We start from the raw sequence: 61,317 nt of genomic DNA, 5'->3' as shown, positions 1-61,317 counted from the left end.
CTCACGTCGTCATATGAGAATATAACATTTTGGTTTCTCTGCTCCTGTCTGTTGAACAAAGTATCTTACATTTTGTTAAACTATGGCAACTTTATTGTATTTTATTATAACATAAACTTATAATCTCTGCATGAGGACATTTTTTAAAAGTACTTTTATGGTTTATTTTATATTATATAGATTATGCTTAATTTTTATATTTACCACGTTAAACTCATCACAAATATCTGGAAATTAAAAATGCATTTCAAAAGCTTGAGTCTCAGGAGGTTACATGGCCGGGACCACTGAATCCAGTAACACATTATCAATGCATTTAACCCCTGAGATGTCTTAACTTACATCTCAGTTTTTATACATTAAAGGAACCCCTCTGTACAACTATATGGGCTGTAACTAGGGATGCACCGATACCAATACTGGTATCGGGTATCGGGGCCGATACTGTAAAATGTGTGTGTACTCATTCTCGTAAAAGTTAACCAATACCATGAACCGATACTAACTTATTTCATTAATCAGAGGGTGGCTTGTCATTTCTGTTGTTGTTTTTTAGATTGGCCACTAGGGGGACATCCCGTGCTAAACAGACACAGGGTTAGGCGAGTGAGACTGGCGGCTCCAGATAAAAAAGAGAAACTGGAGGCTGCTGTAGCTAGGCTAAACAAAATGTCAGCAGTGTGGACCGGAACAGCGAAGAAATTTTTTTATTTTTTTTTGTTAAGATTTTATTTTTTATCGGCAGAGAATAAAATAAAACTTGTCTGCATTTGTGTGTGTGTGTGTGTGTGTGTGTGGTAGAAGTATCGGTTTTTGTACTCTGTATCGGCAAGTACTCAGATCCAAGTATCGGTATCGTATCGGTTTGAAAAAATTGGTATCGTTGCATCCCTAGCTGTAACATTTTAACATAGACAAAAAAAGTGTGCAAAATGAAAGAAAACACCCCACCAGCTCATCACCTGGACTTATTCCCTGTCAATTAAAAAAACATTTTTTGTGGTAATTCTATTGTACAGTAGTGAAAAAACAGGAGTTTATTATCTTGGGCTGACCTTGGTGTACTATAGCAGGTAATTGGTGATATCTTAGGTCAGCAAGAAGGCTGTAAGTCCAATGATCCTTGGCGTTTTCTTGTTTTCCAGGGCCATGCAGTAGGCTGGATCGGATCTTTCAACTGGCTGGCTTTGGCCCCTAGACTTTGTTTAATATTAACGTAGTACTGAATACACAAAACTGCCTTTTTGTGGAAACTTTACACTTAAGTTTACACTTAAAAACGTACGTTTTTCCAAAGAAAATGAGGAAATTTCCACTCACAGCACAGACGGATCACGACACAGGAATAAAAATTCTTAACAGAGATGTAAATACTATTTAAAAGATGATGATAAATAAGAGAAGGAAGGCAGAAGTGACTGAAGTTTATTTTATTTCCACAGTAGCATGTTTGGTTTGATTCTAATCTAGGGGTGGATAAAAACTGGATGAAGTTCACATTTTGTGCATCAGATGTGAAAGAAAACAGATTTCTACAGTATTTTCTTGCCTTGTTTCTCAGGATGTAGATCATCTAGAAGCCACTGACTATGGGCTCGAACAGATGGGGGATTTGCGCCTGATACCTCATGTGTGAGTCACATGACACGCTCTTTAGCCCTGCTGCCTCTGACCCTCTCGGTGACCCTAATCTGTACTACCTGAGTGCACGCAGAATCCATTTAAGGCTGCACCATCAGACAGCATCTACTTTATTGATGACTATTGTAGAATTTTGATTACATGGAGTATATAGTCACAGAATTATCAGAGTATCAGGTTAGTGGTTCATAAAAAAGGTTTTAAGTCGTATATAGACAGTTTATAGCATATTTTTGTTAAGATGCAATATTGTTCACTATACACGAGCAGATTCTTCAGTAAGATGGGCAAACACAAGATGACAGTCATCTTAGAGGAAGCCGAGCAGCTGCAGGGCAACAGATATGGAGAGAATGATGACTCCGAAATAGCCGATGTAGCCGTAAGCACCGTTCATCCTCTTGGCGGGATCTGCAATAAAAAGGAGAAAGCAAACATTGATCGAATCAGGATTATATGAAGAAAACGAGGCTAAACTTTTCTGTCTTCTCTGAAGTTCTGAACACATGATCATTAAAATGTTTTGCTTCCATTAATAATGCAGATCTTTGACTTCTTAGCTTAGTAACTTTTCACTCATATGTTATCAAATGTAAATGATTAAACAACGTAGATACTGAGCAATAAAACTGCTCAGACTATCACAGGGCTGTAACTTGTGCAGCAGCTGGACTTCAGCTCTGAACATCTGTCCAACTGCCATATCATGCATATTATGACATGGCATAATATGCATGATATGGCGAGTTAAATCTTACAAGTGTGATTAATGGGGTTGTTTGTCCAAGCTTAGCCGTGTCTACAACACCAATGTAGACATTACGGGTTGTGGTATTGATTAGGGGTTAATACTAACATAACTCTATATTTATTAATAAAATATTAACGTGAGTGTATAAATTTTATGTATCATAACTCCATTCACTTAATTTCAGTCTTACCTCCTGTGTAGTAGCCCCAGGCATAGGAAAACCTGCTGGTCACCCAAATAACCCCCAAGACACATGCTGACAGCTGGTTAGAAGTGCACACAAATAAGAGTTAGAAAGAATGGAGGAAGTCAGGAGAGTTTCCAGATGAGGGCACAACTGCCCCTCACCAAAGCTGCTGATATAAAGTACACACAGAATCATTACATTACTCATGAATTCAACTTAAATATAGATTTAAAGTACTTTTATTTTATTTAAATATTCCTGCTGTGCTACTTTCAGCACATTATAAAACAATATCCTGAAAATATAATGAATTATTAAAGATATGACCATCCAGCAGAATATAAAGTACAATTACTTCTACCTGGAATATTAAACACAAGTACACATTAACGAATCGATAATTATCCAGTTTGGGTCCTACACACCACAGATTCACACACTACATTCATATCATTTTATTTTTCATATCCCATCCGTTCTCTTCTGTTTATCCTTATCAGGGTCACAGGGTGAGAGACAGGGTACACCATATGCACTCACATTCACATGGGCAATTTAGAATCACCTATTTACCGTACCCCACTAAGTACATGTCTTTGGACTGTGGGAGGAAGTCGGAGGCCCTGGGGAAACACGGGGAGAACACGCAAACTCCACACAAAAAGACCTTCTTGCTATAAGGCAACAGTGCTAACCACCATGCCACTGTGCTGCCCTTTTTTATATTATTAATTAAAAATGCCTTCGTTGGGTTTGTTAAGGCATTAAAAACTACCGGGTCAAGGTCAGAAAAAGATTGCAACTTTGGTTAAAATAACAATCGCTACATGTGCTGAAGCCCTTTCATGAGGTATTTCAACATTTCACCGCTTTGTCTGGAAAACCATCATATAAATATATGGTGATTTGTGTCCATGAACATAGATAAAGATCACGTCTATTTATTTATTTGAGATCTGTTCAAACACTCCCCCTACTGTCATAAGTGTCTAAATGCCTTCTTGTCTCTCTTTCTTTGTGATGCACTCTCACGGGTATCAGGAGCTCTAACAGGTTCAGTGAGGTCTTTGAGTAACCGCTGGTCTTTGGCCTGGATCATTACTAATAAACAGTTATCAAATAAAGTAACAAACCAAGCATATGCACAGATTTTTTTCCTAAAAAGAAAAAAAAGGACAGAGAGTGCTCCACCAGAGTCTCCACTCCACAGATGAGTCTGATATGTGCACTCAATTTTTTATATTTAGTAATCTGCAACAATAATCTGTTTTTCAAAAGCACCGAGCCTGCAAATACATTTCTTCTGACAGCTTTAATTGTGCTCACTTCAGCAGCTACAAACATCTCACTTCCTCACTGACATCTCATTATTGACCACTTAAACTTTCTGTAAACTTGCTTTCCTCTAAGGATCTTTCCGCTCTCTGCACATACATCAAACCTGCCTAACAGGATATTTGCATGTTATCTATATATCGTAAACCGTTCTTATGTGATCTGTAGTGAGATATCCCAGATTTTTAACCTAATTAACATTATTAGATTTATATTTTATAAAACTCTGTTTATTTATTTGTGATCATATCTTCTGTTTTACTGTGCACCCCCAATCCACCACAGAGAAAAAAAAAGTCGTGGACACACCCCTGTGATCGAGGAAAATCTGCTTATTCACTCTGACACTAAGGTTTGAGCTAGACTGTTATCTGGAAAATTCATGCCAAAGATCACGAGGGCGTGTTCCTGCTCGGCCCCTGACCCACTGCACTAACACCAAGACAATAAAGCCATAAAACAAAAAAACTTAGTAGTGAAGACTGATTTAAGTGTATATGATCAAATTTACCGGGTAAACAAGAGCTGCGATGGTCTGGAAAACCAGCCACTGAGGGTACACTTCCAGGGTGTTCTGATGCGCCCTCTGGATGCAGTTAAAGACTTGCTCCTTGTCGCTGTACATGGTGGGATACTGCAGAATAAATAGCAAGCATGCGTGAAATAAGCCCGAGATGCAAATAAAAATCACGTCAGAGCGTGCAGTGTTCGTTTTTCACTTACGTTCACTTTGTACGTCTTTCTGGCTCCCCCGACCTTAACTGCCAAATAGCCCAGCATGATCCAGCTGTACAGGTACGTGAGGATAACATATCCGAAGTTGGATGGCAGCACGGTGAGAGCGTCCATCTTCAGCCTGCGATCAAATCAGGTGAACAGCGAGGTGTGCGCACGCTACGCTTTTATAACGCAGGAAAGAGGCGGAAGCGACAAAGTAAACAATACTGCTAAGTAAACGTTACATAAAATGTCGCGAGATCGCCCGAGACTTCTTTTATTTGCATTTGAAACGCATTCACGACTTCACTTTCTCCCAATGACGGTACAGTCGTTAGTTTCTCCCTTTTAAGCCCTAATAAAATACAAATTATAAGCCTGCAGGCTTACAAGATAGATAGATAGTTGTAGGTATAGCGATATAAAATTTCAGATTTTATTAAAGTTTCTCAAAGTTTAGTCTGAAAAAGTTTTAGTTTGTATGTAAAAAATTTGAGACTTATGGGGTCATTTTTTTACAGCAGAAAAAAGTTTCCATACCACATCTATGCAATTACTATTAATACAACTGCTCCCATTTTGAACCAAAAAAAACCAAAACTAAATTACAAAGCATAACACTTTCATAGCTATAACAATTAAATAAATGCTGTCTCACCTTTTATAAATTTAATGCGTTTAATGATGCTGTACAAAAGGTGATCTTCATACCACACATATTAATAGTATGTATCAAAGTACATCGGGATGGGACAACAGTTTAAATTACTTTTTAGTATTTGAGTAATTTAATAAGCAAATTCAGCTATAAGATAATATAAGATAAGATGACCTTTATTAGTCCCACAGGTGGGAAATTTGTTTTGTTGTTGTGGACACACCCCTGTGATCGAGGAAAATCTGCTTATTCACTCTGACACTAAGGTTTGAACTAGACTGTTATCTGGAAAATTCATGCCAAAGATCACGAGGGCGTGTTCCTGCTTGGCCCCTGACCCACTGCACTAACACCAAGACAATAAATGCATAAAACAAAAAAACTTAGTAGTGAAGACTGATTTAGTGTGTACGTGAGTGTATATATAGTGTATATGATCAAATTTATCGGGTAAACAAGAGCTGCGATAGTCTGGAAAACCAGCCACTGAGGGTACACTTCCAGGGTGTTCTGATGCGCCCTCTGGATGCAGTTAAAGACTTGCTCCTCGTCGCTGTACATGGTGGGATACTGCAGAATAAACAGCAAGCATGCGTGAAATAAGCCCGAGATGCAAATAAAAATCACTTCAGCGCGTGCAGTGTTCGTTTTTCACTTACTTTCACGTTGTACGTCTTTCTGGCTCCCCCAGAAAGGGGAGGGGTTTTGTTACAGCAAAAGTGCAAAGTTATGTAGCAGAAATTAGAAAACACTGGAATGCAATAAAATAAAATACTATATACAATAGAATAAAATAGAATAGAATAATATATACAATAGAATAAAATAGAAATACAAATGCTATATACAACTGAGTAAGAAAATACAAAAGTACAACTTTGTCAGAAGAAGAATTGTACAATAATTGCACATATAGCATATAGAATTGCACATATAGCAGTCTTATTGCACGTGTGAGGGTTTGATCAGCTGCAAAAGTCTTTGTTGTGGAGTCTGACAGCAGTGGGGAGGAAAGACCTGCGAAATCTCTCCGTCCCACACCGTGGGTGCCACAGTCTCCCACTGAAGGAGCTGCTCAGTGCTGTCAGAGTCTCTTGCATGGGGTGGGAGACTCTGGCCATTTGCAAGTTTTATGGCCATTTAGCAAATAGTCAGGTTATGGGAAGCCGTTCATGGAAGGAGAATATATGAAAGAATCCTTCATTAAGATTTCAGAATGGGTCATCATCACCTTCTAGAGTCTAGAAGGTGTTGAAGACCCATTCTGGTTGAAGACGCAATGATAACTCCCATTCAGCTGACTGATAATATCTGAAATTCAGTTTCGCTGGATGGCCTTAGAAAATGTAAGCAGATTTTTAATTGTATTTTGTCACTTTAACAGCCTTCCTGCTGAGAAAGACTTCAGTCATGGCCTGACATGCAACGGCAAAGTACAAAAAGCCAAAGATAAACCATTAAAATACAATTTAAAAAAACCAACAAAAACAAACAATTATTATTCCACTAAAAACCATTAAACTTATTGGGTTTATACTATTTAATGTGGAAATTTGTCATTTTTTATTTAAAATAAGATTTCTCTTTTATGTAGGACAAAGTTTGGATAATTAGTTTCAAGGCCTTTTTTGGAATTTTGTTTTATGAATGAATGAATAACCGAAGAGAGATTCATTAGCAAAATAAAACACGGACAATAGTGAGGAGGGATAATGACGCTGATAGGGAGACATGAGAAACATGACAAAGTATCAGTTACTCAACTCAACAACTACTCAACAAGAACAAAGACACATTTGATTGAGTTATAGCAGCTGAAGCTTGGCCCCCCTACATGTTTAAAGGATTTTCCATCCCTTATCCTAAAAGAAACCTTGACTGAAACAAGCAGCTATCAAAGTAAACCAATACCAAAAGACCTATAACAATATATAACATTATTTGAAAGGATAGGTTAATGCAAATCATTGTAACTCTTTTTAGGCCAACAAAATGGATGATGCTAAGTAAGAACTGGGTTAGAACAAGTCGTAAATTTGTAATATCAAAATAATTCCTCTGCACTTCACGGACTCCGTTTTCTTCTTGTATAATAAGTGCAGTTAAATTTTAAGTATTATGTAATCCATCTGACCATTTACTGGCTGTTTATGTTGAGTATCAATGAAATCATATGGAGAATCACACTGATGTCTAGTCTATGTTTACTCACCACTCAGACTTGTAATACAGCAATAACCTGCTGATGCGGTGGTGCATCTTTTATCCCTTTATCAATGATAATGCTGCAGATATAATGTAATCTTTCAGGTCTATGTGAATTTTCTAGAAACTCCAAACTGCCCCCCTCTCTTCACCTACCGCATCATGCTCTGCTATTTGCTGCAGCAAGCTTTTGTTTAAATGCAATATAATGAAAATTATAAACTCTATCTTGCACATAATACACTGAATACATCCATCCTAATCTTTGCTCGGTATCAGGATTAAACTTCTCTATAAATAATATTTAAATAATAGCTTTTACTGCATCTCAGAACTGTGTGTGCAGCTTTTTCTGCAGCACTGAGGCCTTCAAAACACAAATACCCTCAATGCGGCCTTTTCTCTGTGGGTTTATCGGTCGCCCTGAACGATTTGATTCTTTTCACCAACTGTATCAGTTACCCGCTGAATCGGTTTCTTTAACCTTGTTTTTAACCTATACTGATTGTAGAAACACAAATATGGCACGATTTATAAACAACGATTAAAGGAAGAATGAATATTGCGGAGATTTAAAAAAGCAGAAGCCGCTAAAGGGAAGATAACTCAACTTATTTCGTTCCTAAAAAAAGAGTCGTTAAGCCCGCGAGTCATTCAAAATAATCCAATCATCGCGAACGTCACGTGAATGGAAATTTCCAGAAGCAGGTTTAAAGCCCGCTGCGGTCTCTTCCCGCCTACATTAGAGTGACGACGGTGGAAGAGTAAACTGCGAGGAAGACGCTACGATCGCTTTTTTCTTAGCTAATTGGCTACAAACCAACAAATTCGAGCATTTTGAGCTCCTCTCTCAGTTTTTCGTCTTTTGATATACTTCTGGGGGGCAACAATTTGCCACAGCGTTTGCCCTTTGAATCGACTTCAACAGAAAGAAGACCTTCTAGTTACAGTCGAACTGGTAAGACAACGCCGTTGGCTTTATTTTATTTCTAAGTTAGTGTTACACGAAACGGTTTCAGATAAAAAAACAAAAAACAAAAGGTTGTGACTAATGCAGATTGAGTGACGTGGATAAATTATTATTTGCGAATGTTGCTCAACGATAACCTTTAAAAGTTGTATTTTAACTGCTGCTCAGGGTTACGTCAACCCGGAACTTTCCAGTTCAAGCCGGTTTAGCCGGTGAGGTTACACAACACTGCTTTGCTCACTAGGGGCAGCACTGAAAGTGGTTATGCAACGGTTATGCTGTCTTTTAATAGACATTTTATAAGCTGTTTAATGTTTAGGGAGCAGTTTTTAGTTTTAGCTTGCCTTGAAATGTGATATTACCAGTGGTCTGCAGTCAGACTTGCCAGTTATGCAGTCGCGTTTTGCTCTCTAGGGGCATCATTGAGAAAGTGGTGGTAATGCCACATTAAAAAGACTTAGTTCCAGTAAAGTATTTAAAATTACTGAGGCGTGCTGACCACTGGAATGCTTTCGACCAAAACAGGCGCAGCTTGATGACATCATCAACATGCGATAGAGCGGTGTAGTCAAAATCTCTATTTTTGGCCAAATTTATATCGTTTCTATCGTATATCGTTTCTATTGCCCACCCCTAACTCAGAGTAGCTCAGATCCAAGGCAGGCCAAACCTCTGTGTTACAACCTTCACAAATGTCTGCGGTATCTATACAACTTTAACTTCAACTTTAACTCCTTTAACTTTTAACCACACAATGACTGACCTGCAATTATGAAAGGCACACATTCACACCTTCCTTGACTCTCAGCACAGATCTTCCATTATTCCATTGTGACTGTGTATGTGTAGGACTGGCATTGCATTACTACAGCACAGTGCTGTGCATAAAAGCAGACCAACCAGGTGGGAGAATCTCACACACACATCAGGATGGCCTCCGTATCACTGCCAGCAGGAAGAACCTCTCCACGCAACAAGCTTTGGCCTTGCTTCAGGAAATGGACGAAGCAGATTCTGATGGAGGAGAGGTTTCATTTGTCCAGCAGGCCACTGATACCTCCTCAGAAGAATCTGAAAAGGAGACGGAACAAGAAACCAACATGCCTCCACGGAAGGGGAATATGTCTGCAGTGCAATCTCCTTACTTGGGAAAGGACCCCAGTGATCAGAAGGGAGAGAGGCTGGCAGAGAACGTGGTCATGAAACTGATGGAGCCGTTTTTGGATGATAGGAGAAATGTCACAATGGACAATTTCTTTACTTCACTGTCGCACAGACAAACGACGTTACGGGGCACAGTGAATAAAATCCGGCGTGAACCTCCTCAACTTGCGCGGATGTATTCCGTAAGAGCAGCAACACGCAGGTGGCCAGTAGTGGTTTTCTACAATATGCTGGACCTGGCGGCGGTGAATGCCTACATTTTGTACAAGGCATGTACAGGGTGGACAGGCAAAAGAAGATTGTTTCTGAGTCTTCTAGCTCAGGAACTTCGTTGCGATTCATACAGCACAAGGAAATATTAACACAGAGGCAAGCTGCTGCAGCTGCTATGCCAGGGACTGTAAAGACAACGCAGTGCCAGGTGCAAGAGAGCTGCAACAGGAATCGCAGCAAGTTTACCTGTGCAACATGTCAGAAATTCACCTGTGACAAATGCAGGGATGATGGACACTGGGTCTGCAAACGCTGTAAAATTTGAAACACTGAAACAACAGACTTGTGTACCCATATATTGTGAATGTCTGTCTCTTGTATCGATTTGGCAGGAATTTCTGCAGGTTGTAACACAGAGGTTTGGCCTTGGATCTGAGTAAACAAATGCCAATGTTGCCCGCGCGCAGCAAATCAACATTTATTAGTCCCACAAGTGGGAAAATCTGCATTGTTATTGCAGTAAAGTGGACAGTGCAAGACAAAAGCAGCAAACATAAAAACTGTACAAAGAGCACAGTATAGAAAGTGTACTATACAAACGTCTGGAAACATAAATATGGACACGTGTATTGAAAAATATTGGTGTGCGTGTATACACACATATTGTGTGTGTGTGTGTGTGTATAACTAGACTTTATGCATGTTATGTAAGGTGTGGCTATATAAATATATGTACTTTGTGTGTATGTATGTTTTATGGACAGGCATGCATGAGAAATATTGCACATAGAAACTACCATGGTGTATTGTAGGTTGCAGGTAAGGAAAGACCTGAATCTCTCCTGGTTGGGGGCTGGGGGAGGGTGTGTTTGCACAAAAAAAGCAGGAGAACAATGGAGCTGAAGGCCTGTGAAAGCGGGGTGGTAGGTGTTAAGTTCAGGGGAATTTGCGCAGGGCTAGTAAATCTAGTAGTAGGGACTTGCACCAGGGGAGAGAGAGAGGAAAAAAACAAAAAGCTCAGTAATTTTAGTGTTCTCGTCGTTTTATGCAGGTTTTCTTTTCTCTTTCCAGGCTTTGGCAGAAGACCAGACAATGGCCAAGGGAACAGGCCCTCATTCCGAAATGGCCCGTGCTCGCCAGAGCGATGGCCTCAATGTGATCTTTGACCAGAAAAGCCCCAGGTCATCCCGATTCTACTCCATATCCCGCTCTGTGTCCAGGAGCAGCTATGACAGCAGCCACTCCTCAGGCTCTCACAGAGGGCGTGACAGACCCAGACGCTATTACAGATCATCTTCATCGTCCTCATCATCTTCTCCCAGGAGCAGGTCCTCTCGCTCCAGGTCACGCTCCTACCCCCGCTGCCACAGACGCTCCTCTCGCTGTCGATGTGACGACCACAGCAGACGCAACAGAGGTCGTTCTAGTCATTCCCCACCCCGCTGTTACAGGGCCCACACTCGCTCATTCAGATGCTCGCATCGCAGACGGTACAGGTCTCCCTCCAGGTCCCGCTCAATTTCCCGATCCAGGTCATCCTTCCGCAGGTCCAGGGGCCGCGTGAGCCAGTATCGATGCAGATTTTCACAATCCCCATCCAGGAGCCGATCCCGATCTGTTGGACGTTCTGTCAGCCTCAGTCTGTGTGGTAAGCTTTAGTTGATGTCAGTAGAAATTGTCAGCAAGTAGTAATGATGCTCGTATTAAATGTCCTCATTTGGTTTGTGTCGAGCAGATAAAAGGGAACTCCTCGAAGCTGCAAAGGCAAACGCCATGAAGATTCTGGGAGTGGAGAAAATGGAACTTCCTGAGAGTGTGAAACCAATCCTGTCAGAACCAGAGCGTGAGCCAGAGAAAAGGGTGAGACACTGCCCCGAAAAGACCGCAGCACAGGTGAGTGTGGCAGGAAACCTGCCATTCACTGAAGGCGAAGCTTTTAATACTCTAAAGACTTAGATTTGCATTTTCTTTCCATATAAAGACGAGGGATATGAAGAAGCTTAGAAATATCTCCTGTGCACAGCAGTGCTCTCCTTTAACTTTTAATCACAAGGTAGAGGTTAATGCATTGTTTTTAAATGATTCAGCACTCAGACTTTATAGCTGTGACTATATTGTGGTCTGTGTTGTTGACTTTCCTGTCTTGTTTAACCTTTTGGACCTTGAGGGGAACATATGCTCTTTATTTATTCCTGTCTTCATAGATGACATGACAGTGGTCTCCTTCACTCATCGGCACCTGGGATTAAAGGGCTGTCATGTGACTTGGGTGATAACAAAATGTACTTGTAATCTTCACAATCTGCATTTTCTCCACTAGAGGCCAAATAAATGCAAATGTATAAGTCACATCTCACATTTTAGATACTTGCTAATTGCACACATAGATGCAGCCAACTCAGATGTGTTATTACTGATTCACCTTGTAGAAAGGAAGTAAAAAATTTTATATTACAAATGTATTTATGCTTGCAGTTTAAGTGGGTTGTTTATTTAGCAGAGCCCTCCACTCGCTGATGGAGCGCACGTGTGTGGACTGCATTATAGAGCTAAAAACAGATGAAGAACTCCTCTCCATATACCAAAGATAAGTTGGTACACATGGCCTGGTTGGTGTGCTAAGGGGCTGGGAAAACTGCGTGACCACCATTCTGCAACTGTAGACAGAGAAGCCTTATATATTTTTTCTTTTTATTAGGGTTTTTTTTTAATAATTTGTTTTTAGATTCTTTTTCAAGGTCTTACCTTGAAGCTTGGATTAAGTGTTTGGGGGTTGCATGAGAGCTGTAGTTTGTTGAAGATATACCTACCTACGCAGTAGAAAAGCTTAACTGTGTTAGAAGCAGTTAATCTAATATCACCTTCACAAACTGTCAAAGCTCACTCTGCCTCCAGTTTGGGGCTTGTGAGTAACTACTTGTTGTCCTTGTTTTTCAACAGGGCACAGAGGAGGAGCCTGATGACGTCTGCAGCCAGAGGTTGTCCCAGAAAGGAAAAATAGCTTTCAGCATTAACGTAAGTGACCTAAACTAAAGTGAGTTTTCCTTTGTTTCACACTGCTCTGAATCACTCGTGATAATAAAAATTTTTTGTTTGTTTTCAGAACTCTGTTGCTAAGCCAACAGCGACAGCTCCTCCTACAGCAAGGGTAACTCCCCGAGTGGACAGCGTGGAGCGCAGCAAGCCCTACGGCCAGTGGATCCCAGTCAGATCAGGCCAATCCTCGAGTGCACGCAAACATACCTAAACCCGCACTCACGGGGCAGAGCACATGGACACTGTACATGCTGTATATACTGTACATATGAGATGTTCACACGTCGGTGTTTTCTTTCAGATGTTAAAGATTTATGTGGGAAGAAGTGAAGAATCGTTCAGGTGGGATTATTTTTTTTTCCTTGTGTTTTTTGTCATGTTTATGGACTCAATAAAGTTATTTCACATAATACTTGTTTCTGGCTGTCCTTTCATACTTGAAGGCGCAGCAGTGCCAAAGACTTGTGTAATTTTTTTTTCCACTTAAAAAAACCCCCAAGGGTTTGGTAGTTAATTTCCAACTACTAAGAGGATGACTTTAGTAGTTGGAAATAAGCTGGAAAATGACCTGCAGTATCTGAAATGGCCACATGGTGTCAGCATTTCCACTGCCTGCAAGACTGGTTATATAAAGGCCTGCTTCCAGAAGGTTCCTGACCTCAATTGTCAGATCTGATTTGTTCAGCTGATTCAAGCAGTGGTAACGCAGATCAAAAAGTGCATCTCCAAAACCTTGAACATTAAAATAAAATCTATTAGAACAGTTATTGGTAAATCTGTACCTGTTGTAACATAGCATGATATGATACTTCTACATGTTCTTTTAGCCCAGGTTAACACCTCTAGTTATAATGCTGTACATCTACTTGACTGGGCCTGACTTGACTAGATTTGGCTTCCAATGGGTGAGACATTTTTGTAGTGTAGTTTCTTTTATACAGCAAAGGGTGATGGAGTATTATCACCCTGCGGAGTAGGCACCATGGACAGCCAACTTTGAATGCAAAAACTTTCTTAAGGGGATGTCCTTGGTTCTTGGAGCTACATTTTAAATAGTGGTGTTGGAGAATCTCAACAGTTCAGGATGTGTCTCAAAGTATGTTTGCACATGTTTCAATAAATCGCTGCATGTATTTAATATTTTCCAGGCAAAATATAATATAAATAGTAGTGCGATACTGGTAAATCTGAGCTGATACTCAGAAAGGTGGATTCACAGCTTTGATCGCCTTACTGCCAGACTAAACGTCTCTGGCTGTAAGCTGACTTGTAATTGTGATTAATGACTGATGGGAGATACTGCACACAAACGCATAACAAAGCAAAGGCACAGCAGGGAGAAAGTGCTGATTACTTAGTACTGACACACAAAGCAAGTGTTGAGCTTGTTTTAACAGGAAAAGGTGAGAAGACAGGTTTATCCTGACATTCCTGCGTGACTCAATGATCCCCCCACCTTTATGAGCAGACAATGGCATCAGTTGTGCCTTAGTTTTATTAAATCAATATTGCTTTATAGGACACACCAACTGTCGGTTGGCTGTGAATGAATCAAAAGTGTCAGACACAACTGTGAATTTATGCAACGTTTCTACAGCCAGTGTCCTCAGGCTAATCAGATAAGACTTCATAAACCTGAACACCAACAGCTCCAAATCAGAGTCAGATATCAAAAGGAAAATCTGAAGACTTCCCCTGCTTCTCATCAGCAAAACATAAACATGCATTGTGTTTAAGAAGATCTCATAAATTTACTCTAAGGGTCTGACTCATCCAAGTAAAATAAAATTCAAGTAAGGACACATTTCATTTTCATTTAACCCTTCTGGCTTTGTCCTGTCGCTGCTTATCCAGTAGAGGGCACAGTGACCCTACATTCAGGCACGGAAAGCTGTTTGCATGTCTGCTCTGAAGTCACAAGGCTTTGTGTTCACATATCTGCTCTGGGAAAGTTAGTGGCAAGATGCAGGTGATAAAAGGGATAAATTGAATTACCCAACTGTTGCTCAGCGTGTCGTTCTCTTCGTGCACCTATGCTGAAACCCCGTTGGCTGACATTCTGTGCTAAACATGCCCCCAAAGAGATTCAATGGTGAGTTAACGGTTCATTCTCACGCTCAAAATCTCTCTCGTCATGAGACCACACACAGAAGCAGCCACAGGAACAAAAAAAAGCACAAGTGTGCAAGATAATGAGATAATTGGAAGTGGTTTATTAAAAAATAAGAGTTCAGAGACAGACTTTTCATACTGTACAAGCAAAACAAGAAATATTACGTATGTCAGCTCAAAAACCTGGCAACACTGCGTTTTCGCTCATAAATACAGAGACTTTAAGCAAGAAGGAAAAAATAAAAAGCGAAGCTCTAAAGTGACCTGACGTTCTACACCGCTGTGCCCCTCTCCAGGTTTTGCTTGATCTCTGCTGTGTATTTGCCATAGAAACGCTCCGCCTTCTTGTTGAACTTGGCGTTCCTCTCGTTGATGTAGTCGATGTCGGCGTCGTCGTTGTAGGCCCTGCGTCGGCTGTACTTGGACCGCTTCTCAATCCTGACACAAAGCAAAAATAAAAGCAGCTTAGAGACATTTTCATAAACCGGCGTGGCCTCCAACTGTGGCAGATCCAATAACAATAACTGGCTGCAGGCAATAATTTGGAAGCATGCATTTTTAAATTTGGCAAGCCGAGTGGCGATGGAAAACCTAGCGCACGTACTCGGAGGAAAATACTGTCAATTTGTGAGCTCCTACTCCTCATCCACCGTGTCTTCAAAGCATTGTTGTGCGTCATACCCTGGCAACCGAATCCTTGTCTAATGCCCTGCAGTTGCATCTCCAACACAGTCCTTCGACTGTCTTAAATATAGAAGAGCTTGGGGGAAGACCGGGGTAACAAAAAGGTCAAAGATTTCTGGAGGAAAGAGAAAACCTTCAGCTGAGTGACATTAAAAGTGGGTGAGGTAGAAGGTACTGTTAGACCTCTTTGTCTCGCCACCTTAAAGTAGCCTCCAGTGTGGTTATCAGAAAGCTTTGCAAAAGCATCACACCATCTGTCTGACATTTAGCCGTGCACACAGGCTGTTCAGGTTTGACAGTGCCCCGACTATGACCCGGTTCCCCCATCACGTGCCCTAGTCGGTCACTTACAGACCGGCCAACACTCATTTAATCTGCGAGATCTCCGAACTTTATTCAAAACAGTTCTGTCTGAAAGTTCTGAACTGAAAGCATCTGCAAGGCTCTGCAGGTCTGCTGGAGAATTTCAAGGGAGGAGACATCCAGTCACTGGCTGCAAACAATTTTCAAAACCCCCCCAAAAAACAATGTTATATTTGAACATTTGAAATACATAAAAGCATCATAACTCATGGATGTCACCATATGTGATGTTATGATTATCATATCGAGAACCAGCGGTCGCTTATGAGACGAGCAATGGCTCGGTCACATTAACAACAGGATGGCAACTTTGTTGCTATTATGAAACACTGGTGGTTTTGTTGTCACCGTACTGATTTTTTCCACATTCTTTGACTGACTACAAGCAGCTGCAGCAAGAAACAGGTCACCCAGAGGCTGAAGACGTTGCATGCTCGTCAGCGTGAGGCAACCCATCTACAAACAATCGCAGTTGGACTTGGACTGACTAAGCAAAGGTTTGCACAGTCATTTCACCAGCGGGTGCAACTTGTTTTTGATGGATCTCAAGTGATTCAAACTACATCACAGTTTCTTGAGGCATTTTCGAAGTTCTGTTTCAAATCTCTGAGGTTCTGGAAGTTTGATGTGACTGAAGACAAGCAACAAATTTCACATTCACACAAGTTAATTTCTGTATTATCACAAACAGACTGCATGTAATTGACCCTTTACTCGTGGGCTGAAAACAAACAAACTTTGTCTTATTACCATAAAAGTTGCTCCCAGTCTTATGAAGCAACTATTTTGCAGTATCTTGATTGTGCTCCGGTCTCCAACCACTGTTTTCCTCGGTGTGACTGCAGCACAACGGAGCTTTCATAGGCAGTTAGCAGCCCGCGGCTTGTCACCAACTTGATCGTATTAAAACCAACTTATTGCTCAAACTTTGTTGTCAAATTGCACAACCAATCACCTCCTCTTCCTGGCATAACAAGACGTGACCCTGCCAGCGTTTAAACCTTGGTCAGAAGGTGGCAGATAATGAACTGCCTCCTATCCTCATTTGGACCAGAATTTATGCTCCGGGGTTGAATTCCTCCACTCACAGAGATTGCTTCCCATTGCCTTTGCTTATCTTCACACTGCGTTTGTGGTGTGCCAGCGTTGGGAAGCAGGGAATTAACTGACACGAACCCACGGTCATCCTGAGACACGTGACAAATCAAACATTTTGGGCAGCTTTGACGGTGCAAACCAATCATAATAACCAAGCTTTAACCAAATCAGTGCTTGGCTTCTCTTCCACACTGCCACAGGTGGATAAAATTCTGTTTTACGTCACATGCTTGATTTTGTGTAACCACAGAGCATCAGTGGGTATAGAAGTTTATCTTAGCGGTCTGCCCAGTGAAGATATATATTTGTAGATATAAAATTTACTGATGGTCAGAAGTGGATAGGGCACTGCTTTCGTGAAAAGTGTGACTTACTGTTTCTCAACATCCTCCACCATGCGGTCAATGCCATCCTTTGTGGGAACATGGGTGCCGTAGATCAGGCTATTGGACGTGGGGTGGAAGTCCTCACCGCTGTGGAGCGCCAGCAAAACAATTAGAAATGCATAACCACAGATAATCGGCACTTTAACATTCCTAAATCCACTTTTCTATCCCATCATTGTGATTATGCTCATCCTAATGATGGGATAGAAAAGTGGCTTTGGGGCCAGTCGTGAGTCGTCATCCATCCTTCATGAATCCATCCATTCATCCTTCATGCATGTGGCGGCTTTTACGGGCCGGAAAACACCTCCGGGCAGTGAACTCCTCTCTGACCTTGGTGCGCATTCTCCACATTAAAAAAAAATCTTTAAATTATTTCTGGAGTGTGCAGCTACGTTAACATATCGCCCAGGGCAAATCAGGGATATGCGAATTAATATACAGAAAATGCTTTGCGCACACATGATGGCGAGGGTTATAGGTCAATATCACCAAGCTTCGTTTTCTCAATTAATTTTACTTGACTGGAAATTTCACAGTTCGGGTCACAGAAAGACCTCATGCATCATTTTTATTACACTGTTAGAGGAAACTCATAAAACGAACTCCCAAGGACATTTCTTCATATTTTGAGTGGTCTGTGTAACCGGATTAATAAAGACTCCAGAAATGCTAGTCAGTTAAATGTAATACTTATTTTAATCAACGTGCAAAATCTAACTTTCAACATACGTTAGTTAATAATAATTGGATAAACTCATTAAGAAGGCCAGCTCTGTTCTGGGATGCACCCTGGACCCAGTGCAAGTGGTGGGAGACAGAAGGACTCTGGCCAAAATAACACCTGTGATGGACAGAGTCTCTCACCCCATGCATGTAAATGCTGCTGAACTGCAGAGCTCCTTCAGTGGCAGACTGCTGCATCCTCGATGCATGAAGGAGCGTTTCTGCAGAGGTCCTTCCTCCCTGCAGCTGTCAGACTGTACAATCAGAACTGCTCCCAACAAACATAGATGTTTACATCTGCGCAGTAACTTGCACTATTTTATCAACCCATTCACACTATAACCAGATTTTGCCTCTTAACTTCGTTTAATTTAATTTAATTTAATTTAATAACGGTACAGTACTCTGTTTTTGGTAACCATTGTTTCTGTTTCTGTTCTTTGTCTTGTGTACTGTTTGTTTGTATATGTGTCTTTCTTGCTGCTGTTATACCCAAATTTTCCCATCTGGGACAATTCAAGGATTCTTCTTCTTCTTCTAGTTTTGGTTCCAAGATGCAGTGATGCCTTTAATGGGGGTTTTACTACAAAGATGCGCCAGTAGTAGTAGTAGTAAATCTGTAAAACAATGGGCCTTGTTTTTGTCGCTCCAATTCCCTGTTTGCTCCCTGTCACATGGTGATGTGCCAAAAAAAAAAAAAAAAAAAATCAATGTCAGCTGCCATTTTGGCGTTGCTTTGGCCAGTTTGCACAATTTTTGGTGGGAGACTGATGTGGTGGTATCGTCCAAGCGACAGCAACTATCGCTATACTGCAGTGACTTCCTGTGTGATGACGATGAATGCTACCCAGTGGAGGGTGTACTGGGAACGCAAATGTCCCCAGTTCTGTGATTTTGAGTGTAAAGAAGCTTTCTGTGCTGTGCGCTTCTATATCTATTCATATTTCCCCTGCCAGCAGCCACTCACCACCTGGCTGGAGAATACAGAGGTTGCTTGGGTTTCCTGAGGTCCTACGGAGGCCCAACTCACCTTTCCTCCTTTTGCTTCTCGTAATTTTCCATGTCTGGCCTGATCTGCTTGGTAAGCCTCTGGTACTGCCGGAACTGGGCCTCTGCATATCCTGTAGTCCATCATGTGTGCGTTTGTGTGAGAGGAGGAAAGGCAAAAAAAAAAAGGAGTTATAATTAGTGGAACAAACAGCAAGCAGGCACGAGGCTCAGCAATCACAATCTGCGGCTTGTTAAGGAGGGCTGAAGAGGCATCTCTCCACCTCACCCCCCCCCCCCCCCCTTTTTTTTTTTTTTGAAGCCCCTCTGCTGACTATTTTCTCCCCAGAGGTTTTAATTCAGCGGAGGTTTTGATGCCACACATGGCAGCCATATTTAGGAGACACAGCAAATGTTTTTTTTCCAGCAGATTAAAGCAGGAGCAGTCTGACACGGTAAGGCCAGGATCTGTGTTCACAAAGCTTCCTGATGCTAAAGGTTGTTCCTAGTCACAAAAATCATGGTAAAGATAAAAGCTATTCACAAAGGCATTCCTCTTCTATTCCAACTCTTCCAACAGGAGCTACACTAAACCTTGCCATCACTGAAAAAGTACAGATGGTGTGATGAAAAGTAACGGCTACCAAACAGTCAGAAAAATCCAACCAGCACCAAAATAGACAGAAAGAACGGTACAAATAGCAAAAACGAGCATTTCCATAAGAAGCTGGCTACATTTTGCTGTAATGTAGGCTCAAAGCATCTTTCATTCATCTATGTCACTCAAATTCTTTGTGATAAAGAAATTGGAAACTAAACAGAAGACGAGAATCACGGTGCACCACTTTCTCAAGAGTAAATTAAGTTAAGTAAGTATCAAGTAAACGATTGGACTGAGGCTCTTTGGCGTGACAAGAGGGTTGCCCACGGCTAAAATAAAGCTGTTTGATCTGATCACCTTTATAACATCTGCAAAAGGATTCCTCAGCCAATACAATCATTAGACGTGGTCTATTTTTACACCGTATTAAACATTGTTCAGCAATCATGCTGGACGTTAAAGAGGACGAGAATCATGCAATCAGATTAGAATTCTTTTAGGATTCAAGCTAAATAAGGTGGTGCTGTTAGCCTGCGCTTCAAACTTGATTCAAACAGACATTTTTTTTGGTAGGCTGGTGACAGTCTGGCTCTTCCAAAGAACACAGGTCAGCTGCAGAGTTTCTGTGTATGCTGACAAAAAGTAAACAGAAGGGTGTGTTCAAGAATAGTCTCCTTAGAAAGACCTCAGAGAGGTCTTACGTTAGCCTAGAAAGTACCAACAAGAGGAATTTCAGCTTATAAGTGATTTAGGAAGTTTTTTATAGCAACTCTGAGCAAAGAAGGGACTAAAAATGTTACATCCATTAGGACGTGAAGCTAACATTGTTGCTAAATATGATATATTTAAATAAGTAAATAATGGAAAAAAATATCTTAGTCTTGGACATAATGATGAATCACTCGCTGATATTTGCTTCTATACATTAACTCAAATTTCCAGGAGAAAATCAGCTTTTACCAGCACACTGAAGTCCACTGCCTGTAAAAGCTTTTTTAAGTCTAAGATGTGAAAATTAAATGCACCATGAGTGCTGTGCAGCTGTCTATGATCACTCTGCTGGTTAAATCTGGGCAGACCTGTTACATTTTTCCTGCTGCCAAATATTTTACTGACACTTTAACATTACCGTGTAGGCGAATATGAGCGAATCTTTAATGGGATCGACCACAGATTTTTATCGCTGTTCACTATTTCCTCTTTGTTTTTTTAAGTGCCAGCGATGACACCAATATAAATGCAGCGTCGTGTTGTGGCTAGTTTCTACAGCTTTGCAACCACTGCTATTATGGTGGCATGTTTAACCAATTAGTCCAATAACCACACTATAAAATGTTAGACTGCACAAGTAGATGATAAAGTCATCTGTCACTCATCCTTCTCCGACTCCACTTTCTAACACATTTTTTGCCATTAATAAATAGAAGTCATTAGAAAATAATCTGCATCTGTCTTTAGTGGAACAACTGACCTGCAAATCCTGTGTCAGGATTCTTTTTCTTCTTTTTCCTCTCCCACCTCTCTGCATCGTCAGCAGTGATGTCCAGCAGTTTCACTCTGTTATAGTCCTCCCCACGAGCAGCACACTCCTGAATCAGAAAACGATAATTAATAATCAGCTCAAACTGGGAAAAATTCAGCTGCACCACCACAAAACCTTTAGATATTTTGATTCTAGTAAATCCAGCATAAAACGGCCACAGTACTTTTGGGTAATGAGATAACACGTTATGTTGTGCTATATAGAAGAGAAACAGAATTTTCTGACAATGCCTGGAGGTGATTCACTTTACACTTTGGAGCAACTGCACTAATGATGATATGAGATTGACAAGGATGCAGTTAATACAGCTGTCGTGGATACCTAAAAATCACTTTAAGAGTCCTGGTGGGGATTTTGCATGTTCTTCGGTATGATGGTATTTAATTATCCTGAAATTAGGACCGGTATATCAGTACATCCAGTGTACCAACCCAGGACTACTGAAAAACTGAAATACCTTTTTCTTGTCATCTTCAGCGAGCTCCCACTCCAGTCGGGCTTTCTTAGCCTCCCAGTTTGAGGGCAGCTTTAACCTCTTGTCTTCCTCCACGACCTCCTGGTGATTGAGTTTACGTGCTTCATTCTGCAGTGACAAATAACACAAATGACAGGTTTGAGGAGAAGCTGCATGAAAGAAAAAAGGGAAAAAACAAAAATACAATACACCTATAAACCTCTATACCTCATTTCATGGGTCACACCTGGCCCAATTTGATCAAAATGGTTAAGAAAAGTAAGAGTAACACACAGTACTTATCTTTAGAAGATGTTTACAGAGACATCTGCTGTTATAGTACATCAACATATCTACTGTTGGAAACCTACAATTCAATAACCATGTGTTTTGAACTTGTCGTGAAGTCCTACAATTCCCAAAAAAAGCTCTACCTTGAGTTGCTGTGAACACACCTTTAGAAGTTAAACTTTCAGCAAATAAGCTTTTAAAAAAAAGCGGGGTTTTTTGTGTTTTTTTTAAGCTTATTTTGTGGCAAAATTTCAAAGCAGTATTTAGACTTGGCAGGTGATTCTATACATGCGGTCTTTATGCCCTGATTACTCTCCAAGTGCACTGGGGGGTGTTATAATGGCTGCATGGTCCAGAGAATTGCTACTGATACCAGCAGCCCAAGTTTAAGAACATTATTTCCTTACTAGAAGAAAAGTTCTTCTCTTGTAAACAAGAACCAATGAACAGCCTTAGATTTTCTTTTAAAAAACAAATATTCAACAACAGATCTCACTTTATCCACATTAGTCACACCATCACGACACTAGGAGCAGCAGTGTGTTTCATTGAAAAACTGGGTTAGTTAATGACCTTACTGCAACTGCCATCCAGAGGGCCGGTGTCACTTGGTGTTCGCTCGCTCTGTGGTATAGTATCGCTTCCTGTTCCTGCTCAAACACAGTGGTGTTTCTGAGTAGCTTATTTGCTTAGCAGTTTAATTAACAACTTTTAAATACATTCTTTTTTTCACAGTATAATCTTCACGTGCTTCAACCGAAGCACACTTTCTGTGTACTCACTACCTAATTTATAGCCAAAGTATTCACTCACTGTCTCTGTACTGTTTCGCTAGCTTAGCTCGTAGCCGACCCGTTAGCACCATGGCTACTTCACCTGTCCCTTCTGCACTTTCTTGCTCATTGTGTCAGATGTTTAGTTACTCCTCGGCCTCCTTTAGCAGTAATGATATCTGTAACAAATGTAGCATATTTGCAGCTCTGGAGGCCAGGATTACTGATCTGGAGACTCGGCTTTGCACCCTTCTCTCACCCTTAGCTAGCCAGGCCCCTGTAGCTGGTGCAGCCGAAGATAGCGTAGGCCCCGCTAGCTGTTCCCCGGCAAATCCCAAGCAGCTGCGGAAAGAAGGCGGCTGGGTAACGGTGAGGAGGAAGCATAGTCCTAAACAGAAGCCCCAGGTACACCACCAACCCGTTCATGTGTCTAACCGTTTTTCCCCACTCGGTGACACACCCGCTGGGGGTCAAACTCTGGTAATTGGTGATTCTGTTCTCAGACATGTGAAGCTAGAGACACCGGCAACCATAGTCAATTGTCTTCCAGGGGCCAGAGCAGGCGACATTGAAGGAAATTTAAAACTGCTGGCTAAGGGTAAACGTAAATTCAGTAAAATCATAATTCACGTCGGCAGTAATGACACCCGGTTACGCCAATCGGAGGTCACTAAAATCAATATTGAATCGGTGTGTAACTTTGCCAAAACAATGTCGGACTCTGTAGTTTTCTCTGGTCCCCTCCCCAATCAGACCAGGAGTGACATGTTTAGCCGCATGTTCTCCTTAAATTGCTGGCTGTCTGAGTGGTGTCCCAGAAACGATGTGGGCTTCATAGATAATTGGCAAACCTTCTGGAGGAAACCTGGTCTTGTTAGGAGAGATGGCATCCATCCCACTCTGGATGGAGCAGCTCTCATTTCTAGAAATATCGACAAATTTATTAAACCCCTCAAAACATGACTATCCAGAGTTGGGACCAGGAAGCAGAGTTGCAGTCTTACACGCCTCTCTGCAGCTTCTCTCCTCCTGCTACCCCCCCAAAAACCCATCTCCATAGAGACTGTGTCTGCTTCCAAAAAGACAAAAAACAAACTAAAAACCAGCAACAAACAACTTAAACATTTACAAAGAAAGAACAATACAGTATCCACATCTGAACCAAAGAGTAAAACAGTGAAGTGTGGATTATTAAATATTAGGTCTCTCTCCTCCAAGTCTGTTAGTACATGACTTAATAATTGATCAACAAATTGATTTACTCTGCCTTACAGAAACCTGGTTGCAGCAGGATGATTATGTTAGTTTAAATGAATCAACACCCCCGAGTCATTCTAACTACCAGAAATCTCGAAGCACAGGTCGAAGGGGCGGTGTGGCAGCAATTTTTCACACCAGTCTATTAATTAATGAAAGACCAAGACAGACTTTTAATTCATTTGAAAGCCTGATGCTTAACATTGTCCACTCCAGCTGTGAAACTCAGAAACCAGTCTTACTTGTTATCATCTATCGTCCACCTGGGCCTTACACAGAGTTTCTGTCTGATTTCTCAGACTTTATATCTAATTTAGTTCTGAGCTCAGATAAAATAATTATTGTGGGTGATTTTAACATCCATGTAGATGCTAAAAATGACAGCCTCAACATGGCATTTAATCTGTTGTTAGACTCAATTGGTTTCTCTCAAAATGTAAAAGAACCCACCCACCACTTTAATCACACTCTAGATCTTGTTTTAACATATGGCATAGAAACTGAACATTTAACAGTGTTTCCTGAAAACCCTCTCCTGTCTGATCATTTCTTGATAACATTTACATTTACAATAATTGATTACGCAGCAATGGAGAGTGGACTTTATCAAAGTAGATGTCTTTCTGAAAGCGCTGTAACTAAGTTTAAGAATATAATCCAGCCACTGTTATCATCGTCAATGCCCTGTACCAACACAGGGCAGAGCAGCTATCTGAACGCTTCCCCAACAGAGGTCGATTATCTTGTTAATAATTTCACCTCCTCACTACGTACGACTCTGGATACTGTAGCTCCAGTGAAAACTAAGGTCTCTAATCAGAAGTACCTGACCCCGTGGTATAATTCTCAAACACGTACCCTAAAGCAGATGACTCGTAATCTGGAGAGGAAATGGCGTGTCACAAATTTAGAGGATCATCATTTAGCCTGGAGAAATAGTTTGTTGCTTTATAAGAAAGCCCTCCGCAAAGCCAGAACAGCTTACTACTCATCACTGATTGAAGAAAATAAGAACAACCCCAGGTTTCTCTTCAGCACTGTAGCCAGGCTGACAAAAAGTCAGAGCTCTTTTGAGCCAACCATCCCTTTAACGTTAACTAGTGATGACTTCATGAACTTCTTCACAAATAAAATTTTTATCATTAGAGAAAAAATTACCAATAATCATCCCACAGATGTAATATTATCTACAGCTACTCTTAGTTCCATTGATGTTAAGTTAGACTCTTTTTCTCCAATCGATCTTTCTGAGTTAACTTCAATAATTACTTCCTCCAAACCATCAACGTGTCTTTTAGACCCCATTCCTACAAAACTGCTCAAAGAAGTCCTGCCATTGATTAATTCTTCGATCTTATATATGATCAACCTATCTCTAATAATCGGCTATGTACCACAGGCCTTCAAGGTGGCTGCAGTTAAACCTTTACTCAAAAAGCCATCTCTAGACCCAGCAGTCTTAGCTAATTATAGGCCAATCTCCAACCTTCCTTTCATATCAAAAATCCTTGAAAGAGTAGTTGTCAAACAGCTAACAGATCATCTGCAGAGTTTATTTGAAGAGTTTCAGTCAGGTTTCAGAGCTCATCACAGCACAGAAACAGCTTTAGTGAAGGTTACAAATGATCTTCTTATGGCCTCTGACAGTGGACTCATCTCTGTGCTTGTCCTTCTTGACCTTAGTGCAGCATTCGATACTGTTGACCATAATATCCTGTTAGAGCGATTAGAACATGCTGTAGGTATTACAGGTATTGCACTGCAGTGGTTTGTATCATATCTATCTAATAGACTCCAATTTGTGCATGTAAATGGAGAGCCCTCTTCACACACTGAGGTTAATTATGGAGTTCCACAGGGTTCAGTGCTAGGACCAATTCTGTTTACATTATACATGCTTCCCCTAGGCAGCATCATTAGAAGACATAGCATACATTTTCACTGCTATGCAGATGACACCCAGCTCTATCTGTCCATAAAGCCAGATAACACACACCAATTAGTTAAACTGCAGGAATGTCTTAAAGACATAAAGACTTGGATGGCCACTAACTTTCTGCTTCTTAACTCAGATAAAACTGAGGTCATTGTACTCGGCGCTGAAAAGCTTAGAAATATGGTATCTAACCAGATTCTTACTCTGGATGGCATTACCTTGGCCTCCAGTAACACTGTGAGGAACCTTGGAGTCATTTTTGACCAGGATATGTCCTTCAACGCACATATTAAACAAATATGTAAGACTGCGTTCTTCCATTTGCGCAACATCTCTAAAATTAGAAATATCCTGTCTCAGAGTGATGCTGAAAAACTAGTTCATGCATTTATTACTTCCAGGCTGGACTACTGCAATTCATTATTATCAGGATGTCCAAAAAACTCATTGAAAAGCCTTCAGTTAATCCAAAATGCTGCAGCAAGAGTACTGACAGGGACTAGAAAGAGAGAGCATATTTCTCCTGTTTTGGCTTCCCTTCATTGGCTTCCTGTTAAATCCAGAATTGAATTCAAAATCCTGCTCCTCACATACAAGGTCTTAAATAATCAGGCCCCATCTTATCTTAATGACCTTGTAGTACCATATCACCCTATTAGAGCACTTCGCTCCCGCTCTGCAGGCCTACTTGTTGTTCCTAGAGTATTTAAAAGTAGAATGGGAGGGAGAGCCTTCAGTTTTCAGGCCCCTCTTCTGTGGAACCAGCTTCCAGTTTGGATTCGGGAGACAAACACTATCTCTACTTTTAAGATTAGGCTTAAAACTTTCCTTTTTGCTAAAGCATATAGTTAGGGCTGGACCAGGTGACCCTGAATCCTCCCTTAGTTATGCTGCAATAGATGTAGGCTGCCGGGGGATTCCCATGATGCATTGAGTTTTTCCTTTCCAGTCACCTTTCTCACTCACTATGTGTTAATAGACCTCTCTGTATTGAATCATATCTGTTATTAATCTCTGTCTCTCTTCCACAGCATGTCTTTTATCCTGTCTTCCTTCTCTCACCCCAACCGGTCGCAGCAGATGGCCGCCCCTCCCTGAGCCTGGTTCTGCCGGAGGTTTCTTCCTGTTAAAAGGGAGTTTTTCCTTCCCACTGTCGCCAAAGTGCTGCTCATAGGGGGTCATATGATTGTTGGGCTTTTCTCTGTATCTATGAAGCGCCTTGAGGCGACATTTGTTGTGATTTGGCGCTATATAAATAAAATTGAATTGAAAATTGAATTGAATTGAACACCAAAAAGTGATTGCTGAAGTCTCTATCTGTGATATATTTGCTTATATTAACAAATAGACTGCAGTGAGCAGGATGTATAAGTGAGTTTTATATAAAATAAAGAAATTACCTGCTTTGCAAACATATTTATGACTGTGTTATTGTCACTACCCTGTATGATTAATTAAGTCCTTTTTGCCCAATCTTTATAGAGCTGTTGTGCTTGTGAGCTTCTGCTTTGTGACAGGAATGTTTTTTCGGGCTCAAGATGATTCGATGTCATTCATGAGAGATATGTTTGAGATATACTGGTCATATTCAAGCTTTGTTTTTCACATGCCACTGGTTTTCACACTACAGTGGCTCGATTCCGGCCTTTGGGACCCCAATTTGCTGACCATGCGGTCAAACATGAGGTTTCTGTGATTTTACGATACATTTGACTGAAGCTTTGAAGTTAAACATCTCACCCGTTTGAAATGCAGCTCTCGAAATTTTCGCAGTCTCGCTTCTCTCTTCTGGGACGCGACGGTTTCAGTCGGCTCCTCTTCGGCAGTTGCAGCAGACCCCTGCTAACAAAGACAGTTATCAATACAAGTAAAACGTTTTAATTCAAACTGTTCAATGAAGAAGAGACGCATGAGAACAACTGGCAGTCAGAAAGCTAACGCTTATTAGCCAAGACGCTAAATTCCCGTTAGCCTCGTACACAAAACACGACATTTTAACCAACAAACACGACGAAGAAACACAACTTCTGTCAGCAAAACGACACATCGCACTCTAAAGAGTTACATCCATCCACCGTATCCACTATCCATTAAATATAAACCTCAATAAAATACCAATAACAAGGAAAAAGCGCTAACCTCGCTACAAGACGCCATTATTGTGGTATTGATGCGGAAGAAAACAGGAAGTTCAGCACTAGCGCCGGATATTACGTACAAGAAGAAAGTAAAACGCAATTACAACAACAAAACGTAAATAAAGCAAAGATAATCGATTAATTGCTGAATAACATCGGTTCATATAACGGCAGAAATAAAATATGATATAATCACAGCTCCACTTTCAGATCATCAACTTATTTTTATTGAAATACACAACTTAACAACTAAATTTTAATGGACGAGTCACTAAACTTAATAAAAATAATATAATAATATAATAAAAAGCAATACAAATAAATAAATAAATAAAATACAGAATTTATAGAATACAGTTATTATACAAAATTCATACAGGAAGAATTGATGAAGATTACAAACTTAGAAAATAGTTTATAAAAGCTCCAACAACATATGTTATAAAAAAGAAAATCTATCATTAGAAGAACAAACAAATCTAAAAGATTTACAACTTAAGTATAAAAACATTTATATTTCAAGGGCTGAAGGAGCTTTTATTCATTACTGAAAAAAATGGCTAGTAAAGGAAGAAGAAGAATGTATTTTTCTTAAACTTGAAATAAAAAAGAAAAAATATTTCAAAATTAAACATCAAGAGTAATATAACTGAAGACCATATTCAAAATTCTTCTTTAAAAACAAAATCAGTGAAAAACTTTAAGTTACTCCTTTTATGGACTCACTTAACAATATTAAATAATCATGCAAAGATTTAAGGGGAAAAATTAAAATTCTCCTGGCACAGATGGATTAACTGTAGAGCTTTGTAAAAATCTTTAAGAAGCTATCTTTATTTCTTTATAAAGTAAGCACAGAAACTGGGAAGCATGGGTCACTTACCTCTATAGTGACTCAGGGACCAGTGTTGGTGTTATGGATGGGCCTCAGGGGGTCCAGGCCCATCCAGTCAAGTCAGTGTGTCCTTTCAGCTGAATGGTACTCGAACACTTCAACTAAGTGCCGTGGAAGCTCAGTTTAATTATTTAGCTCACAGTAATTGAGTACTTTTGCACCGGTCATGGAAACCAGCATGACTGAGTGGATTGGTCGATGCAGGTCACACTTTGGGAAGTACGACTTCTGTCTCTTTGAAATCAAAAAGAGGTGATTTTAAGTTGTGCAGCTAGTTTGAAAGCATGACCCTACTGAAAGCTGCAAAGCAAATTGAAATGTGTCGAAGATATTATGAGCTCACAGTCAGCTGTCCTAGTGTGAGTGAGTTCATAGATCCACTTCTGGTCCCATTATCACCAGTAAGCTGGCAGATGATACCACCCTATTTCTAAAGGATGAATATGAGACTAAAGATGTGCTTTATTAGACCTTCTTTTTATATGATATGTAAATATCTTAGAATGTCTTTAGAAACAAGTTCAACCCTCTGATGAAATCAGTTGAACACAGTTTTAGTTTGTGACTCCACAGACACCCATCTGTTTTAGGGCTTTAATTGCAAAAGCAGGAGAGTTTTTGCAGACTGTTGACACCAGTTTTTTATTTATTTGGAAAAACAAAAAACATACTATTAGGAGAGCTGTCTTAATGAATAAGCCCGATAAAGGTGGAATCGTTGCCTTTGATTTTGCAAGTCTTTATCACTTCACTTTTAAAATCCAATGGTTTCAAAATCTCATTAAAATCGGACCTTAAAATCTTGAGAGTTTCCCATCAATGGATCCAAAATGTTAATATGATGACCTCTGAGTCATTTAGTCATCCCTTTCACCTTGTGACATGGAGTGGCAACATGCTGGAAAGTGCACAGCCTGTCACCCAAATTGCTCCTGAAGAAACTGATGCTTGTGGATGATTTTAGTGGTCAGACCTTAAAAAGCCGAAACCCACAAACTGAACAACATGGCCCTTCGATAAGAGATGAATGGCTCAATCATGCAGCATGCCACAGAGGTCAGCTTGGTAAGTACAGCCTGTTTGCATACACTTGATTTATTTAATGAAACTAATTGTTCTTCACTCTATCACAGAAATATGTAAAAAATAATCTAAACGTAAACTGATATTAACTGTATGAAACAAAATTTCAAGCTCGATCTTTTCTCAAACATTGTCGTGATAGCAAACATCTCACTTCATTTTATGATAAAAGATTTAAAGTAATTTGAAGAATGTTTTGTTCTCTTCCTGTGTTTGCAGATTTTTTTATTATCTATGTATCATCTGAATGTTATTCAGCTATCCTGTCTACAAATGTAAGATTGTTTCATGAGGTTATTAGACATGAATCATTAACAAACATGTTCTGTAACTACGAGAACTCATGATTATTTATTGTGACACTGCATCAGCTGTGTGCATGTTTGGTCTTTTTATTGTGGTACCATGGCAAAAGTAATTGGTAGACACAATTTATTATACAATAAAGTCTTTGTGTATAATTTTAAACCAGGGCATTTTACTTACTTTTGAAGTTTAAATTCATTGAAAAATACTGCTACACAAATGGAAACTGGTATGACACACACAGAGAGCAATTATGAATATGGCTGGAGGTTATAAAATGAGAGGCTTGAAAGGTCAAGCATAAAGTCATCAGTGTAACACACAGAGAGTCTGTTTAGACTCTCCTAAACTCAATTGTTATGGTTGTTTTTGCCACATAGAAATATATTACCAATGCATTTTATTTTTACCCACAAAAACACAAGTATCAATCAAGGCCTTGGAACATGGGATGCCTAAATATGATTCTATGATCTGATCAGGAGATGAAAGTAAACACTTTCAAGACCCATTTGATCATGTTTGACTTGCCAAAATGGATGTGCTCCCTGTTTGATTGCATTATACTAATAGAGCTCTTTTGGAGGATGTAATTAAGTGGAGTTTATACTCTTAGATTAAAGCATCCTCTAGATCACAGGCAATGTTAATGGAGTGATGCATTTTCACTGGAAACCAGATGGGAGCACATCACAACAGAGCAAAACATCATTGGCTGCAGTAATGGGCAGGGCTCTACTACTGCCATGCAAAGGAGAAAATATCTTCCTAATGAATGACTCTCAAATGAGTAAGAGAGAGCAACGGGTAAAAAACAGCATTTCCTCTGTATCTGATTCAGACTCAAAATGGCAGCGTGCAGAACAGTTGCAAAACAACAGGAAAGGGGAATTTAAGGCTGGTGTGTATGACTGTTAAGTATCCAGACAAGCGTGAGAGTTTACAATATATCAGTTGTGGGTGTGCTATTTTTCTCCAATAGCTGTTAATCTCTTTGTCATCCAAGTACTCTCATATGTTAGCTAAACTTCCCTTTGCTTGCTTCCCTGGAAGCTCCGTCGTGTTGTGCTATCTGTCCACGGGGAAGTGAAAGAAATGGGCAGACAGCTTGTTAGCAAGAAGCAGCAACTTCAACCTCAATGTTTAATGTTCATGTCATGCACAAAGCCAAAGCTCAGTAGCATGCACTCCACTATAATGTAATTATATAAATGATTAAAGAGAATCAGAGACCTGTAATAATTAGAAGATTTGCACAACAGAAACATGAGTACTTACAATAAGAGTGAGCACTACTCTAAGTTTAAACCAGATACATGGTAACAGTAATCCAAAAACAGTGTGCAGCATAAAGCAAACAGCGACTGCACATCATTTAAATTATTGGACTGAAGTTCATTTGCGGTGCATGGGTCACAAGAATCAACAAAAACTCACATATTATATAAATACTGTGTACTAGCAGACTTTCTAAAAAACAGGCCACTCTTAGCAACCTTTTATATTACCTTAGCAACATGTATATATTATCATTGCTTCGCTATTTCAGTTGAAATGTAAAAAGATAGCCACAGTCTGAATAAAGACAGATTCATAGCTTTCGGGTTTAAAAAGTAGAGCGAACAAAGTAATGTTTCTTAAACAATGGCCACCAGGCGATAGCTGAGGTTGCAAAAAGCCACCGGGGTGTATAGAAGTCTGTGGGAAAACATCTCTTGGACTTGAACCCAGCTCACATTTTCACTCTTTTTATGTAACACTAAATCGGGGGTGTCCAACTCCAGGCCTCGAGGGCCGGTGTCCTGCAGTTATTAGATGTGTCATTGATCCAGCACAGCTGATTCAAATGGCTAAGTTACCTCCTCAACGTGTCTTGCAGTTCTCCAGAGGCCTGGTGATGAACTCATCATTTGATTCAGGTGTGTAGACGCAGGGTGAGATCTAAAACCTGCAGGACACCGGCCCTCGAGGCCTGGAGTTGGGGACCCTTGCACTACATAAAACTTCTATAAAATCAGAGAAGCCGCCCCCTGGTGGCCACTGGAAAGAAATCCAGCTTTAAGGTGCTTTCAGACTGACGTTAATTATACATTGTGGGCAAATGAAGGCAACAAAACCTTATAAACACTTAAATATTACATTCACTCTTAGCTTTCTAAAAAAAATCTGAAACATTCAAGGTAACCATATGAAGTGAATTTAGTCAAGTTCATATAAATAATCACCCTTAACTACTGTTCTTTTAAAGTCCCACAGTAGTTTCTCTGTTGTAGTTCCCAAATTGGGAAGAGGGGCCTGAAAGCTTCTGCTTTCAAATACCACAGGAACCACAAGTAAGACAGCAGAGTGAAAGCAAAGTGCTCTATTGGAGTGATACGGTACGAGGTCTTTAAGATAAGATGGGACCTGATTATTGGTTAAAGGGAGCCGTCTTCAATCAGCATCTGCCACAAAAATCTGTTTCAAGTTGTCTAATATGACAAAACATAACTCCTTGACATTTTAAAGTGTCCTTTAAATGCAAAATATTCCAGAGAAGGCAAACACCTCTACAGCTGATATCAACCCTAAGCAATAAATGTATATTTGATCCTGGAACAAACTGTCCCTTTACTGTGCCTTTAATTTGAAATCCAGTTGCGCAATCCCGTAGTGCGACATGAATCGCACATCTGCGGAGGCCACCCAAAAATGCTGAACAGCCACTCCTTAATATTAACTTTTCCAGTCAGGCAAATCAGGTCTTAAATAGAGTAACATTATATCTGCAAATAAATTGCACTTTTGTAAATACAGAGCTGGCCTCACGGTGCTTTATAACAGTTTCTCGTTAATCAGAGGAGATGTGAGTTTAGCCACTGTGAATGAGACACTATATGTTTTTCCTCCATTTGACTGGTGCTGTTATCGTGCTTTTAATAAGAGTTCCTCTAGATAGCACGTGGGGGGGCAGGGCGTCTCGCTGAGCAGACAGCTGCTTCACATCTGGAACTTAATATAAACATCATGGCCAATAAAATCATTCCATTTCCTTAATTACTATTCCTGTCATTTCCGCACTAAATGAAAAGTTATTAATTCGGGGCCAACACAAACATGGTTCCCCAATACGAGGAGCTGCTCCTGAAGCGTCGCCACCCTGACTACGGGCCGCTGTCACTGGACTGGAACCACAAGCTCCTGCCGTGCTCTGCCAGTGTGTGTGTGTGTGTGTGCATGTACAGGGAACAGAAGCCAAGCTGCTGCAGACATGAGTGGAACACAAGATGGCGTCTTGTTTTCCATCTCATCCAAGAGGTGCCAGTGTAATCATGACAGGCAAAAACCCATCCTGTTTCATCTCCGTCCTCCTCCCCCTTCCACACTTCTGCTCTTGTTCTTTTCCTGCTGCTCTGTATGTTCAACACATGCACCGCCATCCTTCTCTCTACCCTTTTCTTTGACATGTCTCCAATCAGTGTTGGGGGAACTACTTAAAACAGGCAGATCTGAAAATAAACAATAACTAGAAGCAGCTGAACTACAGCAAAACTACCCAAGAGAGAGAAACATAGTTTGGGAAACCAAAGCTGCTTAGAGGAAGTAGTTCCAAGTACCTTAAAAATATAGGATCAAGTGTCAGTGTACATGTTATATAAAACTAGAACAACATCTACAACATGCCTGGGTAAAAAAGTAAAATGTTATGTTTTTTTTTCCTATGCTCTGTCATTTATTCTGTTACAATAGTGGATACTCATATTAAAAGCTGATAAAAAGTTCCTCCCAACTACTAAAACCTGTTTGCAAGGGGCAGCCAATCAAAAATGGTCAGAAGCCCCTTTGTGCCAGGGCACAAAAGATAAATGCAGGTCAGATATACGATGTGGCGCCGCTGCAATAAGGTCCCATGTTTGGTCCTTTCAGTGTGGAGTTTACATGTTCTCTCTGGGTTCTCTGTCTGTCTTTGTGTTAGCCACCCAAAAGGCTGGCTCCCTGTCCAGAGTGGAAGAAAGAAAGAAATAGCAGAAAAAAATGTCTGGTAGGTTCTCAGTTACAAAACATGCAAAGCAGAGGCCAAGAACAAAGATACACAGCTGAAAATGAGCAGGGCAGAGCAGCAATGTATTTGCTTGAGGATAGCCATAGACTGTATATAACCTTGACATATTATTGGTTGCCATAGTAACATGTTTCCAGTAGTAGAGAGTGGCTGTGGGCATAAATCAACATGTACGAGAAGACACAAATATGAAGAAGGTTGGTATAAATGACATTTGGTAAATGGTCTGTATTTATATAGTGCTATACTAGTCCATAAGGACCCCAAAGCGCTTTACATATCCAGTCATCCAGTCATTCACACACATATTCACACACTGGTGATGGCAGCTACATTGTAGCCACAGCCACCCTGGGGCGCACTGACAGAGGCGAGGCTGCCGGACACTGGCGCCACCGGGCCCTCTGACCACCACCAGTAGGCAACGGGTGAAGTGTCTTACCCAACGACACAACGACCAAGACTGTCCAAGCCAGGGCTCGAACCGGCAACCTTCCGATTACAAGGCAAACTCCCAACTCTTGAGCCACGATTGTCCCTTTAAATTATGAATGCATGTTTTGAAACATGTTAAATATTTAATATTTGTCTCTATTATTCGATAATAGCTCAGAGAAAAAGGCTGCATTTTCACAATACGTGTTACTGAAATAACTGACACAAAATAACTAAAATAATTTATTCACCACCAGTGATCTGACAGATCAGTCAGATTTCAGGCCTGCTTATAAAACAAAATGACTGGGTATGCATCAGAAGTTAATGAGGGCGGTCTCTGAATATGCAGCTACCATTGAAAAGAACCAGACCAGAAAACAGGTTGTTAGCAAATGCAGGATTGAGGACTTTAATACAGACACACAAAAAAGACTCCATAAATACGTCTCCATTTCATCCACCTTCATCAGTGGACGAGAAGAAAAATAATAAAGTTAATAAACAATGTAAAATAACTCTAGAGCCAGGAGTACTGCTAGGAAACAGACCGGAAGTATAAACAGATGCTACGACAATGGACAAAGACAAGACAGTGCTATTTATACACGCAGATGCACTAAAAGGTAATCAGGGAAATTGGGGAAAAAAACCTGGGTAGCAAGACACAGCTGAAAACAATCAAGACAATGAGACAGGGGTAGTCTAACAAGACACAGGAGACAAATAGCTATCAAAACACACACACACACAAAAAGGAAATCGCAGACTAACATACTCAAACTTGACACAGAAAACACACAGGGGAATGTTACACAGATACATCTTATGTCATAGATAAGAACCCGTGAAGGTTCTTATCTATAACACTTTTAGCTGCTGATTCTGTTTTGCATATTTAATTTGGCAGATTTTTACACCAGGTTTCTGAGATGACCTCAAGGGGATTTGTGTCTCTCCCTGGAATCGAGGCAGAGCTCGTGGGCTTGTTAGAAAGCAGCTACACTACAAAGCCCACTATCTACCAGCAGGCTGAACCGATCTGTTTTTAGCTTTTAAAAGATGCATCTGCAAGAATAATCATAAAAAAGTATTTTTATGTCACCAGTGTTGTTGAGTATTATTTGGCCAGTTGCATAAACAGACCAAACAATACTCTAGCATGAGCATGTACCAGCAACCAACACTTACAAAATGGACTTACATACTTATCAAGAAGGTGTTTACTGCGGTCAGGTTCAAAGGCTGTTTTCTCACAGATTTCTGCAGGTTGTGTCTGTTTGTAATGATGCCAGAATACTGACAAATAATTTTTAACAGCTATACCATACTCTATGAGAGAGATTTCAGAGGGTCATATGTCACCAAGCAAGTTTTTAGACATCACATAATTATCACAGTCATATTTACATAGTACGAATGGGGTGAATATGAATGGAGCTTTTTAGATGGGAGATCTTTGTAAAATTATCCACACTAAAAACATCTTTGTACGAGCACAAGCACCTGCGTATGTTTGTCCCTTCTGAGCTCAGCTCACCATCTTCCCCTGCAGGCAAAACAATGCCAATATCATGTAGGTGATTCCTGTTTCCAACCAAAGCCATTCACAGGCCAGCAGAGGAAGAGGATTTGGTGAGCGACACATATACTTACACAAAAGATGCATGTATGCACTCAAATACCACCAGTTTTGTAGTCAATGCTTTTCCTGCACCACACACAATTAAAGTCCCAATTAAAGGCCATTATGGGTTTTCCACTAGCAGCGACCGCAGGGAGAGCAGCTCAACGGCTTCTACATTGCGGGCGCACAGATGTCTCCTGTGCTGTCATCCAAAGGAACTCAGACTGATCCACAAACTTTATGATCATAATTACTGATCAAAATTAAAGTGCAACAACAATATGAACTCAGAGGACGGCAATAAAAGAAAAAAAAAAGTTTGAGTGATTCCGGTAAGCGGGGCCAAGTGGGACTATCAGAGGGAAGTGTGAGTGAGCTGCTCATCCTGTGAACATATACTGCAGCGATGACAAGAGAAGCAGCAACTCTAACCACAAGAGGGAACCATTTCCCTGAAAATGTACGAAAGATCTTTTAAATCTGAGTGATAATATTAAATAAGGCCGCATTTTCATGGCTAATTTTGCTTCCCACAGGAAGCAATCACAAGGAGATATGAGTTCTCACCCCAGATAAAAGCACTGGACTCCATATCTGCTGTGAAGCATCCATTCACCACAATACCCACACAAAAGTTCATCACCAGTGTCTTCCCCCAAGCGGGGCCCAAATGTGTCATGGGTTTCCGTTTCTGAGTTCCCATCCTCTTACCCAGTGACCTTAATGAGCGAGTAAAGTTCTCACTTGGCCAAACAATACTCTATTGTAGAGAGGCTTGATAAGAGGTGGCCAGTCAACAGCCTCTGGACATGCAGCTGTGTGGGCCAGGAGTCGCCTCTGTCTGATCCCCGGCGTGACACGCAGAATCAGTCGCCTGATCAAATAACTTTACGCAGACACGCACACGTGTCAGGATGCATGTGGCTGCACGCGCACGCACACATGCACAGAAACTCAAACGCATAAGAAGTGGATCCCATTCCCACCCAATTTTGTTCTCTGGGAACTAACAATCTGTTTAGTGCAAAAAAGTGCAGTGGCTTCTTTCATCTCAGGTTCAAGGCGCAGATGATCTAATTCCAAGTCTGATGATGAACAAACCAGCGCCAAATAAATAAAGCAAGTGTCAACAACAACACCACTGTGAACTGCCGTGTGATAAATGGGTTCTTTCTTTGGACAATATGGCTTTTTCGCCGAGCTATTTAGGGCTTAAAGAGATCTTTTGTGTTCATGAACAAACTTATTTTGTGAGGTAGAAAATTTTAATTTAGTACTCTTCAAGGTGGAGAGCATTTTCCCTGAGAATAATCTCAAAGTAGGACTTGCAAAGTGGGAAAATACAGTAGCGCAGTGGAAATACATCTTTTGGATTATACAAAATCTCATTACACGGCTTGTTTGGCAGCTTTGCAATCCCTTATAAAGATGATAAATGCTCTGAAAGAAGGAAACATGCACAAGCACTAACAAATTCAATGAACGCTGAGATCAAGTGATATGATCAAAAGCTCCAAGTATAAAACAATAATATAAAGCGACTGGTCTGATATCTAAACAGTGTTCTCCAATAACAAATCAGGGGACACCAGCTCAAACTGATGGAATCACAGCAGGATTAGGACATAAAGGCAGTGCAAATGTGTGTAGTCTTTTACACAAAAATAGAAATAACATAATACATCTGATCTGTTATTGTTGTATCTGGAACGGTTGAAACGAAGCTGGTTACCTCCACCAATGAGGATACTGTGGCTCTGCTTGCCAGCGGGTTTATTAAAAAAAAAGTATGGTGGATGGAAGTCCGTGAAATTGCCTTTGCATAGTTTTTAGCTTTTGGAGTTGATATGGATGCGGTTCAAGGAAATTTTGAATCACATGTTCACAAACATTTACGTAAGAAAACAGTGACGTTCTCAAGGAAATATCAGATCCTATTCTGGATCCAGAGGCTCAATTCCTGGATGCTGTGGAGGGAAAGTTCAGCCCTGCCCCGAGGCTTGCAGTCTTGAAAAACTCTTATTTACTGATTTCAAAGATCTATCCTTGGTCTATCCTTGCAAATTAGAGGCCTCAAACTGTGACATGTAAGTAATACTGATGACTGACTGGAAATGCTGATCTTTATCCTCCAGAATTCGACATATTAGCTGTGCCAAAAAAATAGTGAGCCTACGGGATTACATAATCTATCAGCGTTCACTCAGTGTGTCACTCTTTGGTGTGACCGGGCATTAAAATAAGGTGATGGTTATGTAAACGGTTCAAGTAACCATAACCATGATGCTGAAGTTAAATTGTGGTTGAAATCCATCTGATAAAAAGATCCTGTTGAAGTACATCAGTAAGGATCTGCAACACAAAAAAATACTGTTATTTTCACCTGCACTAAGTTATATTTGGCCTTATCTACATGTACGGAAAGATGGCGGTGGGCTGAGTGACACAAACATCAGAGACATCAGATATTCAATTCAATTCAATTCAATTTTATTTATATAGCACCAAATCACAACAAATGTCGCCTCAAGGCGCTTCATAGATACAGAGAAAAGCCCAACAATCATATGACCCCCTATGAGCAGCACTTTGGCGACAGTGGGAAGGAAAAACTCCCTTTTAACAGGAAGAAACCTCCAGCAGAACCAGGCTCAGGGAGGGGCGGCCATCTGCTGCAACCAGTTGGGGTGAAAGAAGGAAGACAGGATAAAGACATGCTGTGGAAGAGAGACAGAGATTAATAACAGATATGATTCAATACAGAGAGGTCTATTAACACATAGTGAGTGAGAAAGGTGACTGGAAAGGAAAAACTCAATGCATCATGGGAATCCCCCGGCAGCCTACGTCTATTGCAGCATAACTAAGGGAGGATTCAGGGTCACCTGGTCCAGCCCTAACTATATGCTTTAGCAAAAAGGAAAGTTTTAAGCCTAATCTTAAAAGTAGAGATAGTGTTTGTCTCCTGAATCCAAACTGGAAGCTGGTTCCACAGAAGAGGGGCCTGAAAACTGAAGGCTCTCCCTCCCATTCTACTTTTAAATACTCTAGGAACAACAAGTAGGCCTGCAGAGCGAGAGCGAAGTGCTCTAATAGGGTAATATAGATACCCTATATAATAGATATGACACTAGTAAGGATAAAAGGAGGAAGTGAGTCAGAGTTGGGTTGCAGAAGTGTAGTAATTGTATGCTAAAGTGTTGAATGAATGTTTTCCAGCCATCAGTGCTCTCATTTCTATTTTGCTTTGAATGTGGTCATGTCACAGACTGCCGAGCTGCTTTCTGAATCTTTGCTTTGCTTGTGTTGAATGTTTTCAAGCATCAGCTCAGGGTTAGTGTTAGCGGGTTAGAGCTGATCTAAACACCAGATGATCGCTGTGGTGAGTAATCAGCCTGTTGCATATGAACAGAGTTCATCACGGGCTATTAGCTTTGCTAATGCTAACTGCTAACTTGCTTTGTGGTGATTTATGCCTGTTTCTATGATGATCACGTCAGCAAAGACAAGAAGAATGGACACGGTCATACTTTGTTATGTTCTATTTAGCAGGCACAGTGCACTTTAACATAATTCTCATAGGCTACGTCCACACGTAGCCGGGTATTTTTGAAAACGCAGATTTTTCTATGCGTTTGCACCTTTCGTCCACACGTAAACGGCGTTTTTGGTCACTGAAAACGGAGATTTTTAAAAACTCCGGCCAGGGTGGATATTTTTGAAAACTCCGTTTTTGCATTTACGTGTGGACGAGAAAAACGGAGAAAACGCAGAAAACGCAGCGTCAAAGGTGTGCGCCATGTTATTGTTTCGGTGAAATGAATTTCTACAATACTGTTACTGTTACTTTTACTCTCTGCAGTGTTTAAATGCTTACATATACACACACAGTTACTGTCCCTCCACACATACGACTCGGTTCTGCTTCTATGCCCCAGCTTTGTTTACTCTTTCCCACCGAGGCTTCTAGACTTCTGATTGGCCAACATTTCTGCACGGTTAGGACTATAGCGCCACCTGCTGCTTTGGCATGTTCCTAGCAGCGTTTTCCTTCATTTCTGCCTTTACGTGTGGATGGGATTATTTTTTAAAACGAAAACGGAAAATCTCTGTTTTCAAAAATACCCGTGTACGTGTGGACGTAGCCATAGATAGCATGAAAATATGTTCTGCACAGAAAGTCTGTAGCTACTGCTAATTTCCAATCCTTTTGGCTAGGTTAAAGAAACAGATCCATGTGAATCCTGGATGAAGGTGTTAGCTGAGCCACCAGTTGATGCAGACTTGCATTGAGATTAGCTGATCCCCCTGGGATTGCTACTAATCCTGACTTTGTGGCCTGGCTGAACTGGAAGAATGCTCAGTTTAAGCGGGAAGGTGAGTGAGCTGTAGCGGGAAACTCAGTAGCGACTGCAGTATGGGATAGCCTGCAATGAAACCATGACAACCAAATACAATTAATGCCACAAAGCAGTTTATGCTCCTAGCACAGGCTGAAAAAAGGTGCAAAGATTTCCAGTGTGGTATTGGCACTATTTGGTGGATCCACTTTTAACAGGTCTGTGGGTGAGCTGCAGTCATTGAAACCAGATGCACACGTGAGATTGCTGAACAGGGGAGGGAAAACAATGACAGATATTCCAGAGTCAATGAACTGTCTCAGCCAGACAATCTGCAGCGATGCAGGGTTATGTGTGTGAATGAATGAGGTGTTTCTGCTAATGTGGGCTATAATCTGACCCTCCTGGGAAGAGCAGACAGAGTGCTGGGGAAAATATTCAGTGAAAAACTTGTACATGTTAGGGGAAAGAGGATTGCTGTCGACACAGGAATGCAGAAAGGGGAAAGAAAGGAAGAATATTTGGAGAAACTGATCTAAAAAGAAGCAGAACAAGCTTGAGCTATGCGTAAACAGACTAAACGAGAAACCAGATAGGGGGTAAACCTAAAGGTAATATACAGAGAGAATGTGTTTAGCAGAGTCCATTAAAGCCAAAAAGCCTTGCTTCGAGCCAGACTCTGATGGAGATAGCCAACTGCAGGTTATCCTCTCGCTCTGTAATGGACCGGGGTGTTTTCAGACTCCCATGGCCCCTCGCGAGCCCCGGCGAGCCCCTATGATGAAGTTAGAGAGGGAGCAGCGGTGTTAGTCGGCGCAGAGCGAGCGAGCGCTGAATGTAATTTCGGATCGTGTTGCAGCGGAAGCACAACTGACAGAAGAGGAATCTATCGAATTCAGCTCAGACATCACAATAATATTGAGTCTTGTTTATAAACACACATTCAGGATGCTGCGGGAGTATCACTCGTTGGACAAGTCCACCTCCCCGAGAGCAAAGCCCGAAATAGGTGTGAAATCACGCCATTGGATAAGGCTGTGTGGATTTGTGTTGGCCTGACAGAAGACTAACTTATCAAGAATCTAAATCAAAAAATCCGCTTTTGTTGAAATTGAATTGAGCTTTTTTTGCCCTTCACCTGATAAACACTGACAAATCCTCCTTTTCCTTTCTTGTCATTCACTGCGCCCCCATGTCTTTTCCTCTGCGGTTAACCAATTCTTGGCTCGTCCCTCCAGCGCGACGCCATCCCTATTATAATGCCATCGTTCTTGCCTGCCAAGCCATGGAGAATGATGTCACTTCCACCCTCGGTCATGGTGGTTTGGGTTTGGTCACTGGTGCATGTCACAATGTGAGCCCTACTAGTAAGGCCTGGAGCTTCCAGCTTGGCCACCAGCCATGACTTCCACACCCTCACCCAGTTTTGTGGATGCAGCTGAATGTTTTAATTCACCAGAACACTTTTTGACTATGCCCTTATTTCTGCTTGATCACTTTAGTGCTGCAAAGTTAAATATCCACTCTCCCCGCCCCCTCCCTTTCGTTCCTGTTATGCTCTGCATCGTCTCCACTCCTTGTCATTTAGCCCGTGGCTTTGTAGTCGCTTTGTGAGGCGGAACGGAGCTGGGCAGGGTGAGGCGCAGGCCCAGCAGTGGCTGATGTATGACTTCTGGAGAAGGCGATGCAGCACAGGCGATGAGAGAATGTGGAAATGTACGCATGGCAAGATGCCCGTCGGGTCCGGCCCACTCTGCTCTGTGTTTAGAGGCAGCCTTTCTTCTCGCGCCAGGTGGGCGGGGGATGAAAGAGGGCACTGAGGGGGTGGGTGAGTGGACACAGGCCTGGGATCAAACAGCAGAGAGGCAGTGGAGGGTGGTGGCTGCGGTTGGTGGTTGTGTGATGAGTGCTGAACTGACTGGACACTTCTAATTTCTAATTCATATGTGATTAATCGCCGCGCAAATCGTCCGTGCACTTCCGCTTGGACTTTTTCGTACTCGAGGCCATTAACGAGCCATTCATAAAAGTGTTACACGCTGTGCCTCATTTTCCTTTCTAATACCTCAAATACAGCGCACAACATTCAGCTGGAAAACAGTCCTGCACTGTTCCTCCTGTACATCAGGGCGGGCACATTTTGTTTTTCCACGTTGCTGTACTGAGAAAGATAAAGTAACTGCTGAATTAGGTTAAACGCCATGAATTTGCTAGATGTGGCAGATTATTATTATATAATTGTGTGATATGCACCACTGGATAAGTCAATAACAGAATATATTACATTATGTCAAAAAATATCGACTCTAAGAATACTGACACATTCATCAACATGTAAGCCTGAAGTAGAGGCTTTCATCAACAGAAATATTAATTCATTTTGTGCTCTGTTACTATATTTCTAATGCCAAATCTAAGATACTGTACAGTCCGATAGAGAGCCATAATGTAGATTATGTTTTAAAATGAGCATTTTTCTGGTTCCCTTTTACAAACAGAGTTTTCCAGGGAATCTTGGAGTAATCTTGGAGATTTTTTTTTAAACTAAAATCTTCACAAAATCATATTTCTGATTTTTTAAATTGTAAATTCAAGTGTGGCTTTGTTAATGGAAAGTATATTTAGGACAAAACCCACTTTGAGCTGAGGGAATTCACCTCAAGGCGCTTTATATTATTAAGTAAAGACCCAACAATATTAGAAAGAAACCCCAACAATCACACGACCTCCTATGAGCAAGCATTTGGCGACAGTAGGAAGGAAAAACTGCTTTTTAACCCTTTAAGACCTACCATAGAACCAAGTCCGCCAGAGCTTATATTATATTTTTACATGCTGTGGAGCCATTTTTGGGAGCATTTCAAGTTGCTATACATCAATACAACCATTACAGCCTAAATTTTAATAATATGTATGCATTAAGTGCATAGTAATTACATAAATTGCAAAAAAGTGCAATAAACTACAAAAAAATTGAAAATCGTTTTTGTTTTTTAACATATATTTCTAGTTAGAGAAATTTAAGAGGCTTATCCCTCAAAACTGTAAATACAAAAAAGTTGCACAAAATAGTTTCCCACCACAGGAAATTTATTTTGAGTGTCTTTATAGTTTTATTTTTGAAATACACCAATTTTTATATACTGCAGGAAAAACGAAAATAAATATTATAATGCAAATTTGCAAAAAAGCAGCATATGCATCAAAATAAACTATTTCCAGCAGTGCAATATGAGTCCTAAGCATCCCAGAAACGACACAGAAAGTCATAAAGTCATAACTTCATAAACATAACTTTTAAAAACACCAGTATAGGCTCATGAGGTCCTGATGGTAAAAAACTACATTTCCGCGAAAAATGATGTCACTTCCGGTTTCGGGCAGGTCATGGCGGACATGCGATAGTTCACGCTGACGTCTATTCCAACGTAGGAAGTGTTATGAACAGCTGATAGGGGCGAGGCCATCTGCCACCACTGGTCGTGGTGAGGGGAAAAAGACAACAGACGGTGTCTGTCTCCTGATTCCAAACTCTAATATCAAACCAGCAGTCTAATATCACAGTGATTTGTTGGTGTGGTACTATTAAGACTCAATTCTAGATTTAACGGGAAGTCAGTGAAGAGAAGCCAATGTGAGGCGAATATGCACTATTGTTCTACTTCCTGTCAGCGCTCGCTACATGTTGGATCAACAGAAGGCTTTTCAAAAAGACGAACCAGGTTTTAGGAGCGCCCTGTGACCTTTAACATGTTACTTATCGCAGAAAAGTTTCTTTGCACCAATGATGCCAAAAGTTTCAAAAGCTCAACTTTACACCGTACATAAAAGGATTTAGGCCTCTATCCATGGTCTCCCCAGTCATGACCCCTTTTCGGTGTTGATTTAAAAAAAATATCTCATCCTCCACCCAGATACTGAGTTAGACAAAGACTGCTGAAGCCAGCGAGGGCTCATTCGCTACTTCATTATTAAAGTGCACCTTTCCACCATGTTTGTGGTGCTGGTGCCTTTAAAAGGGTTTTTATTGGTTTAGGGGTGTGGCTTGCGAAGTACCTGGAAACAGGTGATAACTCAGCACTCCACTTTTTCATCCGTATTATGTTAACAACATGGTGTTAAGCGGACGAATCTTTTATACCATCTACCCATTGCACACATAATGGAGCGCCCTCTGTTGGAACTGGACTGAATAGCAGATGAAAAGATCTGAAGACCAGTTTCACTGGAATCCATTTATATCTCCAATTATGCCTCAAACTGCTACTTCATCTGTCCTATCTGAGAAAAAATCGTCCACTTTTTTTGCTTTGACCCTTGTGTATCATCTGCCAGTCAGCAGCATCACTGATGAAAAAGAAGCAGTTCAGCACACTGTATCTGAGAACGGGAATTTTTCCACACATACTTCCACTGTGACTAAGAGCCGGGGCTGATGCCTTTGTTGTCCCATAGTGTCTCATTATCCCAGCCCTTCCAGCTCAGGCATGTGGGTTCTCAGCGGAGAACCCCAGGCCAGAGTGCGGTGACGAGGATGGGACAAACCAACCGCCACTCACAGCCTCTGGTCGGATGAGGAGGGAGGAAGACGACACTCATCATTTGGAGGTTTGGGTCTGATTGCTTCCCCTTGTGAGGGACTTAACCGTCCCCCCTGGGAATGTGGTGCCTTTTACACCCACGCCTAAAGACACTGTCAGGGAGAGTGAGGTGTAAAAATACAAAAATAAGTAAGATCTGCAGCCACAGAGTGTAGCCAACAAACAGGGTCACTAAGTTAAGAAACAAAAACAGAATGAATAAAATATGTATGAATTCAAGCTAAAAAGGGACGATACTGTGGGAATGGACTGTGACTGGGTACTCATTATGGCAGAGAGGAATTTCACTTTTTAAAAAATATATATTCAACAAATAAAACTTGTTTAGTCAACTCAAGTCAAGACATGTATTTTCTTTTTCAGTAATAGCTGATGTTAAAGCCAAAGCTGGACCACATATCCATTTTAAATGTTGTTTTTAAATAAAATTCAAAGAAATATTCTTCTATTAACTATGAATCAGATAACTCCACCACCATGGCACCTATTATATTTATAAAGCACTTTTATACACAGAGGCAGATTCAAAGTGCTGTAAGAACTAAGAAAATACACAACAATTTAAAAGAACACAACTCAAAGTTAAAATAAATAACGGAATATAAAGACAAAAGTATTATTCTATTGTAGTATTTATTACAAAAATAATAAAACAAAAGTATGAAATAAAAAATATTAAAAGGTAGAATTGTAAAAAAGAAATCAGAATCATTATGATTAAAATGACAAAACAGAGAAAATGTAACAAACCGAAAATAATTTTTAAAGATGAAATTAAGGCTCATCAGCAAGTCCCAAATAAGATGTTTTTGTAAATGATTGGAAACACGTACAAGCGAAACAGAAAAGGGCCCAGGATTGACCCCTGAGGGACACCACAACATAACAACATGTGGCTATAAATACGATTCCACTCCATTAGAGGTACAATAAGAGGAGCCTTTGTGGAAATCCACTTTTTCAGATCCTTCAGCTCACTTTGGTGCTTTTTTTGGCCACACCATGTGACTGTCTCCATATAAAAAGCTTTAGTGGAAACACCAAATGTAGCTGAAAGCTTGAAATTAATGCTATTGTTAATGTTATTTAACTGCTGGATTTTGGATGGACGTAAAAAAGGTAACAATAATCTCACAAATGTGTTGAAAAGAAACATGCCAGACTGGTTTAGGACTGCAAAGTTGCATCTGAACAAAGTGCAACACTTCTGGAGCGATGAGACCAAAGTGGAGATGAATAACGCACACAACCACATTGGGAGAAAACCAAACACAGCGTATCACCACAAACACCTCGTACCAGCTGTCAGCACTTCAGTGGGTGATGATTTGGGTTTGTTTTGCAGTGACGGGACCTGGACACCTCGCGGGCACTGAGTCGACCATGAAGCTGACCATGTATGCTAAACGAGATCATCTGTTGGATCAAACTGGGCCATGCAACAGGACAATAATCCAAAACACACTAAATTTGAGTGACTAATAAAGTCATACAGAAATCAATTACTTATTAAAGGTGGTGCTTAAAGCTGAATGATGTCGTGTATTCAGTGTATTTAATCAGATGACCCCCTATGAGCAAGCACTTGGTGGCAGTACGAAGAAAAGTCTCTTTTAATAGGAAGAAGCAGGCTTAGGGAAGGCCAGCTATCAGCTGTGGGGGGTGGGGGGAAACACGTTCAGGTTAAATAATGATCCTGTTAACAGTAGTGTAAACGACAAAGTGGACCGTATGAGTGTGCAGGGTTCTCACTAACCATGCCATACTTTAGAAAAGATGGCAAAAATGATAAAAAACAGTTTCCTCTGTGCAAAGTGGCCAAAATCTCGATGCTGCAGATTTAAATGTGCAGCGTCCACAAAACACTCGGGAGGAAAATGGATGTTAATGTTGTATTTGGGTTGGAATTACGTCCTTGCATGTTATATCCACGTCGGCGTCGGCCAGTGATCGAAACCAGACATTGTTCAGCTGATTTCTAACATCTGAAATTCAACCGTGTTTTAAAGCTGACCATATTTCACTGAGAAATCCGCCGGTTGGAATACATAATCAATGTAATTTTTGTCTTACTCTCCCCTGCCCGCTTTATTGCTCAGTCGTTCCTGCTCTAAAGCCAATCATCTTAATTTCCTCGTATCTTATTTCATTCATTTACTTTAATCACAGTGTACAGGAGGCACCAGTGATTCTCCGTGCGTCTGCTTTCAGCTGGCACTCGGGCAGAGACATCCATACTACTGTACTTAATGACTGCGCTGGAGTTCAAGCACTTAGAGCTCATCTTGGAAGAGCAGCAGGTCCTTTTGATCTTTGAATCCTGCAAATGAAGTCAAGGGGAGAGACAGAGACAAATCACCTGCGGTTTTGGGAATCATTTAGAAGCGACTGGCTTTTCATACTGATAGGGGGTGAAAAAGGCTTGATCTTTGCTAGAGCTGTGCGCTTCAGATTCTCCATCACTGTGACGGTCGAGTTTCCTCCGCCCCCGAAGACTTATAGACACAAGCTCTTTCAAAGTGAAAAAATGCACTGCTCAGACAATCAAAGTGTTAGACCAGCAGCATGTGGATGACTGTGATCGCTGAACGGCCTTGCACTGTGGCAGTCTAAAGAGTTATGGCCTTCGTCTGCCCCATTAATTAACAACCATTCAGACTGGAAACCAGAGCCAGCACCCCAGTCCACTTTCATGTCTCTGCAGAAAGCTAATTTTTCATTATTTACTGTATCCCTATAAGATCATCCATATTGTAAGGATTAAAGATTGAAGTGCACGATAGTTTTCTGTTGATATATTGCCCCGACGTTTGCTTTCTGAGCCCCTCGGTGACGTGAAAAAGCCCGGCTTTGTACAGCCACACATGCAGGCGTAACAGTAATGAACCCCAGGGACTCTGACAGCAATAGCAAAAGTGAACCCGAGTGTTTTATGATGTGGCAGCGCCGCGGACAAAGCAAATAATCGCCAGACACGGAGGAGCAGGTAGTTTCACTTAACCTCTGCTCGGGGCCGAGCGCCAGCTTAACTGGAAGCACATGGCTGCACAGCACATTAGATCGAGGGAGAGAGAGTGATTATTCCTGACTGACCCACCAATTAAATATCCCTCACAGTGTGGAGAGGAACCAGCCTAATGACACTGTTATCCTGGCCGTTCACCGGCACGAGCACACAGGAAACTTTAGGAAGTCACAGTTGGAGTTGTTGTACCTGCGTGGTCAAATGCAGGAAAGAGCATACATCTCGAGGCCTGTGGTCTGCTGTTTACTGGATGTCTGTGGCCTGTGGCTTTGTTTCTCTCCCATTAGTGTGTTTGGTGTTGTTAGCATGCCAATTGGCCCTCCGGTAAATTCTTCTCATTGGTCGGCCACTCCCGAGGGCACCGCGGCCACAGAAACCCCTGAGAGGGTGTAGAATGGATGAGATGTGTACATGAGGGGAAAGTGAGAGAAAGAGGAAAGTGCGAGCCTATGTTCGCGTGTATAACGACATTAGGTAAAGATATAGCGTAAGATTCTTTGAATGAGTGTGCCGAGGGTCAGGCACAGCATCTCTGACCATTCATTTCACCAGCCTGGGGCAGCCCGCTCGCACTGCTCGGGTTAACTTCTCTGGCCGCTATCAGGTTCCTCCATGTGGTTCCACTTAGACCAGCCTGCAGGCAGCCTCTCAGGCCACAGAGAGGGAGCAGGGAAGGCCCCAATAACTGGATATTTAGCAGGATCTATATCACACATCATGGCACTTGTCTCCTGGGTGCTCTTCACTGATCATTACTAAGCTTCTTTACCTCCTGCGATTGATGAGAGAGGTCAGGTCAGACTGGAATCTCCATATGCGTTTAGGGGGAGCTACAAACTTTAGTCAGGCACTGCAGAAAAATACAAATTCAGCGGAGACAGTTTATTATGATTTATGCGACCAGTACACAGTTTGCTGGTGAAATTACAGCTTTCTTACGGCACACCCAGCTGTACATGTTCCCAGCTTTCTGCCTCGGCACAGTCCTTCTCTCTCAGTGCCCCTCCATCCCTCCGTGTCCCCCCATCACCACTTACAGTCTATCACTGTATATTTTTATTGATGAGGCCTGACAGCGCCCTGATTCCAATATAGCTCAGGACATTTGATATGCACACCCCACCCTTAAAAATAAAAAAAGGAAAGAGAGGAAAAATGTACTTCGGCCTCGCTCTCTCAGTCCAGAGACTCCACTCCATAACAGCAGGCACTAATTTCTCTTTCCAGTCATGGAATATGATAATTTTCTTATTTGCAAGAAATATCAATTGCTCAAGGCGGACACATAATCATTGGGGAGGAAAGGAGAAGCTACCTGTGTAATGTGCTTAACAGGCTAACCCATTTAGCCGCAGGCGCTGTTTGAAAATGAGAAAGTGCTGATGGTCAAAATCAATTTTCCCTGTGTCCAAATTACTCCCTGCCCGGCTTAGAATTTCACCTAAATGGCCAAACCTTAAAACACTGATACTAATTCTATCATATTAGAGCCTGGTCATATAGTTGAAGTTATTGCTAATGCTATTTTGCTGTATTTATTGATGTAGCGAGATGACTCAAAGGCCGAGGGAGCAAAGAGTTCTGTTACCGCCTTTGTTTGTGTGGAGATGCATATCAGTCCGACTCAATGCACACACTGTACATGCAGCAGGATGTCTGCTGCTTATGGCTTTGGAAATCTTTTAAATCAAAAGAGGAAAAAAAAAAAAATCCCATGAAGGCTGCAGTTGTTTATTATGAAACACAAAGCTTTTTGAAGTGTGTTTATATGTCGCTCCTTTATTTTCTTATCTCCTCTGTTTCTTAGAAAGGAGTTTTTTGCCTTGAGAGCTTTCCTGGCATTGTGTACTAATTATACTGAACCCTTAAAAATGGCACATTTAGTTAATCGCTGTGTGAATTTCTATGAAACAGCCATAAAATCAAATACGTGGAATATGAAAGCGGTTTAGCAGAGCATGAGCGGCTAAAATTATTTAGTGGAAGAAAATATGTATTACAGGATTATTAATGGATTATATAAACGATTCAAATATGCAGTATTTTATAACTTGGAGGTCAAGGTTTTACAAGCTTAGAGGAGCTGTGGAATGAGGTCAGTGTAATTACAGGTCAGTGTGTGTGAAGCCGGTTAAGTCAGCATGACATACAAGAACTTTCTCCTCCTTGACTTCCAATAAACTGCTGAATTTATGCTTCAATTGTAAGGAAAGTTTTTTGGCATTTTTAATGCAAAAATGACTTTTTACTTTTTAGTCAAGAGTTCGAGAAGATTAGGAGGAGCTAAGGAAGAAGTCTCAGCCAGCAACAAGCACATAAAGGAAACATGGAACGTATGCTGTGTGCATTTCATCCAATCTGTGCATGAACCGAAACGTTCACAGGTACAGCAGTTCCCACTGTTTACAGATTCAAGTGGGATAGACTAGAAATCTCCTTTTTTCCCCTCACTGGGGAAATTACATGCTCCAGCAGCAAAGTGAGAGGCAGATGGAGCATGCAGATTCACACAAAAGTAAAGAATATAAAATACAAAAGACGAAATAAGAGACTGCACAGGGCAAATTTACATACTCCACATCAAAAGGAGCGAGTTGAAGTGGTTCGGACATCTGACTGGGATGCCTCCTGGTTGGAGGAGGAGCCGGGGTAGACCCAGGACATGCTGGAGAGCTTTTGGCTGACTTGGGAATACCTCAGCGTCCCACCAGAAGAGCTGGAGGAGATGGTCTGAAGAGGGAGGTCTGAGTGTCTCTGCCTAGACTGCTTCCCCTCGGATCAGGATGAGCAACAGAAAATGGGTGAACGGATGGAATGATGGATGGACCTTCTCATCTAACTCTGTAACACCTGCTTTCCATCGATCGTGCTCGTGGTGGTGAGGAGCCAGCTCCATCTCGGTCTGAGGTTTGAGAGCTGAATGCCAACATTGCATAAGAAAAGTTGGAGGAAGCTCAGGAGGACGAACATCATGATGCAGAAAATCTGCAGGATGCATGTGCGAATATAATAAAGTAACAATAAACTTTATTTACTTATGTGTTACACAGAAAGTAATAAACAATGAAGAAAGGGAATAAAAAACAAACATAACATTCAAGGGTTTTGATTAAAAAGGTTTTATGAAGACACTTAGGAAAGGGGTGTCAAACCTAAGGCCAGAGGGCTAGAATCGGCCCGGCGAAGACTCCAATTAGGCCCACTGGATGACTAAATTTGAGGCTTTTAATTGCAGGTTTTCCAGCTTTTCCTGCTGATAAAGACCTCTGCAAAGACCATTCAAACTACACCTTTATACACTATTAGATATGTACTTTTACGTATTTCCTTCTTACAATTTAAGCCCAAAAAGTGTTGCTGAGAGATTTCTACATTTCCTGTAGCAGCTTTTCTTTATCATGTGGATAAATTAAGACCAAATGTTTCTCATATAAGGATTTATTATTGATTAAATGTGTAGATAATTTCCTGTAGACTGACAGAACAGTTTCTCTGGTCCAGCCCACATTTGACATTTGTCCGTGTGGCCTGATTTGGGAGCTCAAACAGGAAAAAGTCACCTTCATCTGCTACCTGAGACCTTGGAATAACCAGTAGAAGCCCACCTGCCTTTCAGAATGAATGCACAGGCACACAAAGTCCTGGTCTATGACGCTGGTGCACTGCTGATGCTATTTTATGTGTTTTATAAACTTTCTATAAACGTGTTCTCATCTCTAGATGTAGAATCTAAGCTTCAATGCTGAGATGCACCAGTGGCAGAAATATCAGCTGCTGAGGTACCAATCCCCATCCGCTTCCACAGAGTTGACATAAGGAGGTGGCGATGGTGTAAGCTGCAGGTTTTGCAGCCATAAAACCCAGTTTAACACTTTTTGGCTGGTTTTGTAAGCACTGAAAAATCCTAATTTCTTTACAGCACGCCTCTCCACAACAATAACCCAGATCAATGACATGCGGCAGGCTGGGAGTGACAGAACCCTTTTACTCATACTACAGCTCACTGCATCAAGTGGCACTTGCCAAAGGACACCTTGTGCATAAACAAATAATGGGAGTGGTTTTGAAACAAAGGCAATAATTTACACCCTGAAGATGAGAACATGCTGTTCTGCCTCTGGCACAAGTCCTGCCACATCAGCAATTAATCAGCAGGTCTGGCAAAGTGCAGTGTTGTACAGAAAAACCACAATAAATTGATTAAAATTCAACAAGAAAAGTGACAAAACACGAGTACGGCAGCCTGGTCTGCACTTACGACAGCTTTGGTTGCACAAACTGCTTTGAAATTCACGTTTCTGCATCTCAAAACGCTCGGCGTTATTTTCACGAGTGACATGAGATGCTTGTTTAAAAAAAGCTGTCACGTTCAATAAACTTTACCTTCGTACACCAGTCACACAGCGGATGGAGGTTCAAGGCTGCATAAGTTTTTCCAAATATGAATCGTGAACACTGGCAGCTCCTTCTTGGAAAATATTTTTAGACACTAACAGCTTCTCATGAACTCAATCAAACTGACCCCTTTTTATTTTTATTGTATGACTGTATAATTACTGGACTTTTTCTTAGAAAGCTAAAGTGACAGGCCCCTGCCATTTTCCTCTATTTTCAATAGAGTAAATATGCAATAATAATTCCAGGAAACGTTTTAGGAAATTACAAGTTAAATATAAACTCCTGTCATGACGTTTTAATGAAACAGAAGCTGAAGATGGAAGAGTTGACCAGTTTCGTCAAGGTTTAGTCTGAGTGAAAGTTAAAGACGGCATTTGTGATTCGAATATGAGCTCATATCTCCACATTGTGGCACACGGATGTCTTTTTACTAATCTCTACTTTTGTAAAAAAGTAAACTATTCAATTCTGGAAATGTTTGAACCTCCTTTTTGGTCATATAAATTTCTACTAAATGTCCCAAAGTGATGTAGCTTGCAACACGGCCTTGGATTTGCTTGAAAGGAGCTGGGATTTCACTTGAGTCTCGCTGGGACCGACCTGACTCGACTTCCCCCAAAACATCTCTGGTCAGGACTATAGATCTGTGGATTGGAGGTTAGGCCGACTTGTGGCCGTGGCCCCGTCCACCTGGGCTAGCCACATCATAAACAACAGCTGTGTGTCAGGTCTGCTTCTGTATCAACATCACCACACTGGCCACCGGCTGGAGCCACACATAGGTATTATATCCATGAGGCTTCCTGGCCTCTGAACACCAAGGCCACTGTCCAGGACAAGCCATTTAAAGGGTAACTGCAGAGCAGAGTGCGCTTGATTTTTACATTTTGAGGCGGTTTCACTTGCAGCTTGATAATAATTAATGGACTGGAACACGCTGCCTCACACTTCCCCTCTCTGGGCAAATTCCCAGAGCTTGAGATTACATGTCTTTTGCAGCTCTGATTTATCTGTTTGGCCCTTTCGGCCTAATAACCTTTGTCAGCTCTTTAGGCGTGAAGAAGGTATATTGTAACCATTTGGGCAGAAACAGGCAGGCTTTCCCGATATTGACTCAAACACACGGAGGGGAGAAGGAGGGGAGGCGTGGAATAAAGTGACACTAATGGAACATTGATGACAAAACAAGGCGCGCACAGGGACCACTTTCTAGCGTTTTTAATTCTTAATGCCGTCGCCTCGGGTTTCAACATGTCTTGGGTCGAGGCAGCTGCTCGCGCCCGGACGGATCTGGCACGAGGATTAGGATTTCTTCGCGAGGAAATGGTCACGTGATTTACTGTTGCTGGAGGGGCGCTACAGGTGCCAGCGCGTGAGGCGGGGGGGATAAGATGACCGAGAACTGGTCTCTCTGGAACCGCACTACGCTCCTCACCCAGCCCCGGAATCAGCGCTATCGTGACTGGGCTGAGAGACCGGAGCGTCACCCTATACTTTGAAAACACACTTTGATGGCAATTAAATATTAATATGGGGAATTATAGCCTGAGAGCTGTATCCATATTACATGGAGCATGCAAATCGCTCCAATCAGTGAGCCAACTGAAATAGCATCTGGAGAGTTGTATAAATAAGACTATGGTTATCTTTAATATCATTAACATGGACTAAACCAAATGCAGAGGGAAAAAATAATAGAAAACTTGGGAAGAAATGACTCTAATTATCTTTGTTTTGCACGTGAACTCGCTGCAGCTTTGACCTTGTGTCAGCTAAGGCTGATAAAAAGGGTTCGCTCCATTACAAATTGAAAGCCTCCAAATATGTGGGCTGCAAAGAGGAAGGGCGTGGCAATAAGGGAAGAAAAAAGTCTCTCCCCACATTCAAACACAACCATCTTCCTTTTCTCTTGGTTTCTCTCTCCCCTCCATAATCAAGGCTGGTTTCCTCCCAATAGGAAAACATCCCTCTTTCCTCTTTGCCTGCGTCTGTCAGCGATTCTGTGTGGGCCTGGACTCAACTCAGCCTGTGGTCAAAAATATCCCCCTATGGCTCCTCTGGATGGGACAGGCCGCACAGACCACAGGCACACAGCCCTAAAAATACAGAGCAAAGTCAGCCACAGCTCCTCGCGTTCATTCATTAGCTTCGAGCAGACTCGGGCGCCAACAGAGGCAACGGAGGCACAAAGTGATGCAACGTTGGGACGTCTCGAACGCCAGGTGTGGAAAAACAACGGCGGCCTAACATGAGACGACTTCGGATCTCATCCACGCCCAAACAAAAGCTGAGGCGAGATTGCCAAAAGAGCGCAACGTCAGTTATGCATCTTGAGATTTCAGCCTGGAGACAAAAACTTCTATTGGCTGCGGTTGAGTATCTATCATTGGTGGTGGCGTGGGAGAAATTCATTAAAAGTCATAAAGCTGTCTCGCAAACATGACTGATTGCCCTGTGGCTGGCTCTCACAGATAACCATCGTCTCGTCATGCAGTGCCACCCATTATCTCCTCCATCGAATGGGTGAGACAGAAGGTGAGAACGAGAGGTTTTAATTGCAGCAGTAATATTTAATAAAGACAAGTTATTTGTCTGCATTCCTCCCCTGCTGTTCGGCTGTACACTTCCCCGCTGTGCGCCATGCCAACCTGAGCGCTGGGCGGCTGCTCGATGTGTGGGCACCATTTCTTACACATTCCATTCCTCCGACGTGCCAACAGACGGGACAGGCCCGGGCCAAATCACATGATGAGTGCGTGCGTGCACGGCGAGCAGAGAAAACGCGCGTCTGTGTGACTACGTTTACAAATATGAATATGCTTTCATGGAGACTGAGTTTATATAGATGTGCTCTGTATCTGCGAGTGCGCAGCGGAGAATGTCCGCCGCATATTTGTGTTTTTGAAGCAGCCATGAGGGTACGCGAGCGTGTGAGTCTGAGTGTGTGCGTGCATGTGTAAACAGCTGGCAAGCCTGCCTGCGGTGCTGTGTACACAGAAGTGAAGGTATTCTGGCTGAGGTTACGAGGTGGGTGGGGGGGTATGCCGGGGCTGAATGAGGCATTTAGTGCTGACAGTTAAAAATACTCGAGAGCAGGACTGCCATTACTCCTGCAGCTAATGCTGAGCCGCTGAAGCAGACTTATACTGCTCGCCCGCCGTCACACACACACACATCAGATGCCTATTTCAGGCCCGATCTTTGTTGCGGCCTAGCATGCCAAGCCTGATGTAAGACAATGGTTAACCAGAAATATGAGTGCAGGCCTGGGAGTCGTCCCACACATGAAGGCATGCGGCTTCCTTACTGGCACACATAAAATTGTTTCATATTCAAAAGTAAACAAAGCCTTAATGTGTGATGATGCTGTGAGGTTGTGTCTATCAACACTTTGCGATATTAAAGGCAGTGGACAGATTTAAGGCTTTATGAGAAAAATGTTGATCACATGACACAACTTAACCCGACTGACGCTCCCTTCCAATCATTTCCTCCTGCACCTCTGGACCGCTTCCAGCCCTGCTTCTATTAGTTTAGACTTTTAGATGTGAACTTTTGCAACTGTGCATCTAATTTCAAAAATATTTTTCTTTCTTTCAGCGTAAAGACGTTTAACTGCACACAGACACATCTCAACTGAAAGAAGCACAATACCTTTCAGTTTTTCTACATTATAAAGAAATGCTAAATCAAAGATACCCATCAGCCTGACTCTTTGCATTTGTATTTACACATTTACACAAAGAAATGTAACTGATGTATGAAGGACTTCTAGCCAAAGTTGCAGACAGTGTTCCTGGTTTGACTTTTACAACACAACCTATCAATACAAAGAAAGTGATTAAACAGAAAATAGCAACAATAGTAACAACTATATTAAGTAGTAAAAAACAGGACATTTTTCTATTATTTAATTTAAATAACACCTCATTTATTGAGTTATCTAAATTGGTGTAGTATGCTAGGCCAAAGGTGATATCTCTGTCAGGAACATGACCCTAAAAATGCAGTTAAAAGTCCAAAATTTATGTCCCTTTTTAAAAATTTTAACATTTTTGAAAGCCAACCAGTGGACTAGATTGAACCCTTTGATGGGCCACACCTCTGATGTATTTCATCACGGACCTTTAAGCTTGCAGAGAACAAACACCACCATCTGCGTCGAACCTTCATGCTAAAAATCATCTCTAGTGATGAGTCTATCCCAGGGGTGGGCAATCTCAGTCCACGAGGGCCGGTGTCCCTGCAGGTTTTAGATGTGTCCTCGAACCAACACAGCTGATTTAAATGGCTAAATTAGCTCCTCAACATGTCCTGAAGTTCTCCAGAGGCCTGGTAACGAACTAATCATGTGATTCAGGTGTGTTGACCCAAGGTGAGATCCAAAACCTGCAGGGACACCGGCCCTCGTGGACTGAGATTGCCCACCCCTGGTCTATCCTTTTTCCTGTCTTATATCTCCTTACAGTTGCTTTGGACTTTACTCAGCATTTCTTGTTTTCAGTTAATTTGACCTCCACACAGCAGTTTATAGCGTCAAAGCGAGAAGGAGCAAACTCCTTTATTTCCCTCTGACCTTTACTGGCATTTACAGTGTTGTGTAGCATGAATTTGCCTCTCAGGGCTAAACTGTCAGTGTGTAGTTTTCCAGGGGCACCTGAGAGACAAACTTGATCGCAAATGACCCTGAAAATGCAAAATGATCTCGTCTCTTCACCCCAAAATGAGAAAAAAGTGGAAAAAAGCAGTGCTGGCGGATATCGAGAGGTTCACATGAAGATGAGCATGAAAGGGGGATTTAGAAATGTTACATTTGGTATGCTTTCTGCTTTTTGTAGGCGTCGTCTATGCACCTTGAAAACAAACAAATCCAGCCAGAACATTTGCAGTTTTCCAAATAACAATAAGATCCAGGTCAACGCACTATAAAGTAAATTTATTGCTGCATCTGTTGAAGTTTGTATCAGTTTTGTTTGTTCCTGGGAATCATCATTTAAAGCTGCTGATATTCCGGAGCAACCACGATTCACAGGAATATGCCGCTCCCGTAGGCTCGGGCTGGGCTGCTTATACATTGGGACTGAAACAGCAACTTAATTTCACTGATTCAATCGGGCCATTAAATCATTTTAGTCAGAGGCAAATGGAAAGCTGTTTGCTGTTTATCAGGCTGAAAGGCTTCCTCTTGCTCATTTAATGATAGCATTACAGTAATATAGGTGTTTACGATAGGTGTGGGGCTTATTTAGAGTTAATAAAACATTCTCTTTCCTATGTAATGAAGGATGCTGTTTGACGTAAGTGCTTTTTGTTTGTTCTGTTTGGTCTCAAGTGTGAGGAGAGGACCATTAACTTGAGACAAACATTTTTACCAGTGGTTTGTGAAAGCCTACTCTGAAAATGTACCAGAGGAAAGGCACTGAGAGCAGCAAGAAAGTGAGGGTGACGAAGTTTTCAAAGCGAATTGCTAAGGGTTCACGGACAAGAAAATAAAAGATCTTCTCTATGTTTTTGGTTGTTTGTGCCACAAGTGTAAATTAATTTGGATGACATATGATTTTATATCCAAGAATGTGGTTACGCAGTTAACGTCAGGCCAGTGTAAACACGCTGCCATGTGATCCCTTCAAAGAATTTGACGTGTATGAACACTTGCTAGCAAACACAAATATGCTGGAATACAGTAGGTGGAGCTCTTGTAGAAAAAAGGCGTCAGTGTGTTTTGCTGGAGGCCGGCTGGTAGAAGGGATATGGCTGACAAAATTCAAAACAGAAAGTGTGTTTTTGTGTTAAATTTGATAATGTTCCCCCTCGGGTTTCCAGGAGCCCATGGATTGGGCTGAGTGCACGGCGCACGACAGAGCTTCAGAAAGCAGCTATTTAAAAGTCCCAGTTAACAGGACCCTCCAAACAGCCAAAACCGCTTCAAACGTCAGCCAAACAAGATCCACATTATTCAACGGCATGCCCAAAGTGGCCATAACCCAAGCAGGGGCCCATAAACAACTTCTAATTGGTTTAATTATCATATAATTTTAAAAATATGTTTTAATATAGGCTCTATCTTTATATTTACCCAGAGTGAAGTGGAAATAAGACTTGGACGCAGTAACAAATTCAATATGCTCACAATGTAAACACCTTAAAAAGCTGGAAGAGACAGGGAGGAGAGTGAACTAGTCAGAAAGTAGAGATTAAATAAAGCAGTTTTCAATTCTCTGCATATATAAAAAAAGACTCAAAACTAAATGCTTAGTGCTTTGCGAGATAACCTAAACCCACTGGCCTACAGATAAAACGCTGTCTTTGTGTCTGTTTTTCCAAGAGAGCTGACAGACACGCGGAGGAAGCTGGCCGAGTGTTTTGCAACTACTGCTTCCTTCCTGGATGGATGTATGAGTGGTAGGGAGGGATAAGAAAGGAGAACAGGTCAAAACTGACAAAGGGACCATTCAAGAAAAGAGTGTGAGCGTCTCCCGCCGAACTGCACGCCGCAGAGGAACGTAAACAAACTGAAGACCGCTGACCCCTAATCAATACTATCTGGAATCTAACTGTTGAAAGCAAGTTGTGCCTTTGACTGTGTGCAAGAACACAAATTACAACACACAACGGTTTCCGACATGTTTACTTTAAGTGTCGCCTTATTGCCGGTTTGATGTGGATTAGCACAAATTGGCTCTTTGCTTTGACTCAGCAACAATGCATAGATGCAAATGAGGTGGCAAAAGCAGACGCCGCTTATGTCTGGTCATGTCGAAGAAATTGGGAGCTGTGGTTACGCTCAGAACACTGATTACAGAAGCACAACAAGGCATTAACTACAGTGTTTGGCACGTTTTGTAATGAAGAGCTGCAGGGAATTATATTTCACAGCAGATAGGGGATTTTTCTTTGTCAGATGAAGAGGCCGTGCTATTATTCTTTCATTTAACACCTTCTGGATTTATCAACAGACTGATTCTTTGAAGGAATCAACAGCAGCATTCAACTGTTCACAAAGGGACTCTCAAAGCAGCGATGCGTGTTAGGGAGCAATTCTGGCATAGTGGCCATCGCATGACTCAAAACGCCAACACAACAGGAAAGATAAAATAGCAAATATGTTTTTCTAAGCAGCATAATCTTCTGGATCACTTGGAAAGTCCCGGAGAAATGCACTTATCAATGGTGGTGTATTGAAAATCAATTTTAATAGATGAGGTGTCTCTGTATGAGCTGTTCAGATTTGCTGCCCTTGTGATGATAACTGTCCTCAGCTGGCAAACAGATTCACTGTGTTCGATTCAGAGTGAGTCGCTGCTGCAGTCCTTGTGTTTGTCGCACTGTTGACCATATGGCCTCGACAATGTATAATCCCCAAACGGTTGGCGAGTGTTTAGTCGAGGATGTGAAACTGGTTGCAAGAGGGTGCTGCAACAAAAACAGCTCTGGTGATTGCTGCGATCACCCATGATTTCTACAAAAGAGGTTGATTTATCTACCAACGCTTGCTAACTGCTAGCTGAGCTGTAGCAAAACTCGAAAATGTAAACCAGAAACAGAGAACGAGTTGCGCCTCACCACTCCACCCAACATGTTTTAAAAAGCGCAGCTTTTATTTTGAAAGCACTTTTCCCAGTTTCGCTAGGAGAGTAGTTGGCCAGTGTCTGCAGAAAAGTCTGCATCTCCCATGCAGTCTGCCAGTAATTAAAGCATTTGCAATGAGATTTTTGGTGTTGCACCATAACCACCAACTTCCAGCAACCAATCTCCAAACCGGTTGGGGATTACACATCGTACCCTCGCCACTTGTTGTAACTTTATTGCAGTTTATTGTTTGATAACAGCATTTTGGTTATTTTGTAAGTGATTTAAGTGTTAGTCACATGTTTAGTGAGAGCTGTTAATTATAGATTTAATTTTCTGCTAAAGGGGAGCATTTAACAGGTATTTTCATTAGAAAACTGCGTTTACCAGAATCCTTTGTGGTAGGCGAAAGTTACTCTGGGTTTTGTTTTAGCTAGCAAAGAAAGTTTCGGGAAGCCATTAACCCTTTAAAACCGATCGGAGCGGGCATGCTCTGTTTTGCGTAACTACTTTTAAATCCCAGTAGCTCTGCAACCACATAAGCTAGCGCAATAATTTTTTTTGCATAAAAAAACCTGAGGAGTTGTACTTACATCTTATGCTATCAGCTTGTCCTAGGTCACGGTTTTCTTCCACATATAGCTTTGCAAAAACTGCATAAAAACCACTTGCAGCAACAAAAACATAATATTCCAGAAACAGCTTTGCCTATCTGATCAGCTGTTCGTAACACTTCCCACGTCCATCAGCACGAACTTTCGCATGTCCGC

The 61,317-nt window shown here is 41.4% G+C and overlaps 3 protein-coding genes across 7 annotated transcripts; 1 reads left to right on the top strand and 2 right to left on the bottom strand.

Moving 5' to 3' along the window:
* Positions 1-1,415: 1,415 nt before the first annotated feature.
* On the bottom strand, positions 1,416-4,880 carry mgst3b (microsomal glutathione S-transferase 3b). Its single transcript, XM_087833037.1, has 4 exons — positions 4,638-4,880; positions 4,426-4,548; positions 2,583-2,655; positions 1,416-2,052 (listed from the first exon to the last, which is right to left on the bottom strand). The coding sequence occupies exons 1-4, from the start codon at positions 4,761-4,763 to the stop codon at positions 1,952-1,954; spliced, it is 423 nt and encodes a 140-aa protein (XP_087689163.1). The 5' UTR covers positions 4,764-4,880; the 3' UTR covers positions 1,416-1,951.
* Positions 4,881-8,210: 3,330 nt separating this feature from the next.
* Positions 8,211-13,287, top strand: rsrp1 (arginine/serine-rich protein 1). Of its 4 annotated transcripts, none has more exons than XR_437613.3 (5): positions 8,211-8,452; positions 10,913-11,489; positions 11,577-12,123; positions 12,342-12,856; positions 12,945-13,018. XR_437613.3 is itself a non-coding variant. In XM_006807485.3 (5 exons), the coding sequence occupies exons 2-5, from the start codon at positions 10,934-10,936 to the stop codon at positions 13,086-13,088; spliced, it is 933 nt and encodes a 310-aa protein (XP_006807548.2). In that variant the 5' UTR covers positions 8,211-8,452; positions 10,913-10,933; the 3' UTR covers positions 13,089-13,287. The 4 variants fall into 4 exon arrangements, 2 of the variants coding, with proteins under 2 accessions (XP_006807548.2, XP_006807549.2); XR_437614.3 differs by having other exon boundaries at positions 12,339-12,856; XM_006807485.3 differs by having other exon boundaries at positions 11,577-11,734; positions 12,782-12,856; positions 12,945-13,287.
* A 1,783-nt stretch (positions 13,288-15,070) lies between these two features.
* On the bottom strand, positions 15,071-28,299 carry syf2 (SYF2 pre-mRNA-splicing factor). 2 transcript variants are annotated; one of them, XM_087832952.1, is made up of 7 exons: positions 28,228-28,299; positions 27,829-27,927; positions 21,835-21,960; positions 21,306-21,423; positions 19,277-19,367; positions 17,509-17,607; positions 15,071-15,427 (listed from the first exon to the last, which is right to left on the bottom strand). In XM_087832952.1, exons 1-7 carry the CDS (start codon positions 28,243-28,245, stop codon positions 15,262-15,264), a joined length of 717 nt encoding a protein of 238 aa, XP_087689078.1. In that variant the 5' UTR covers positions 28,246-28,299; the 3' UTR covers positions 15,071-15,261. The 2 variants fall into 2 exon arrangements, with proteins under 2 accessions (XP_087689078.1, XP_087689077.1); XM_087832951.1 differs by having other exon boundaries at positions 27,829-27,930; positions 28,228-28,276.
* Between the last annotated feature and the right edge of the window lie 33,018 nt (positions 28,300-61,317).

This window comes from Neolamprologus brichardi, chromosome 19 (genome assembly GCF_056152115.1).
Source record: "Neolamprologus brichardi isolate AB-2024 chromosome 19, ASM5615211v1, whole genome shotgun sequence".
Lineage (NCBI taxonomy): Eukaryota > Metazoa > Chordata > Actinopteri > Cichliformes > Cichlidae > Neolamprologus > Neolamprologus brichardi.
This window is presented reverse-complemented; position numbering and strand designations above follow the sequence as displayed.

Coding starts and splice junctions, on each gene's coding strand:
- rsrp1 (XM_006807485.3), top strand. CDS start 10,934: ATGGCCAAGGGAACAGGCCCTCATTCCGAAATGGCCCGTGCTCGCCAG. Junction 11,490..11,576: donor TGTCAGCCTCAGTCTGTGTG/GTAAGCTTTAGT, acceptor TGTGTCGAGCAG/ATAAAAGGGAACTCCTCGAA. Junction 11,735..12,781: donor CCGAAAAGACCGCAGCACAG/GTGAGTGTGGCA, acceptor GTTTTTCAACAG/GGCACAGAGGAGGAGCCTGA.
- mgst3b (XM_087833037.1), bottom strand. CDS start 4,763: ATGGACGCTCTCACCGTGCTGCCATCCAACTTCGGATATGTTATCCTC. Junction 2,656..4,425: donor TCGCAGCTCTTGTTTACCCG/GTAAATTTGATC, acceptor ACTTCTAACCAG/CTGTCAGCATGTGTCTTGGG. Junction 2,053..2,582: donor CTGGGGCTACTACACAGGAG/GTAAGACTGAAA, acceptor TTTTTATTGCAG/ATCCCGCCAAGAGGATGAAC.
- syf2 (XM_087832951.1), bottom strand. Junction 19,368..21,305: donor TCCTGACACAGGATTTGCAG/GTCAGTTGTTCC, acceptor GATGGACTACAG/GATATGCAGAGGCCCAGTTC. Junction 17,608..19,276: donor GAGAAGCAAAAGGAGGAAAG/GTGAGTTGGGCC, acceptor GGCGCTCCACAG/CGGTGAGGACTTCCACCCCA.